At 43.4% G+C, this 72,089-nt stretch overlaps 1 protein-coding gene across 1 annotated transcript; it reads right to left on the reverse strand.

Annotated features, from left to right (window-relative positions):
- Positions 1 to 3,551: 3,551 nt before the first annotated feature.
- On the reverse strand, positions 3,552 to 47,043 carry scinlb (scinderin like b). Its single transcript, XM_072574652.1, has 17 exons — positions 46,911 to 47,043; positions 40,450 to 40,633; positions 40,191 to 40,345; positions 32,322 to 32,483; positions 30,390 to 30,539; positions 30,203 to 30,292; positions 29,918 to 30,050; positions 22,348 to 22,436; positions 18,693 to 18,908; positions 18,458 to 18,591; positions 18,255 to 18,345; positions 15,733 to 15,903; positions 13,142 to 13,316; positions 12,143 to 12,264; positions 11,945 to 12,022; positions 8,867 to 8,927; positions 3,552 to 4,839 (listed from the first exon to the last, which is right to left on the reverse strand). The coding sequence occupies exons 2-17, from the start codon at positions 40,628 to 40,630 to the stop codon at positions 4,670 to 4,672; spliced, it is 2,178 nt and encodes a 725-aa protein (XP_072430753.1). The 5' UTR covers positions 40,631 to 40,633; positions 46,911 to 47,043; the 3' UTR covers positions 3,552 to 4,669.
- Between the last annotated feature and the right edge of the window lie 25,046 nt (positions 47,044 to 72,089).

Raw genomic sequence — 72,089 nt, forward strand, 5'->3', positions numbered from 1 at the left:
CAGGCAGTTCATTCCACACCCTCACTATCAGAGTGAAAAGATTTATGCTCATTTCACCCCTGCATCTTCTGCAGTTTGCATTAAATCTATGACCTCTTGATCTTAATCTTTGTGCGACCAGGAACAGTTCCTATCTACTCTATCCAGCCCAGTTATGATTTTGAAAACTTCTAACAAATCTCTTCTCAGCCTTCATCTCTCCAAGAACATTTCCAACTTCCTCAGTCTATCCTCAGAATTAAATTTCCTCATCCCTGGAGTCATTCTTGTAAAGCACTTCTGCGCTCTCTTCAATGCATTCATGTTTTTCCTATAATGTGGCAAACATAACTGTATACAGCTGAGGTCTAACAAGTGTCTTGTACAAGTTCGACGTCACCTCCTTGGTCTTGCATACAATCCCCCTATTGATAAAGTTGAGAACATTGTATGCTTTACTTACTGCTCTCTTCACTTGTCCTGCCCCTTTTAATGATCTGTGCACAGATGCACCCAATTCCCTCTGCTCCTGTACCCCTTTAGAACTCTATATCACTATTTCATATTGTCTTTCAATGTTCTTCTGACCAAATTGCATCATCTCACATGTCTCTGCATTGAAGGTCACCTGCTATCTTCAAAATTGTGATTATTCATGGGATCCTATTACACTCATTGTCAGAAAAATTGAATTGTGCTGTTTCTCAATTGCCTGATGGCTCAATGTTTGATCTTCCCTTTTAGTCCACCGTGTATTGCCCAATTATTTTTATGTAGTTAAAATGACTTGGTTTTTCAGAAAATAATGAACTTGTAATTAAGTAGATCAATTAATATTCGTAAATGATCAGTGTGGAAGAAAGAAATCCGTTTGTGTTTGTAAGTCATTACTGCCTGTTTCTAAAAAAAATTCATTAGATGGAAGAACTAACCATTTGAATACAGAACTGGCTCAAAGGTAGAAGTCAGAGCGTAGTGTTGGAAGGTTGTTTTTCAGACTGGAGGCCTGTGATCAGTGGTATGCTACAAGGATCGGTGCTGGGTCCACTGCTTTTTGTTATTTATATAAATAATTCAGATTTGAACATAGAAGGTATAGTTAGTAAATTTGCAGATGACATTTAAAAGTCATCTGGATGGGTACTCGAATAGGAAGGGGTTGGAGGGATCTGGGCCAAATGCTGGTAAATGGATCTAGATTAATTTAGGATACCTTGTCAGCATGGACAATTTGGACCAAAGGGTTGGTTTCTGTGCTGTACATCTTGATGACTCTACGACATCAAAATTGGAGGTGTAGTGGACAGCAAAGAAGGATACCGCAGAGTACAATGGGATCTTGATCAGATGGGCCAATGGCAGAGGAGTAGCAGGTAGAGCTTAATTTAGATAAATGTGAAGTGCTGCATTTTGAAAAGGCAAATCAGGGCAGGACTTATATACTTATACTCCTGATGAAAGGCTTATGTCTGAAACGTTGATTCTCCTGCTCCTCAGATGCTACCTAACCTGCTGTGCTTTTCCTGCACGACACTCTTAACTTAGATCCCAGCATCTGCAGTCCTCACTTTCTCCTTGGAGGATTTGAGCTATAGGGAGAGGCTGAACGGGCTGGGGCTATTTTCCCTGCAGCATCAGAGGCTGAGGGATGACCTTATAGAGGTCTATAAAATCATGAGGAGCATGGATGGGGTAAATAGACAAAGTCTTTTTCCTGGTGTGGGGGAGTTCAGAAGTGGAGGGCATAGGTTTGGGGTGAGAGGGGAAAGATTTAAAAGGGACCTAAAGGGCAACTTTTTCACACAGAGGGTGGTGCGTGTATGGGATGAGTTGCCAGAGGAAGTGGCTAAAGCTGGTATAACTACAACATTTAAAAGGCATCTGGATGAGTAAATGTATAGGATGGGTTGAGAGGGATATGGGTCAAGTGCTGGCAAATGGGACTGGATTAATTCAGGATATCTGGTCTGAATGGATGACTTGAACCGAAGAGTCTGTTTCCACACTATACATCACTGTGACTCTGTGACAGATTTGGACGTCACTGTTCAAGCCAGCGTTTATTACACATCCCAAATTGTCCTTAAGAAGGTGGTGGTGAGCTGCCTTCTTGAACCACAAGATTTTGACCCAGTGATAGCGAAGGAATGGCAATATATTTCCAAGTCATGGCAGTGTATGGCTTGGAGAAAGACTAGCAGCTGATGGATGTACACACTGCTTTCATAGTGAGCACTTGGTGAAGACAGTGAATGTTGAGGTTGATTGATGTGGTGTCAATCTAGTAGGCTGTTTTGTTCTGGATGGTGTTCTGTTTCTGGAGTGTCGTTTGAGCTTTCCCCACACAGGCAAATGGAAAGCATTCCATCCTACTTCTGACCCATGCCGTATAGAGTGGTGGTTGGGTGTTGGGGAGACAGAAGGTCAGATACTCACTGTAAATTGTCTGAATTCCAACCCGCTCTTGTGGCCACTGTACTTATATGGCTGGTTCATTTACAATTTCTGGTCAACAGTAAGCCCTTAGGAAGTTGATAGTGGGGGATTTAGAAATTATAATCTAATGAGTATCAAGAGAAGATGGTTAGGTTCTCTCTTTAGTAGAATTGAATCCCTACAGTGTGGAAACAGGCCCTTTGGCCCAACAAATCTACACAGACCCTCCGAAGAGTAACCCACCCAGACCCATTGCCCCTACCCTATATTTACCCCTGACTGATGCAGCTAACCTCCACATCCCTGAACACTATGCGCAATTTAGCCTGGCCAATTCACCTGACCTGCACATCTTTGGATTGTGGGAAAAAAAACCAGAGCACCCAGAGGAAACTGGGTGAGAATGTGCAACTCCGCCCGATGACTGGAATCAAACCCCGGTCGCTGGCATTGTGAGGCAGCAGTGCTAACCACTGAACCACCACGCCACCGCCTCTTGTGCAAGTTAGTCGTCACTTGGCGCTTGAGTGGGACATGTTATTTGCCACTTATCAGCCCGTGTTTAATGATCAGTGAACATCTCGACTTCTGACCATTTGACGGAAACAAGGTCATTGAGAATGAGGGTCAAGGACACTGCCCTGAGTTACTTCTGCGGTGATGTCCTGGGGAGCCATCCCGTGAATAATTGGCTGGAATATTTCCTTGAATCTCTGTGTCAATGAACGTGCTAATCATTTCAGAGAATAGATTAATATTTATCCAATATTTAACTTTCTTTGACTAACTACTAGTTTCACGCAACACCATTCAAAAATTTGAAAGACACAGGGTTTGTAATATGTTTTGTTGGGGGGCAACAACAGTTGGGGCTTCAGATGGATTACAGCTCTTGGTAAATGCGACTCAGGACCAAAATTATTGAGTGTGAAGTGACAGACACTACACAATACAGACTGTGAGACTGTGCATGGTCACATATTTGTGCGGAAAGTGATGTGTGTGCTTGCAACTATGCAAGGTAACTTTGTTAACATTGATTACTTACAGTAAAGTTTACCTTTTGATCGTAAATGTAATTCTTTGAATAAAAAATCAGTTTGTCTGTTTCAGTAAAGGTCTTAAAAATGAAATAGTTCAGTAAATGCCAAGTTTTTATTAAGATACCAACATAGGAATAAACAATGGATCTGGATACCCTTATATACCATTCTTTTCTTTGAGCCAAGCAATTTAGCAGAAGCCTTGCTATTTTCACACCTAAAATTCCCCTGCAGTCTGCAAAAAAAAACTGGAAATGCAGCAAAACTGAAAAGCCAGAGGCATTAACATGACTATGGTGGAGAAGAGTAGCCAACCTTATCGCTCAAAGGATTTAATAATGGTAAGCATGCTGATGCACAGCCTCAGAGTGAGTGGCAGAAATTCAGTTTCAATACATTTAAGGCCACAAAGGTTCAGAATCCTCCTTACAATGTTGTGGTACGGTTTGAAGTGCCATTTGTTGATGCGAATGGAACTAAGTGTGGCATATTTTCTAATGTTCTAGCACCAACCATGCTTCCCAAGGCTTCCAAATTTAACGTGCCAACAGCCATAACCTTGATTGTCTTCAACTCAAGTCACCTTCACCACTACAACTGACCTTAAGCACCAGGGGAGCATTAACAGTTTGTCGTCCTTACTGAAGTTGCAAACGTTCTCTGCACATGCTTTTCCCAAGCATCTGACACAATCAAACAGGTTCTCTTCCGATAGTGTCTCCCATTTGCAACTTGATTCAGATCTAGTTCCATTATTATCATAATCAAGAAGAGATGATCAATGCTCAGAGTGTCATTGTGTTTGATGTTAACTTGGAGTCTAAAATGAATGTAGAATTTGAACACATGATTTCTGCCTGGTTTAACCCATACTCCACCTAATCTAAGGCAAAACCAGAATTATGGCATTGATTTGAAGGGAAAGACCACAAATAAGCTTTTGGGCCAGTAGCTGATTTTTCAACATATGTCTGGTTCACAATTTGTCTGAACCAGTGGCAGAGGCAACATTGAATTAATTCCTGTTCCCAATACAATTCACGATATATCAAAGCATCCTATAGAAAAGATATATTCACTCACATGTCCTTAAATGGTAAAAAAAAATGTTGCTGAATTTCTAGAGGCACTAAAAAATCCAACTCATCAATGCTATACAGCTTGGGCATGCAAATAAAAAAAAAGTGGGTCAATGTAGTCCCATCTCAGCATTACGCTTTGAGATTGGCCAAATACTTTTCCAGAGCACTCATTTCCCACATTTTGGTATCCCAAGCTAAGAACCAGCCTGTGAATGTTGGAGGTTCCTGTCCTTGTTTGATGATGGTAATGGGTGTTCCTGAGTCTCTCTTAGATGGATCAGATTCCAAGTATTCTTTTGCTGGTAGATAAAAAATATATAGATATATTAGTTTGAAAAATAACACAGTTTGGAACACAAACTTAGTTTTCCACATTCAACTTCAATTCTAAGTGATTTTCTATTCAAGGTTTAAGACATTTTTAATTACCAAATTGAATTGGGGTTCAGGATCTGTCAGAAATACTGTAAAATCAGCATGAAAGAATGTTTCTTCATTTGCAAATTCTTTAGACTGACTTTCATGTGTATTTTGCTTTCTCTGTTGGCAACAGATAATTGATTCTTGCGCTCAAGTGTAAAGTTGGTTTTGGAAGTGTTCCACCAAAAGCCATCCCATATTTGACAAAGAAACAGATTGCTGTTGTTGTGCTATGTCTTACAGATGGCATGCACTATACCTTTACAGTACATAATCAGGATATCATCACTGTACCATAGATCATGTGACATGGTTGGATAAAGTTCTTAGTCTCCATCTTACCGGAATTACTTGCATTACTTGCTGAAGAAATCATGTGACAGTTTGAACTAGCTCAGACACAGCAGTGCCTGTAGCTGTAATAAACATCTTTTGAATCTTTCAGTACTAATGACTCACTTCCAACTCTTATGTTACAGGAGCTAACATACGTATCACTTTATCAAGTATGAATACCGTGTTGAAGGTAATAAGGCCACCACTGCATCTACAACAGATCATGAGGGCCGATCAGTTCAGGGTTAACAGTGGTGTCCATTTATAAAGAAATAGCTCTCAGATTCTCAGACATCACATTTGTGACCATTCCTGAACAGATAGGTTTCTTATTTGAAAGGCAGTAACCAACACATTGCTAACAGCATTATATGGGAGACTCTTCCATAACTGCATCTATGACAAAAATAAATCTTTTTGGTCTTGCCTGAGGTTTGTTTATTTTATACTAATATTCTTCATTTAGGGTCTTAAAAGAATAAATTATTTATATCAATATTATCTATTCCTCCCAGCATATGAAGCCATGAATTTGATTTTAATTAATCTCCATTGTGAAGAAAAATTAGTTTAGTGAACTTCTTGCAAATTCAAGTTCCAGATCCTGGAACCAATCCACCATTGTTCTTTGAAATATTTGCAATTAATAGATGCTGTTAATACTCTCCATTTGCCTGGATAAGCTGCAATAACACTCACAAAGCTTGAGATTATCTAGAAGAAAATAACGTGCTTAATTCTCCTCCCATCCACCACGTTAAGCACATGGGCGTGTGCTTTTCCTGTTTCCGTGTCTTTTTCCCACTGCCCCTTCACTGCCCTCCCATCCTTCACAATTTGGAACAGGGGTCAAAATATACTTTTTCCTCAAGGGCTATTCTGGAGATTTTCTCAAGGATTCCTTTTTGATTTTTTTGAGAATTACTTTCTCATTCTCACTAACTCTTATATCGAGTAAGCAAGTCATATAATAACAACTTCTGTACTTGGGCATTTTGACTCAACAGAAGCAGAATGTAAAGAAATAATCAATGTGCTTGATTATTATTAACAGATCTCCATTAAACTTAAAGGTAGAACACAAAGTATCTTAGACCCCATAAAATTCACACAGGGAGGTGATGGCCTAGTTGGTATTATCATTGAACTGTTCATCCAAAGGCCCAGGTAATGCTCTGTGACTCGGATTCTAAATGGTGGAATTTGAATTCAATAAAAATCTGGAAATAAGATTCCAATGGTGACCATGAAAATGATCTAATTATGTCAGGGGGAGAAAAATGCATCTGGCTCGCTAGAGTCATACAGATGTACAGCACAAAAATAGACCCTTTGGTCTAACTCGTCTCTGCCAACCAGGTATCCTAGATGAATCTAGTGCAATTTGCCAGCATTTGACCCTTATCCCTCTAAACCCTTCAAATTCATTTACACCAGATGCCTGTTAAATGTTGTAATTGTACAAGCCGCCACCACTTCCTTTGGCAGTTCATTCCACATATGCACCGCCCTCTGCATGAATAAGTTGTCCCTTAGGTCCCTCTTAAATCTTTCCCCTCTCACCCTAAGCCTATGCCTTCTAGCTTTGGACTCCCCTATCCTGGAGAGAGATCCCTGGCTATTTATCCTATCCATCCCCCTCATGATTTTATAAACCTCTATAAGGTCACTTCTCAGCCTTCAACTCTCCAGGGAAAACAGCCCCAGCCTATTCAGCCTCTCCTTATAGCTCAAACCCTCCAATCCTGGCAACATTCTCGTAAAACTTCTCAGAACCCTTTCAAGTTCCACAACATCCTTCCGAATAGGATGGAGACCAGAATTGCACACTGCATTCCAAACGAGGTGTAACTAATGTCCTGTACAGCTGCAACATGACCTCCCAACCCCTATGCTCAATGTGCTGTCCAATAAAGGCAAGCATACCAAATGCCTAATGCCCTTTAGGGAAGCAATCTGCTATCTTTACCTGGGCAGTGCTTCTCCTGTTTCTGGGCTCCTTTTCCCCACTGTCCCTTCATTTCACTCACCCTCACATCTGGGTCTGGATGTGACTCCAGATCCACAGCAATGTGGTTGACTCACCAAAGGGCAATTGAGGATGGGCAGTAAACACTGACCTACTCAGCGATGTCCTTATCCCATGAATGAATTATATATAAAAGAATAGATAGGTATATGGCATAAAAAAGCTTTCCTTTAAAAATAAATGACATGAAAAGCCATGACCTAAATATACCTTCCACAGATTGGCGAGATCACAGCCATTGCAGTCCATTGCATATTCATGAAGCTGGAAGATTTTAATAAGGCAGTTGCTACCACTTTCGTTACATTTTAGATTTAAGTTTAACAATTGTCAGAATTCTATTTGGGGTGGCACAGGTGGCTCAGTGGTGAGCACTGCTGCCTTACAGCACCAGGGACCCAAGTCTGATTCTAACCTGGGTGACCGTCTGTGTGGAGTTTGCACATTCTACCCATGTCTGTGGGGGTGTCCTCCAGATGGTCTGGTTTCCTCCCACAGTCCAAAGATGTAAAGGTTAGGTGAATGGGCCATGCTAAATTGCCCATAGTGTTCAGGGATGTATAGGTTAGGTGCATGAGTCAGGGGTAAATGTAGGGAAATGGGTCTGGGTGGGATACTCTTTGGAGGGTTGGTGTGGACTTGTTGGGCCGGAGGGATTCTAATGACATTCACCAAACTCTTGAACATATGCAGTCTTAAGTAAGGGATTTCAAATTTATTTGAGATTAGATTGCCTACAGTGTGGAAACAGGCCCTTTGGCCCAACAAGTCCATACTGACCCTCCAAAGAGTATCCCACCCAAACCCATTTTTGTCTGACTAATGCACCGAACACTATGGGCAACTCACCTGATCTGCATATTTTTTGGACTGTGGGAGGAAATCAGAGGAGCTGGAGGAAACCCCCACAGACATGGGGAGAATGTGCAAACTCCACGCAGACAGTTGCCCAAGGCTGGAATCGAACCTGGGTCCCTGGCACTGTGAGGCTGCAGTGCTAACCACTGAGCCACCGTGCCACCCCCAGAATGATTGAATTGTCTTAGCGATGTCCAGTTTAACTGTTTCCCAGTTTTCTGAGCAGTTTGGTGTTCATATGTTTAAAATTGTTCACTGTCTACATGGTAACTGTTTGCTTGCAGTCTCACTCTGCAGCTTCCCTCTCACTGCTATATCCTCTTGCAGCCTCTCTACTTGCTCCTCTCACAATTGAACCTACCAGCAGCAAGTACAAGAGAGAAGCAGCCAGTGATCAGAAGTGGTGCTCCCAGAGCCTCTGTCCATTCAACTGACAGCATTCCCATGAGTGAATTTGCCCAAGTGTTTTGGGACGAAGTTGCCGTCTGCCCCAGTGACAGCCTGGACATCCTCTAGAACATGGGTGCTGGTGATTTGCACTTTCTGCACTGCCCTTTACCAGGTCGTATTTAAACATTAATTTCCTCCTTTGTGACAGCAGTGTGTACCACATACAAAGTGCAATGCTGAATTGCACCAAATTTCTTCTGACAGCACTTTCCAAACCTGCTCTAGTTACTCACCATATTTAATTGAATCTGTCTTCTCCAGCTCAGATGCTGAACTGCCAAACCAAAGGAAGATCTATAAAACATAAAGGAAAGGGAACTGATTAATTCTTAACCTTAACAGCACCACATCATTGAAATGTTAAGCTAATTTCAATGTATTTCCCAGCATCCATCCAAATCTCCAACCTCTTTTTGCCACTGGGCCTAAATATGCTGTTGTCCCAACGCAGGAGAGATATAGCACACCAGCCAGATGTAACGGACTGACAGTGCCCTTAGCCTAATCGTAATTCAGGTTAGCTGCAGAGCCCTGAATCAGCTCCCCTATTCCGGCCTGAATTACCTTAACCGACACCAGGGATGGGTGGGTGTGGGAGGGATCAGGACATTGTGGCCTGTTGCTCTGTTCAGGAGTGAGCTGCAGGTGCCCAGAGGTGTTTGAAGTGAAGTCAAGAGAAAAACTACATGTAATTCTGGTTGTAAAGCCAAATGGCGCAGGCACATATTTCTGAGCGATTGTCACTTGCTGGCAATCAGGAGGAAAAAGGCTGGGAAACCTTTTACTAAAGGACCAGTGCTGGCCTCAAGCAAAGATCAGGAATCGAAGCTAGGACCTTCTTTAGTGCTGAAAATGAAAGCTGCTATGATCCCAGGGGATCATGGGCTGTTCTTTCATTAGAGAAAGATGTCTGACGGTGAGTTTAATGTGAGGGTCAGCACAACTCAGGTGAAGGGCAAGGCTGAGAATGTCAGTCCTACACTATGTCAGTTAGCTTAGTGTGTTGGCTGTTTTGTGATATGCAACAATAATAATGCACAGGTTCAATGCCTGTACTGCCTGACAAGGTCAGCGGTCACACAACAGCAGGTCATAGTCCAACAGGTTTATTTGAAAATACAAACTTTTGCAGTGCTGCTGAAGGGATTTCACCTGACGAAGGAGCAGTGCTCTGACAGCCTGTGTTCTCATAAACCTGTTGGAATATAACTTGGTTTCATGTGACTCCTGACCTTGTCCACCCCAGTCCAATACTGGCACCTCCACTTCATTTACCAATTAAGGTGACTGCAGTTATTGCAGTCAGGTCAGTCAGATGGGCCTCATAGATAATGAGTTCCCTGATTGGTGCTGTTAGAATGGTCCAATCAGGGAGCGCAGGCTGACAGATATAACAGGAGATATAGAATCTCCTCAGTTTAGGGCACTGACTCAATGCTGGCTGGACCACAGTCAGTGTGTTACTGTTTCTATTGGTTTCTGCTTCTTTTAGGGGGGGAAAGCTGATTCCTGAATTACATAGCCAGTTTGTTAACTGGTATTCCTTTTATATTGAGGACTGAGTTTTAAATGACCTGATCTACACAGTCAACGTGTTACAGGTGTACCTCAGTTCTCATTCGGGAACTGTGCACTGGCTGGTTACAGCCTGTGTGTTATTCTTTTCTCTTTTACTTTGAGAAAAGGACAATGTTGATTTTGTGGCAGGTCTTAGCCCTTGTACTCTGGTATTCTTTGTTTTTTCCATGTGTTTTCACTTTTTTTAGTGTTTGGACTGAGCCCTTGTGAGAAAATACACCTTTCCAGATGGGCTGTTCCTGTGGGTAGGCCTGACTCTTTGTTGGTGGACTAGGCCTCTGTAAAGACTGAACACCTGTGTGTGTGCTGGGAGGTGAGCTCTTGCTGCGTCTTGGAGTTCAGGAGTGGACCCTGCCTTCAGGTGTGGACCAACCCCTGTGAGTTAACTGCACCTTTACAATGTAATGTGTTCCTGAGAATGGGTCTGGTTCTCTATGGAGACTAAACAGCTGTGTGTGTGCTGCAGGGTGAGCATTTGCTGCCCTCAGGAGTGGACTCTGCCCTCGGTTATGGACTCTGTTTTTGGCAATGGACTCTGCAGATTGGAGTGGACTCTATTTCTGAATATGCACTTTGTATGCTGGAGTGGACTCTGTTCCTGGGAATGGACTCTACATTTTGTTTATTGTAATGGACTCTATATCAGAAGGGACTCTAATTGTTGATAATTGACTTTGTCTTGTTGCTTGTTGGGTTTATCACCTGCAGTGTCTTGTGTGTCCCTGGGTCTGGCAGGCCTTACTGTGAGCTGGGAGGATCATAGGTCGTCCTGAAAGCTGTTACCCTGAGAGCTGGAGGGTGGGTAGGCCATCCGGTGAACCTGAAGGTTGGTAGGCTCTCCCAAGACCTGGAAGCTGGGTAGGTCAGTCTGAGCGCTGTTGTCCTGAGAAGAGGAATTGGGATGGGCTGTTCTGGAGGTGGTCGGAACGTGTGGCAGGACAGTCCATAGGCCAGATGGCACGTTGGTGTGGTGAGAGCTGGATAGTACGTAGGGGCAGACTGAGAGCCGGAAGGTGGGTGGGCCGTCCTCAGCGCTGTCACCCTGGGCAGGTACTGGGGTGGGCTGTCTAGAGGTGGCTGGAAGGTGTGAATGGCAGTTAGGGAAGCAGGAAGGTGGGTAGGCCGTCCTAACCGCTGTTGTCCTGGGGGAGGGGGTTAGGGAAACAGACAGGCTGTCCTAGAGGTGGCCAGAAGGTGTGTCAGGGTGGACCAAGAACTGGATAGGGCATCGGGGCGGGCTGCCTTAGAGTGACCAGAAGGTGGGAGAGATGGTGGCTTACTGTGGGGTGCTTTGTATATTCTATGCACTTTCTTATCTAACTGCACTGTCTTGTATGCCTTTGTTACTGTTACTTTTGTGATGGCTGGAAGTGGGATTTGAGGTTTGTCTTCACTTCCCTGAAAACTGGTTGAACAGTGGGATTTGGGCCCTGGCTTTGCCACTCCTCTCCCTTGTAAGTTGCTGTTTCTCTGTATACAGCTGTTAATGTTAATTGTTTGTAAATTGTATTGTTTAATAAAATAATTAAAAAGTAGACAAAAATGTCAGAGGTTCGGTTCACTCTGAGAGCTGGCTCTGAGGAAGCCAGACCCGTGTCAAGCACTGTGAAGGTGTAAATAAAGAGTGACTTGGTGATGGCATACTAGCCTCTATGGAGTCATTTCAGTGACCATGTAGTGTTACACCAATACTGATAGTTCATGCGCAGCAAGTAAAATGGACCACAACCTACCTTATTCCAGGCATCTAACATCATCACATCATCGACTGCTAAATCAGCCTGTGTAAAGTCACCTGGAACTTCCTCTATCTATGTAAGGAGAAATAAATATGATCTTTGTTCAGCAAACACAGCAATCACATTTGAGAAATGAAATCAACCTCTACAGGCAGCAATTCAAATGTTCCAGGATTCAGTGTATTAACTCACAATAAATGTTCCTGTTTTGTTTGAACAACCAAATAAACGAATTGGGTGTTGAGGCATTTCTTCTTGGAGGCTTTTGGAACTCTGGTATGGCTGCTTTCCCCCGAGTGCCTTCCAGAAGCTTTCTGTATTTTGGAGGAAGCAGAGACTGAATTGTAGCAATGAGGTAGTCTTTTGACAGCAATTTCCCAGCATTACCCAGTGGCAGGGCATTTAGTGGCTAGTCACACTGTTTCCTTGGGAATCCCAGAAGATAATACAATGGAAGGTTTGGAAGACCCACTGCACAGAAGTTCTTGCATCTGATGCCATGAAATTATTTACAAGGGATTATGAGTATTATCATGTGCTACGCTGTGGCATGGTGCTTCAGAGGTGACCAGTTACAGTACAGAGTCAAATGCTGGCATGGTAGCCAAGTTGCATACAATTATAGCATTGAAACAGGCCATTTGGCCCATCCAGTCCTTGCTGGTGTTTGTCCTCCACAGTCTCTGTCATACCAATCCTATGTGACCAGTTCCTGTATCCTGTCACTCCTTTTTTTTATGACATTAAAGGTTCTGTGTTACAAATACAAAGGATAAAAAAAATACAGGGGGGGGGGTGTGGGGGTAGAGTGGGGGGAGTAATGGGAAATGAGCAAGGAGAGGGGGATTACGTTTTAGTGAAAAAACACCATCACGTTGCACCAAATGGCCTCCTTCTGGTTTGTTTAGTTCTAAGTTTCTACAGATCAGGCCATTTGGCCCTCAAGATTTACACTGATGATTCTGCTCCACAGAAGCACCTTCTTACCCCGATTAACATATCTTTCCCATTGTTAACATATCTTTTTATTCCTTTCTCTGTCTCATGTATTTATTCTCCAGAAAGACATCTCAACTATTTCCCCATCAGCTATTCAATGCGGTTGTCATTTTCACAGTTTGAGCATGCTCTGGATGAAGAGGTCTCTCCTGAGCTCTTTATTGAATTGAAAAGAAGAAGTGAAAACTGTACCTGGTTCACTTCCCTCTTTAATCTCTGTTGCACTTCCTCCCAGTACACTGACCACGTACTTTGCAGTCTTTAATTCAGCCTCACTTGCACCCACGCCTTTCCAAATGTAGATCTTTTGTGCTTCTTTCAGCACAAATGTGTCATTGCTGTTCAGGGACCTTGCTTCAGCAACCACCTGTAAACCACACAAAGATACCATGAGCTACCACCAGCTATTCTGATGCCTGAGAAACTGAGTCATTGTGATCATTCATTTAAAATTCATTTGGATGCATTGGAGTTCTTAAAAAGAGAGAATTGTTCGCTTGGGACTGAATCTTAGAATCTGTACAGTGTGGAAACAGACCCTCTGGCCCAATAAGTTCAAGCCAATCCTCCGAAGAGTAACCCAGCCACACCTATTCCCCCTACCTTATATCTACCCCTGACTAATGCACCTAACCTACACACCCCTGAACACTATGGGCAATTTAGCACGGTCAATTCACTTAACCTGCACATCTTCGGACTGTGGGAGGAAACCAACGCACTCAGGGGAAACCCACACAGACTGTCGCTCAAGATTGGAATCAAACTTGGGTCCCTGGCACTGTGAGGCAGCAGTGCTAACCACTGAGCCACCGTGCTACCCTGAGGCCTGACATGTAGCAGCGGGTGGGAAGAGTTACTCCACTCCATTTTGTCCTCATTGTGATCCCAGGCCCAACAAGGGGGTCACCTGAATACAGCCCTGCACCACTAGCAATCTCACTGCAGCACTTCAAAGTGAGGCGTGGATGCTGTACGGTAGGGAAGGCCTGAGTGGCTTTCCCACCACAGTCAGGAACATGCCTGATGTCTCACTGTCCTTCCTGAGCTGCCCTGATCCAGACCCATCTCTGCTGCTGGGAATGGCAGTGTGGACACCAGTATAGAGACTCACCAGGCAGCAAGTATGGCTATTGGCCTCTTTTACAGCAGAGCAGAGAGGCTGGGAATTCAGGGAAAGGCTGGGAAAATGGGACTAAATGGAAAACTGTGTAGTATTTTCAAAAAGGCTGCACAGGCAATGATGCACTGGAAGGTGGGAATATCATCAGACTCTGTGTGCCTATCGTGGAACAGTTACAGCACAGGAACAGGCCTTTGGCCTATCATATCATATACCTGTCATTCTGTGCTTTCACAGTTTATCTTTCCCTTTAAAGTGGTAAGCATGAGCTACACTGCCTGACTTTATATTGTTGAACCTGCTTCTACTTGAATGTTTCATTATGTGTACACGGACCCTGCACTGATCAATGAGAGTGGAACTAATACAGATCGTAAGACTTAGAACAAAACTGAGAAGGTGAGAACTGCAGATGCGGGAGTTCAGTGTTGAGAGTGTGGTGCTGGAAAAGCACAGCAGGTCAGGCAGCATCCGAGGAGCAGAAGAATCGACATTTCGGGCATAAGCCTTTCAGACCACTCTGCCCATTGAGTCTGCTCAGCCATTTGATCATGGCTGAAATGTTTCTCAACTCCATTCCCTTGCCTTCTCCCATAGCCCTTGATCCTCTTACCAATCCAGACCCTAACCACCTCGGTCTTAAATAAGCTCAATGATTTAGCCTCCACTCTGTGGTAATGGGTTCCACAGATTAACTACCCTGACTGAAGAAATTGTCAGTTCTAAAGGGTCGCCCCTTCACTCTGAGGCTGTGCCATCTGCTCCTAGACTCTGCCCCGGTGGAAACATTGACTCTACAGCCACTCCTTCTGAGGCCCCATAGCATTCTGTAAGCTTCAATCAGACCCTCCCCATTCTTCTAAACTCTCAGTGCAAATCCAGAGTCCTCAACTGCTCCTCTTGTGACAAACCTTTTATCCAGGGCGGATTCCTACAAACCTTCGCTGGACCCATTTCAATGCCATTACATACTTTTTTTTAGATTAGATTAGATTACTTACAGTGTGGAAACAGGCCCTTCGGCCCAACAAGTCCACACCGACCCGCCGAAGCGCAACCCACCCATACCCCTCCATTTACCCCTTAGCTAACAGTATTGGCAATTTAGCATGGCCAATTCACCTGACCTGCACATTTTTGGACTGTGGGAGGAAACCGGAGCACCCAGAGGAAACCCACGCAGACACGGGGAGAATGTGCAAACTCCACACAGTCAGTCGCCTGAGGTGGGAATTGAACCCAGGTCTCTGGCGCTGTGAGGCAACAGTGCTAACCACTGTGCCACCGTGCCGCCCTTTAGATACAGGGCCCAAAATTGCTCACAATATTCCAACACAGCTTATACATCTCTGTTCTTGTATTCTAGCCTTCTTGAAGAACTCAGCAGCAACAAATTATATAAACCTCCTAGTGGGAGGTTTTATTCCAATTAAAAACAGAGTCAGCTTCCTCAGTCTCCTTCCTTCCATTTCTACATTTGTTTACTTACTCCGAGCTGGTGGAAAGTTTATTTTAAATAAAAAGCATCTATTAAGAGATACGGCTAACCTTTCATATTCTCATCAACCAAAAGGAACATTAACCAAGCATTTTCCATTGCTGGGGTAAATGTTCAAGTCAGAATTTAGGCAAATCATGGAGGTTAAATGGTTTGACTTACCTCAACGGCTCTAGTTGCTCCTGTTATGTTTTTCCTAATATGGAAAAGTCGAATTGGTGCAGGAGCACTCTGACCACCCTTCCTGGAGGTCCCTCCAAGGTATATGATCATTGGCTTATCCTTGAACAGGCTCATCAGGTGAGGAGGCTCCTGACCTTGTGTCACCCGTATCTAGAAAGCAAACAACAGACTCCTTTCCACAAAGGCACACTTCATTCAGAGCCACAGTGACCAGAAAGGTAGAAATGAAGAGAATTTGAGGCTGATGAGGAAGTAATGAGGCCTGCCTTGGGTTATAAAAGCTAAATGATAATCAGCTGAAGGCAAGGGGGAAGTCAGAAGTTCTAAAGTTTTCAGTGAAATAAAATTAGCAGGGCAATTTGAACAATGAGTCTTAGATTAGGAATGTTCTCAGTGGCTGATCCCACTCTACCACTGTAACTTTATGAGATGTTTGTGAAACTTGAAAGGCTTCAGAAAGGATTTACAAGGACGTTGCCAGGGTTGGAGGATTTGTGCTACAAGGAAAGACTGAATAGGCTGGGGCTGTTTTCCCTGGTTCGTCGGAGGCTGAGGGGTGACCTTATAGAGAGGTTTATAAAATCATGAAGGGGATGGATAGGGTATTTTCCCTGGAGTGGGTGAGTCTAGAACTAGAGGGCATAGGTTTAAGGTGAGGGGGGAAGATTTAAAAGGGACCTAAGGGGCAACCTTTTCATGCAGAGGGTGGTACGGGTATGGAATGAGCTGCCAGAGAAGTGGTGGAGGTTGATACAGTTGCAACATTTAAGAGGCATTTGGATGAGTATATGAATAGGAAGGGTTTGGAGGGATATGGGCCAAATGCTGGCAAATGGGACTAGATTTATATAGGATATCTGGTCAGCATGGATGAGTTGGACCGAAGGGTGTGTTTCCATATTGTACATCTCTATGACTCTATGTGCAGTGGTACAGCAGCAGGTCTGAGGATATTCCTGTCCGACACTGTTATGGGAACATAAGGGAGGAGCAAGTGCACATTTGAGAAGGAATGATCCTTCCACAAAAGACTGAACATTATAGTATCAGATGATGGTGAAGTGAGGTGGTGGATTCCAGGACATTGACCCAGAGATGGCCCAGGACAGGGCCCTCGGGAACACAGAAGCAAAGAAACATAGAAAACAGGGACAGGAGTAGGCTCATTGCCTGCCAGTAAGTTCTGAAGCATCTGCTTCTATCTTTTGGTGATAGCGGCTGGAGAATTGGCCATGCTGCATTAACTGGACCCAATAAAGCAGTCTCAAGTCTCTGTGCCTGTAAGTGACACTGTGATCCCCATATCTTGCAATTCACTTGCAGAAGGGGTAAAAAAAAGCAACAGTTGGAAATGACTGGTGATGGTACAAACTGGGGTTCAAGGTACATGTTCAAGGCAGGAAGATGCAGATGCTGGTCAAGGCAGTCCCAGTTATTTGCAAAATTTTATTGTTTGTTTCATTTGTTTTCTTCATTCATGGGATGAGGGTGTCACTGGCTACTTATTTATTATTGCCCATTTCTACTTGCCCAGTCGGCAGTTTTAAGAGTAAATTGCATAGACTCATAAAATCATAGAGATATACAGCATGGAAACAGACCCTTCAGTTCAACTCGTCCACACTGACCAGATATCCTAAATTAATCTAGTCCCATTTGCCAGCATTTGGCCCACATTTCTCCAAACCCTTCCTATTCATATACCCATCCAGATGCCTTTTAAATGTTACAATTGTACCAGCCTCCACCACTTCCTCTGGCAGCTCATTCCATACATGCACCACCCTTTGCATGAAAACGTTGCTCCTTAGGTCCCTTTTATATCTTTCCCCTCTCATCGTAAACTTATGCCCTCTAATTTTGGACTCCCCGCCCTGGGGAAAAGACCCTGTCTATTTACCCTCTCCATGTCCCTCATGATTTCATAAATCTCTGTAAGGTCACCCCTCTGCCTCCGACGCTCTAAGGCAAATAGTCCCAGTCTATTCAGTATCTCTATAGATCAAACCCTCGAATCCTGGTAAATCTTTACTGAACCCTTTCAAGTTTAACAACTTCCTTCCTATACAAGGGAGACCAGAATTGGTTGCAGTATTCCAATAGTGGCCTAACTCATGTCCTGCACAGCCGCAACATAACCTCCCAACTCTTAAACTGAATGCACTGACCAATAAAGGCAAGCATTAAAGAGATTGCAGTGCGTCTGGAGTCGCATGTAAACCAGACAAGATGAGAACAGCAGCTTCCTTCCCTAAAAGACACTCGTGAATCAGCTGGGTTTTACCAACAATCGAAAATGGATTCATGTTTATCATTGGACTCTTAATTCCAGATGTTTTTTAAATACAAATTTCACTATCTGTCATGGTGGAATTCAAAGTTGATCCCCAGGACATTACTAGGGTCTCTGGATTAACTGTCCTTACCATTGTCCTGCTGTTTGCAACTCTATCTCCCAGGCCACCAGAGGAGAAGTCCCTTTAGCGATAATTAACACATACCTGAACAGGCAGGTTGTGCATCTCTTTATCAAGTTGAACTGTGAGGTACGCTGACGCTCCCAGCTCATCATTTGTTGCTTTCAGGCCTTGCCTTAAAAAGGTAAAAGGAAGTTAAAAACCCTTGTTTTGGTTTCAATCCCCCATTTCAGCTTTCTTAGTTTGACTAGTGGTATTGCATTTCATATGTGGGTGAAGAGGCTTACCAAGTGTAAATGATGTGCTTGTCACTTCCATCTGATTTGTAAGTGTACAGAATAATGTAACAGTCTTCACCATAGAACTGACCGTAGGACGAAGGGTCAACAGGCTGTTTCGTGAACTCTTCAACCCGCCAAATCTGCAGAGAAACATTGAATATATTTTTATACACATTACTGACCCCCGGTCCCTTGGCTCCGTTTATAAAAATATCTACAGTGGCTGCTGTGGACTTGTTACCTGGACTTTGCCGGATCCGTCGTCCACCATGTTGTACTGGGCAGCCATGGCAGGTGAGTTGTGAAGTTTTGTGACATCAAAGGGAACGGATTTGATCTTTGCATGAGAGCCAATAGTGTACACTTTCCCAAGCCCTTCGCTTTGGTCTTTAACCTTCCAGTCCGAAAAGAACTGGGTAAACAGTGGTGTCTCACCGTTTTCTGGCAGTACCTCTGTCTATAAAAGAAAGCAAGACTTAGGTTTCTATCTTTCACCCATACATTCATCCATCAGCACACTGAGCTGGTAAATGAGAAAAAGCTTTTAGCACGTGTTACCACTGTTGCAGTTGTACATTATTCTCCCCATGACTTGTAAATTGTATGTACATGACATCATTTGGACTCTGCCACACTGTGGAGAGGAGTGTTTTTATCCCACCACTGGCATTTCATTTGGTAGACAGGAGCTGGATATATGTGGTGAGGTCTGAAGCTCCCAGATATTGCGTCTCAGGCCAGATTCCAAAATCACAGAATTGTTAAGAAGCATAAGGAGGCCAATCAGTCCATTGTGTCTGTGCCTACCCTCTGATTCTTGGTCCTTTTAAAAGTGGGAACATTTTCTTCCTAACTACACTGTCCAGATCACTCATGATTTAAAAAATCTTTGATCAGATCTCATCTTAGCCTTCTCCTTTCCAGCCACCTCTTCGATCTATCTGCAGGGTCTCATCCCTGGAACTATTCTCACGAACCTCGCCTGCACTCTCTTTGAGGCAGTCACAGTCTCCCTCACACGTGGTGCGCAGAATTGTACACAATAGTCCAGCTACAGCCTAACAAGTGGGTGATGTAAGTTCATTGTAACTTTCCATATTTTATTCCCTTTTTTCTTTTATTTGCTTTCCCACTGGCTGTCTGAGCCTTGTCGATGTAGTTTGCTTCTTAATTGTATTTATTACCTCACATTTACCATTAGCATGCTGTTTCTTCTTTAACTGAAATTTTTAAATTTTCTTTATCATCCAAGGTGCTCTGGATTTGTTTATCCTAACTTTCCCATTCGAGGGAATATACCATGAGTACCCAAACATCTTTTCTTTGAAGGTTCAGCTACTGTTTCCCTATTAACCTTTGGTTCAAGTTTCTTCACCTCAGTTATGTCCTTGACTATTGAAGTCGGCTCTCCCCCAGGTGATTATTCTTACTCTGGATTTTCATTTGTTCTTTCCCATCATCCTAAACCTTATGATACAATAATCACTGTCCCTTAAAGGCTCTCCCGCTGTCACCTGACCAGTCCATTCCAAAGAACCAGGTCTAGCAGTGTTCTTTCTTGTTGAACCAGCCACACAATTGCTCTAAGAAATTCTCCTGAACACAATCTGAAAACGTTTATATCATTCTGCCCTTAATACTATCCCTATCCCTATCCCTATCTATATTCAAGTAATTAAAAGTGTCTCTTTTAACTATTCTTTGATGACTGCACCTCCCTGTAATTTCTTTGCCGATCTGATCCTCGTTATTCTTCCCACGAGTTGATGGTATTTCAATTACACAAAGGAATGTAATTTGTTCCTTAGCTTTAGCCAAATCGATTCTGTCCCCGAAATCACTGGAACAGTCTCTTTCTCCAGCACTGTGCTGCTCTCACTAACCATAAACACCACCTCTCCTCCATTTGTTGCTTCTCTATCTTTCTGATCAACTTGCACCCATTAATACTGAACACTCAGTTTTGCCAATCCTTAAACCAAGTTTACATTATCACAATATCACCATAATCTCACACGGCAATCTGTACTTGTTGCTTTCCAAACTTATTAACTATACACTGTACATTCACATACACTCAGTGCAATCCCATTATATATTTCATTATTTTCTCCCTTAGTTTGACTCCACCGATTAAATTAGTATTCTACATTCTGGTGCTATCTGCTTCTCCCAGCATTTGTTGCACCCTGGTATTATTCTCTGATATTTCTCCTCATTCTTGTACTTCAGCTGACTTAGTTTTAAACTGTCCTCATTAACAATATCAACACTTTCTGCAAGGAACTCAGCCCTAGCTCTGTTCAGGTCTAGTTTCTACAACTGCCATCTTCCCCAGAGGCAACCCCAGTATTGTAGGACTCTAAAGATCTCCCTCCTGCACCACCCTTCCAGCCACAAATTCACTTCATATTTCTGTACTCCATTTATGATGAAGTCAGTCAGCCTAGATGAATGAAGAATAGGGCGTCTGTGGGGTCACTAGATGTCTCAGGGAAAGCCTGCAACATCAAAACAGATTCTTTCTTTGCAAAAGTAAATAATCCAGGGCCTGCTTTGTGTTGAGGTAAAGGTGACCTCTTACCCAATATGTTAGCAGCAAACAGCAGAGGATCTAGTGAATGTGCCTAGTGTGGCCCAAATTTTAACCCTTTGTTTGTTAAATCTGCTTAGAATTATAAAAGACCCATGCATCAGGTTTCCTTACAATACATAAAACATTAAAGTCTGAATCCAGAATAATGGAGGAAGCTGTCAAAGATTTTTATAGCCATCTAATGTCAAACGTTCTGCCCTAATTAAGCTTATCTCACAGAAGTGCACACCCCATTACATCCCATCACAGAAATCCAATAATCATAGCTTTTAGGTGGTCTACACCACTAACTGTGTTGCAATCACATAACAGAGGAAGTATTTTCATTTCTGAGTTGGAGAAAAAGAGGAAATGGAAAACTCTATCGAAACATGAACTCATACACCACTTTCTCAATAGTTTGAACAAACTCAAATTGAGACTGCACGATGATACTCAATGACATAGTTATCTTATTTTGGAGCTAAACAATGATCATCGACATGGATGTGTCAAATGGGGGTCAAACCCCTCTTAACTTGAAACTTTAAAATTGAAGATATAGGGCAAGTCTAGGCCTTCTGTTCTCTGCAATTCTGAATCATCTCAGGACTTTTGAGGGGAATGCAAAACTCTTCAGAATCTTTCCCCTTCTTATTTCTGTAAACCCCTCCAGCTCCACAACCCTGCTCAACTAAGCCCCTGACTTAATCACTCACACAGTGTTAGTGTGTACTCAGCTGCTCTGGCCTGAAACTGTGGAACTCCCTCCCTACTGCTTGACCTTGTTTCGCTCCTGAAGGCACTTCTTAAAACCCAACTCATTGGCCATGCATTTGACCATCTGTCTTCACATTTGGTGTCACATTTGCTACTTACTGTCCCTATGAAATGCGAGAGATGTTTTATACTTCTTAAGAGCATCATAAATAGTTGTTGTTGAACTTTCTTATGTGTTATCCATATCAGCTGCTGCGCCATCAGTGGAAATTACAGGAAAATGACATTCATTTAATTGTCCCATGAAGTTTGCAGCACTTTTCTGAGGAATAACTGAATAAGCAAAAGCTCTGATGACGTCATCCTATAATTTGTTGCACTGCTGTAAATGGATTACATGTACTTTACTAAAAATTAAAGTAATCATTATGGGGAGCTAACTGTCTTGTAATCTTATCAAGGCTTATTCAACTTACATTTAAATGTGACTCTGCAAGACAACAACATGATGTCTGTGTTAATAGTTTGAGTTGCTCCTAGTTTCACCATCCAAATCACTGTTGTGAATCGAGACAGTAAGTGTTAGGAAGTTGTTGGTTACCTGAGTATTCTTGGAGTATCCTTCTTTGTTTATGAAGAACTCGCATGTTTCTAATCCGACCTTTCGTTCCCTCTTACTGGCCTCCTTTCCTGAAGAAAGAAGCATAATTGATATGTTGTTGTGACCAAATTGTAGCAGTGCACTGTCTTGCTCTAGTCCATGGGTTATAACATCAATTTAATTGCTTTACCTAGTTCCTGATATGGCCCTAGACTTAGAATTATAAAAGACCCATGCATCAGGTTTCCTTACAATACATAAAATTATTGATTTATTATGAAACAAAAACTTATTCCACAAAGATACAGAATTGGTTACAAAATGTAGGTTGTAAAATGCAAGTATGAATGCTTACAATCACAATATAATCCAAAAGCAAAGGCACACCCTTCAGGTAAAGGGTAAAAAATGGATTTCTCTTGTTAGAGATATGCTTTGGAGGAAAATAAACTTTTAGCCAGTAAGTCTTACTCAGTCATTGAAGGAAAAAAATGCATAAAGTTTGATATTCTCATATAGTCATTGGTCTGGTGCTCTGGCATATGGACAGCTATCTCTGAGATCCTGGCAGATGTATTGAGAAGTGTTCCAATTGCTCTTCAAGGGAACAATCAGGTTTCATACACTTTTCACAACAAAGACATGAGCTGAGCAGCCTGCTCCTTAGCAGCCTTCCCCCAACTAACCAGAAAATCTCTAATTGTGCAAAACAACATTCAAGCAGAACACCCAGTCATAAAAACACTGAGCTGTTTTGCCAGAGGTGAATTCAAGGAATCAGCCATCATTAATTATCTGGAACCATATGGTTTCCAAGAAATGTCTTATTAAAATAAAAAGTTTCAATGTGTCTTATATTTGACCTCTACTTCCTTTCAGACGAAAGTCCACAAAATTAAAGAAACTTTGAGGTGCAGGCTCTTAGTTCCTTGAAAGTGGAATCTCAGGTAGACAGAGTGGTAAGAAGGCATTTGGTACGCTTGCCTTTATTGATCAGTGCATTGAGTATAAGATATGGGTGGTCATAACTGAAGGGTCTATTTCTACGTGTACATCTCTAAACTCTATGAAGCCACCACAACAACATGATCATTGGGGTCTTTAATTCTAACTTAGAAGCTCATGAACTAGTACAGCTTTGTTAGCGCTCATACATTTGTAATTAGCTAAACACCAAGAAGTTGACATTTTCTCGTAACTTCAGTGGAATAATCTCCAGAAATATTGGAAAGAGTTTATCTTTAGAATTCCTCCTCTCAGCCCAGTGTTTCCAGTGTGAGGCCAAGAGAGGCCTTTTGGAAACTAATAAAGATTGTATCAAAAACAAAGAAAATCAGAGAAACTGAGCAGGACTAACAGCATCTGTGAAGTAGATGGTAGCCGTGATGTGGAAGTGCCAATGTTGGACTGGGATGGAAATGATCAGAAGTCACACGACATCAAGTTATCATGCACAACAGGTTTAATTGAAATCACAAGCTTTTGGAGCTTTTGGACTGTAACCTGCTTCACGTTGTGTGATTTCTGACCTTGACAACAACTATTAAGAGAGAAACAGAGTTAACGTTTTATGTCCAAAGACTCTTCTTTAGAAACTCAAACTAAACTTAGTATTTCCCATTTTGTGCCATTATATATCTTAATGTTAGATTCATTGAATTGAATTGAATTTATTGTCACATGTACTGAGGCACAGTGAAAATGTGAGCAATACAGGCAGATCACAGAGTTAAGTAGCATAGATAAGTAAATGATAGGTAAACAGCGGCAAAACAAAAACACCAGTATATGTTAAGGGTTTGTGAGTCCATTCATTATTTTAACAACAGTAGGATAGAAACTGTTTCGAAACCATCTGATGCTTGTGTTCAGGCTTCTGTACCTTCTCCCCAATGGTAGAGGTTGTAGAAAAACATTGCCAGGTGGGATGGATCTTTGAGAATGATGGCGGCCTTTTCTTGACAGCGGGCCTGGTAGATGGATTCTGTAGATGGGAGGTTGGCCTTTGTGATCATCCGGGCTGAGTTCACCACTCTCTGTAACCATCTCAGATCTTGAGTGGTGCAGTTGCCATACCAGGTAGTGATACATTCAGACAGAATGCTCTCGATGGTGCACCTATAAAAGTTGGCGAGGGTATTCACTGTTATGCCAAATTTCCTCAGCTGCCTGAGGAAGAAGAGACGTTCTTGGGCCTTTGTAACCAGTGCATCCACATAAAGAGACCAAAAAAGCTTGTTGTGGATGACCACTCCCAGGAGCTTGATACTTTCCACTCATTCCACTTCTGTGCTGTTAATGTGTAGGGGGGCATGAGTAACATCCCACCAAAAGTCAATAATGAGTTCCTTGGTTTTGCTGGCATTGAGAACCATTTCTAAAGTAGATTACAATCACTTCATTGAAAATACTAAGCAGTTATCCAGGCATTATTTTGCCAACTGAGTAGAGGATTTGACTTCAGAAGCCTATCCTTGAATGATTCTGAACATTTAAAATGGAAATTTCTAAAATGCTGACACCACTTCTGATTCTTTCTTAGAGTCCAGGTTTATTGTGGGGACAAATTAGTATGTACTGTATCGGATCATCAATAATCTTACTGCATACAATTCTGGGTCTCTTTATTTAAACAGAATATAACTGTGATAGAAGCAGTTCAGAGAAGGTTCACTTAACTCATTCCTGGGATGAAGTGGACATCTTATGAACAGGTTGAGTCTATATCCATTGGAAGTTCAGTAGAATGAGAAGTTAAGTTATTGAAACATAAATGTCTTGAGTAGACTTGTCAAGATGGGTTCTGAAAGGATATTTCTCCTTGTAGGAGAGATTAGAACTGGGAGGCACACTTAGAAATAAACTACTTGTTCTTGAGACAAAGATGAGAAGAATTCTTTTTTCTCTCAAATAGTCATTAGTCTGTAATTCTCTTCCCAAATAAACAGTGGTCATTGAATTTATGTCTAATTTGTATGGATTTGGATGGAGAAGACCATAACATGTAGCAGCAGAAGTAGACCATTTGGCCAATGGAAACTGCTCTGCTGTTCAGTGAGATCACAGCTGATCTGATAGAACATAGAATATAGAACAGTACAACACAGTACAGGCCCTTCAACCCTCGATGTTGTGCCAACCTTTTATCCTACTCTACAATCAAACTAACCTACATTCCCTACATTTTCCTTTCACCCATATGCCTATCCAAGAGTCTCTTAAATTTTCCAATGCATCTGCTGGCATTCCACACACCCACCAAACTGTCCGTAAAGAACCTAACTCTGACATCTCCCCTAAACCTTCCTTCAATCACCTTAAAATTATGCCCCCTCGTGATAGCCGTTTCCACCCTGGGAAAAAGTCTCTGGCCACCCACTCTATCTATGACTTTCATCATCTTGTACACCTCTGTCAAGTCACCTCGCATCCTTCTTCACTACAATGAGAAAAACACTAGCTCCCTCAACCTTTCTTCATAAGACAAGCCCTTCAATCCAGGCTGCATCCTGGTAAATCTCCTCTGCATCCTATCTAAAGCTCCCACATCCTTCCTATAATAAGGCGACCAGAACTGAACACAATATTCCAAGTGTGGTCTAACCAGGGCTTTATAGAGTTGGAGTTGAGCTCTTAAACTCAATCCCTATCCTAATGAAAGCCAATTCTGCTCTTCCTAAATCCACTTTCCTGCCTTTTCCCCAAAAGCCTTGATTCTTTTGTTGATTAAAAATCTGACCAACTCACCTCGATAAACTTAGCGACCCAGCCTATGAAGCCCTTTGAGGTAAAAAATTCCGAAGTTTCATTACTCTCTGAGAGAAGAGATTCCAACTCATCTCTATCTTAGACTGATGAAGAGGAAATGAAGGCTTTGGGTGGAGGGGTAAATGGAGATGAAACCACAAACCAGATCAATCCTGGTCATATTGATTGGGAGCTGGTTAGCTCAGTAGGCTGGTTAGCTTCTTAGTGATGTGGTCACTATAAGGCTCCTACCTTCTTGACTTAGCCCCTCACCTGAAGTGTGGAGAGTCCCAGGCTAAATTCATCACCAGTTGTCCCTCACTAATGACAGAGAAAGATTATGGCCCTCTGGGATTTTGGTGTCTCTTACTGAATGGCAAAGCAGATTTGATGGGCTGAATGCCCTACTTCTTCCCTTATATCTTGGGCCATGCATAAAGAGTCTGTCCTTTAGCAAGTCCATGCAATGGGTACCATGTGAGAGGAAACAAAATGATAAATTAGGTCTAATCAAAACATCTGATAAAAAGTGATTTGGGGGAATTCACAACAAAAGCAAAACACAAAATGCGAGATGTCAGGGGTCATCACTTTCAGGAAGAAAATAAACTTTATAAATATGGTGCCAGTGGAGCTTCAATGTAGTCATGACATGCAATTACTTACAGTGTATGGAAGTTGTAAGTATTTTAACTAATGGCATAAATTGGAATATAAAGCATATGATTGCTATTAGTTATCCTTTCAACTACAAAAGATTGCATGGTGGCAGTGAACTGACACTGAGATCCTGCTCAGGACTATCAGAAAACCACAGGTGAATTGCCTACAATTTCCTATCAAACTCAGAGAGGCATTGCCGACTGCACAAAGTCTACCTAAATCCCAAGAGATTCACCTGCAGTATCCATTTCAAATTGTACTTCAAAGGAGAGCACCAAGGAGTCTCACATCTTATCACATTCATCAAAGCAAAATTTTTCAAATTCACTATATCAACAGAAAGATGTCAACATTAAGGACTTTCACTTGCTCAGGACTTTTCTGAGTATTCCATATAACCAGATGATGTGGAAACAAAGGTTGCTTTTTTTTGTGAAGACTACAGCACTAAACAGAAGAGATTAGATGCTAACTGTGTAATAGTCCCAAGAGTCACAGTGGCTCCTTGTATAATATGTTGCATTTAGCTACTAAAGCCTGGGTGAACCAGATAATGACCCAGAAGAAAAAGAGAGCAAGCTTGAACTGATCAGACAATCTTACAAAAACTGCACAGAAATGCTGTTCTGAGGAAGGGTCAATCAGCCCAAAACGTTAACTCTGATTTCTCTCCAGATACTGCCAGAACTGGTCAGCTTTTCCAGCAATTTCCAAAATCTGCCTCAGAGTTATTGTTGTCGGATGTTTCCTATCCAACTTCATCTCGTTAAGGGACCTTAGTAATTAACAAACTGGAGAACTGGCAGCAGAAACCTGGTGAATAAGACAAGTCAGGCCAAGGCCGAATCCATCGCAATTAGTGTTGTGACAGGTTTTCACAGGTAACTCTCTCACTTACACTGGACAGCCCAAGTGCCCGATCAGTGAGGATCTATTCAAACAGGCAAATCATCAGACCCAAAAGTACTCCTGTCTTTTGGGAGTTATACATGGGCAATGTCCTGTACAGAATATCTCCTTCACCATTGTGGTCAATGTGAATTGCAGTATTCTGACTGTTGTCCCGGATAAAATGAGGTATCATGAGGCTAAATATTTTTAGCTGTGATAGTTGAAATAATTATTGTTATTATTTAAAGATACTTTGTTTTATGTGAACTGTTGGCAAGTTGCAATTTGTTTTGAATATTTGAGACCCAGGTTGAATTGAGCCCATTGAGGTTAAATCTGCTGACACTGCAAAACGATGTTCATGAAATGCACAAGTGCATAGTGTTGCCAGTACTGCAGTGACTTCATTCTGTCCTGATCACTTAAACCTATTGTGTTTATTTGGTCACCACCATGTTTTTCTACTGGCTGAGCAATTCACTTTATATTAACTGTTGACATTAATAAGTCATCAGTTTCTGAATGGCAAGTTCCACCCTCTTGGATGAAAGTGACCACGGCTGTTTCAAAGATTGCTTGCTCCTGTAAACATTATCAGCAATAATTTCCCCCAAGGGTTCTTCACATCCACTGAGTCAGTGGTAGACCAGTAGGTTGGAAAAAGATTTTTGAAAGCAGTAAAGAATGACTTTAAAAAAAAGAGGGAGAAACTGGTGTAGAACAGAAAACTAGTAAGAAATATGAAATAGAAAGTAAAAGCTTCTACAAGTATATAAAAAGGTAGCAAGTCACAAATGTAACCATTGATCATTTAAAGAATGATATTTTAGAATTATTAATGGGAAGTACAAAATTCTCAGAGGGCCTGACAGCGTCGGGAGAGTCTAGGACTAGAGGGCATAGCCTCAGAGTAAGAGATTAGGAGGAATTTCTTCTCTGAGAATGTTGAGAATCAGTGGAATTATTTACAGCAGAGTGGTTAAGTGCATTCAAGGTTGAGTTAGATGGAGTTTTAAATTGTAAAGGAATGAAGGGTATCATATCGTGACCTTATTGAATGGTGGAACAGACTTGATGGGCTGATTGGCCTACTGCTCTTATGTCTGATGGTCGTTTGTGGGAATAGCAAAGACTGTGAACAAATACTCCTCAACCGTTTTCACAGCAGGAGACTCAGAAAGCATCCGAATAGTATTAGGAAAGCAAAAGTAGAAGGGGAGGAGGAATTTTAAAAACCCACATTATTTTGAGAGACAGGCTGTGTTGCATGGGCAAACTAAGCTTACGTGGCTCAAGGAATACAGAGATGCAGGAATTCCATCTGGAAATGCCAGTGACAGATACGGCTGCCTTCTAATTGGAAGGATAGCCTACTGAACCAGCCATTGGGAGTTCTCAATGCTGTTGGCATCTTCTCTCCTTCCCAAAGTCGAGATTCAGAGCTGTTATCTCTCCCTCACCTGCATAAGGAGCTGCCTGGCTCTACAGTTCACCAGCCAGTGTTACTTTCAAAGCTTTGCTCCCATTCCCAGCTTTTGCCCCCAGTCCTGATTCTGAGTGCCTGGATCCCCTGCACAGATGGAACTTTGGATCTTTAATGCTATTTACACATGCACAGCCGGTGACATTATTAAGAACAGAACATGTGATATCAAATGCATATGTGCAGATTCATCCTAATTCAGAGGTGCCAGGAAGTTATGTCACAGGGTCTGTCTGCACAGTCAGCCATTTTGATGACCATGTTTGTGATCATGCTAACTATTCTGTTCAAGAAAAGGTACCAGGAAACTAACTGAGCTGATGGTAGATCTGTATACTGTAGTCTTAAAGGAAGTGTCAGCAGAGATTGTGAAGACAGTGGTTCTAATCTTTCAAAACTCCCAAATCCTGCAAAGGTCCCAGTGGATTGGAAAGCCATAAATGTAACATAACCATTCAAGAAAGAGAGGCAGGAAACAGTAAACCATCAGCCAATTCATTCAGCATCTGGCATTGTGATAATGCTAGAATTTATTATTTAGAAAGTAGTGGCAGGTCATGTAGATAATGATAAGAAAATGCAATACAATTCCACAGAAGAAGAGCTCATCGTGTTCAGGGTGATATATTAACTTGCATAGAGGATTGACTAACCAATAGAAAACAGAAATTCAGAATAAACAGGTCAGTTTCAGGAGGACAAACTGCAATTAGTGGAGAGTGTTTTACACTTTCTTTTCAAATTTCCAGCTTCGAAATTTTTATTACATTATCTATATTTTCTTACCTTTCCACAGAAATATGTGGCCATTTGGCCCATTGTCAAGAATATAACATTCCTTGGTAGAAAGTGCAGCCATGGAAAATGGATTCGCAGCAGCCACCTCTGTTAGAGTCAACTGTCCACTAGCATCTGAAATCTGAAAGAAATTGCAGTGCTTTGGTGACCAACTTTGTGTTTTATCGTAATACTTTATGAAAGTGCTGCTGTTAATTGAGAAAACTGCAGCACCAAGAATTGGAATAGAAATCCTACATTATCAAACATGCTCTATTAAAAGCAGATGGTTACCATGTAGAGTTTGGCTTTTGTCTTGCTGGCTTTATCTGCTTTCACATCCTCAACAGTTGCATCTGGAATGGATGGCTTGGTACCCAGTAACTGTCATGAAAAAAAAGAGGCAACATATAATCTTGTGGAACTCTTCCAGCCTACGATAAACACCACAATAAACCCCATGTGTCCTCCATATACTCACCTCAATAACATGTGGTGGCTCACTTCCTTCATCTACCGATTCAATGTTGGCACGGCCCATCCTCTCTCCATCGCGGATACTTTTCGCAAGCTGACAGCACTTTATTCGCTCTTGAAAGTTGCTCTTTGATCCATTCCACTGATAGATCATCTGCAATTCCAAAGTTCAACCATTTCCTAAAACTGTACTTGAGTATAATCATTATGCTAATTGCATCTTTGCCCGTTTAAAGTATAGCTCTCTGATTGCCATTAATGTTTGTAAATCATCTTTTGATCAATAGCTTAAACTTGAAAAAGGCACTGTAACCCAACTTTGCATCCGCCACCCCTATCCTCAGCCTTTTCATTTTGCCTCTCGTGAATTGCACTTTGCCCCAGTCTCTCTGCTTTAAATTGAGATGATTACAATAATTTACAGTGCACAGTGTCGATAACAATGATGGTGGTGATTCAAGCACTTCCTATTACATGATGATTCCTACTTTCACTTGTGCAAAGCAACATATAGGCATGCCTTAGTGTGGAAACATATACAATCTGGGCTTGTCCTTGATTTTTAAAGATCAAAAAGATACTCACCCAGAACATTCCCCAGACATTTAAAGACATAGCGAAACCCAGTTAATGAGTGTTTAAGACCTTATATAAGACTGTATCTGTGGCCTGTAATTAAACACCTTTAATATAAAAAAAATTGTTCCAAGATGCGTCACAGCATTACAATCAAAATTAGACACCAAACCACTTCAAGAGATGCTACAGTAAATGACCTAAAGACTGGTCAGAGAGGTTTTAAAAAGTGCCTTAAAGGAGGGAACAGAGAGAGCACAGTTTAGGGAAGGAATCCCAGAGGTGAAGGCTTTTGCAGCTGAAGACGCGCCAACAATGGAGCAGTGACCAAAATAAGGTTTGCTCAAGAGGTCAGAGTTTGAGTGTTAGGCAGTGGGAGGATGTGAAGGATGGCTTGAAAAGTAAGCATGAAAATATTTACATTGCGATGTTGCAGGACCAACTCCTCCCCAAAATCTCATCTCCATTCAGTTTTTTTGAGTTGCAGCTTAAAAACGACATTGCTGACCCTCACTGAGACCTCCTATGTGCAGTTTGTAATATCACTCAACTCTGATTCTGCCTCAGTCCTAAACTCCCCATTCATGCCTTTATTACCTTTAGACCTGACTATTTTAATATATTCCTAGTTGGCCTCTCGTATCTTACCATTTATAAATATAAGACCATCACTGCAAACCTTATTCTCCTAGCATTTCTGTACTTGTTGATCTACATTGGTTCTTAGTCCAGCAACATCTCAATGTAAAAAATTTTCATGCTTATTTTCCAAGCCTTTCCATAGTCACACTCATCCTTCACATCCTCCCACTGTCTAACCTCTTGAGCAAACCTTATTTTGGTCACTTCTCTATTGTTGGTGCGTCTTCAGCTGCAAAAGCCTTCAACTCTGGGCTTCCTTCCCTAAACTGTGCTCTCTCTCCATTCTCTCCTTTAAGGCACTTTTTAAAATCTCTTTGACCAATCTTTTGGTCATTCATTCCACCGTCTCTTGAAGTGGTTTGGTGTCAAATTTTGATTGTGATGCTGTGACTCATCTTGGGGCAATTTTTTATGTTAAAGGTGCTACATAAAAACAAGCTATTGTTGCTGATCTGTGCTCACATGTAAAGCAGGCTGGTGAGTAAAGTTAACAAAGACTGGCTGGAACATGTGGAATCAGGACAACTCCAGGTCAAAGAAAATTAAGAGGAAAGGAAATCATGAGGTCGGTTGGCTTGCATTAGCGCAATTTAGGGATATCAATCCTCACCTTCATAACCAGGGTGATAGCATACAATAGGTAAGCTTGTGAAAAGCAATAAGGATCAAAGTATAAGCATGCTGCTGTTGCTATGAGACTTTAACATGAAGCACTCACCGTTCCTGCATCAATGAGGAAGCAATCTCCATTGTTAAAGCTGGACCAACTGAAAGGCACTTCATGGGCTCTCACATGGCGCCTGCCCTTAACATGTAACAGTCTCCTGACATTGATATCATTGGTAACTACATGTGCAAATCCAGATGCAACCCCTCCTTCCTGCAAAGGTAACACAAAATTGTAAATACTGCAGAACGTTATGAAGTGAGTTACATTTTAGAAAATAAGACCAAAATATCTCATCATGTCCCACAGGCCCTTGTATTTATATTGTCATGGGCTTCTAATGTTTAACCTAGGTTAAGATAAATATACAGTAACTGTTCCAGTTGAGAAATATACTGTTCAGAAACACCAGCGGTCTGGAAACCTTTTAAGCAGGCCCAATGAACTCATCTGACAGTGCTTTTGGCAGTGGAGACAGTGAAGATACTGTAGTTGGATGAATAAAAACATTTTTATTACTTCTTCATAACAGTTTACAACTGAATTATGTTTCTGGAAAATGTGGGGAATGTTAAATAATGCATCAGAATTAATCTTTTGAGTTCTGCGTGTCATAGGATATAGTCGGGGGCCTGGGAGCTACTCGAAACCAATCTGATCAATTTAAGGAAAACCGAGAGAACTGCAGATGCTATAAATCAGAAACAAAAACAGATATTGCTGGAAAAGCTCAGCAGGTCCAGCAGCACCAGTGGAGAGAAATCAGAGTTTACATTTCAGCTTGAGTGACCCTTCCTCACTGTGGCTTGAAAGATCCTGAGTGAAAGGAATCTGATTATAGTGTAAAGCTAATTCCATGGAATTGTAAATTGACAGAAAAATAAAATCTGGTTATAATGTGACAGACATGCTATAAAAATGACAGACATGGAATACAGAGATATGATACAGGTGTAATAAAGAAAACTTCACTCCAAAAGTAACCCAACCTTCAGCTCCCTGAATGGTTGGCATTAACACTTGGTACAAAAAAGAGAAATAGCTATTTTCCTGACGCATTCATCCCACATTCAAAATTCCCTGAACTGTACAAGGCACGAGTCAGACTACAGCTGGAATATATGAACAGCTTCAGACCCCTAACCTCAGGAAAGACATAAACTAGCTTTGGAGGCGAAAGAAATCTTCACTGGGCTGATCCCAGCTATGGAAGGATTTCCTTTTCCGGAATGGTTGAGTAGGTTGGCCCTGTATTTAATGGAGCTTAGAATACAGGGCTGCCTTTATTGAAACATACAGGGAATTCTTCGGGGACTTGACAGGGTAGATGCAGGAAGCTTGATTCCCCTTGGGCTAGAGGACAACTTCTCACAGAAAGGAGTTGCCTATTTCAGATAGAAATTAGGAGGAATTTTATTTTCTCTCAGAGGGCAGTCAATGTATGCCTTGTCTACTGGAGTGATTTATAATCAGTCAGGGAATCAAAGCAGAGATGTGGAGTTGAAGATTATCAGATCAGCCACAACCTCACTGAATTCAGGAGAAGCCTCAATGGGCCAAATAGCTTTCTATGCCTTATGATTTCATGGTTTTCCTAACCCAGCCAATCTCATTTGGGATGCAACATTCCCATAGGGCAAAGCTGTGCACAGGGTGCTTGAATACATAGTTGGTACCCCCCTTCAAAAAGAAGCAGCCTGACAGCTCTACACTCTCCAGCAAATTCCGCATTCATTAGTTCCAGGTCAGGCTATGAATGTGCAACTCCTTACACAAATCAGCATTGGTACCTTTATTGAGATTTAATTCTCACTAATGCAAGTTACTTTTAAAAAGCATGATGTAGTTTGGTTGTGGATTTTCCACTTTCCATGAACAACGAAAAAGAATGTCAATTATGTACTGTTAGGTTCCATTAGGAACTGAAGTAAACTTAAAAACAGCTTTCGTGCTTAGAATCCATTGTGCTTAGATTTTTTTGATAAATTATTTAAACATTAAGAAATGGAAAAAAAATCAATACCTCTTTAAAGCTTCCATTCGTGGGCCCTACATTTAAAGCATTAAAGCTGAAACATGATTATACAGGCAGGGTACCAGCTGGTACTGACAGCAAAGCAGGTACTTAGACTTAGGATGGAGTGTAGGTTGTAGCCCAACACTCAACTCAACCTTGCTTCCTTACTTCTGAAATGGACCACGAAAAGTGAAGAATTTGCCAAAGCTTTCAGAGAGATCTAACTATGGAGATACTCTGCAGATTGACAGCACTATACTTTGTCTCACACACAAAGGAAATGTGGTCCTGAGAATCACCTTCAAGGCTTGAGGTTAGTAGCCTTAACTAGATACAATACACCCGATGTGATGTGACTCCAACAATAGGTTAACTTCCCTGAATGTTTATTTGTTTTGCTGATTGCTGCTGTCATTGCTTGGACTTATTGAATATCAAGTCAATTAAACTGCCAAAATCTCTTTCAATTTCATCCCTGGCTCTTTCAGTTCTATTTATGTTGTGGCACATATTATTCATTTGTCTTCCTTTGCACCTTTATATATGACAGTTAATCTACCACTGTCCTGGCTGTTCACTTATTTTATCCTCATGTAATAGATCCTCTGCTGCCTTCTTCACTTCAATTGTCTAAATTGGGAGAGATTAAGAAGCGACAGAGTAAAAGACTAGAATAGTGTATTAAAACAGAGAGTTCAAAGTAAGAAAGGGAACGTGCTGGAGACTCAGTATCTGTGGAGAGAGGAACAGTTAACATGTTAAATGCAATGCCATTCCAAAGGAGTCACAATGTTGGAGGGCAAGTGGTAAGGATGACATCCAGAGGGTACAAAGACATAAAGACAGGTTAAGCAAGTAGGCCAAAATTTGTAGATTGAATAGAATGTGGGAAAATAGAACATATGAACAAGGAACAAGGGTCGGCTACTTAGGCCTTTGAGCCTGCTCCATCATTCTATAACATTGTAGCTGATCTGATTTTAACCTCAACTCTGCACACCTGTGTAACCCCAATAATTTGTTATCCCCTTGGTAATTAAGAATTGACCGACATCCGCCTTAAAAATATTTAAAGATTCTGCATCCACTGCTTTTGAAGAAGGAATATTCTAAAGACTCATAAGCTTCTGAGAGATGAAGACTTTCCTTATCTCTGACGTAAATGGGCAATGCCTTTGCTTTAAAACTATGACCCCATAGTTTTAGGTTCTCCTACAAGAGGAAATATCCTTTCAACATTCACCCAGTCAATTCCACTCAGGATCTGTATGCTTCAAGTCACCTCCAATTCTTCTAAATTCCAGAGGATACAGGCCTAGCCTGACAAGCTTTTCCTCATAAGGCAATTAGTCTAGTAAACCTTCTCTGAACTGCTTTCAATGTGTTAATATTCTTGCATGCATACAGTGGGCAGTATTGAACACAGAGCTCCAGATGTGGTCTCACCAATGCCCTCTACAACTGAAGGATAACCTCCTTACTCTTGCATTTAATTCCCCTCACAATGAACCATGTAATTTTGTTAGCTTTCCTGGTTATTTGCTATTACTGCATACTGACCATCTGCCATTCACGCACTATGACAGCCAGATTTTTCAGCATTTCAGAGCTTTGCAACCACTCACCATTTTGACAATGTGCTTCTTTTTTATTGAGGTTATGTGAGATTAAGCACATTGGCAGGAATAATAGAGGAGCTGAATATTATTTAAATGGAGAAAGACTGCAGAAAGCTATGAAAAAAAGGGATTTGGAGTCCTTGTGCACGAATCACAAAAAAGTTAGCATCCAAGTTCAGAAGGAATAAGGAAGACAAATGGCCTTTGTTTCAAAGAGAGTGGAGTACAAAAATAGTGAAGTTTTCTAAAACTATATATGACAACAGTTGGACAACAACCAGAACACTGCAAACAGTTTAGGGCCCCTATCTAAGGAAAGATATACCAGCATTGGATACAATCCAGAAGAGGTTCACTAGGCTGATGCTGGTATAGAGGGAATGTCTTATGAGGAGCGGCTATGTGGTTTGGGCCTGTATTCAATGGAATTTAGAAGATGACCTCGTTAAAACATACGAGATGCTTAAGGAACTTGACAGGGTAGACGTGAAAAGGTTGTTTCCCCTTGGGCCACAGGGCATATTCTCAGAGTAAGGGGTTGCCTCTTTCAGACAGAGATGAGGAGGATTTTGTTTTCTTTCACAGACAGTATATCTGTGGAATTGTTTACTGCAGAGGGCTGTAGAGATTGGGTCTTTAAGTATATTCAAGGCTGACAAAGACAGATTTCTAATCTGTAAGGGAAGCAAGGGTTATGAGGAAAAGGCAGGAAAATGGAGTTGAATGTTATCTACTCAGCCTTGAACGGCAAATCAGACGTAATGGGCTGAATGGGCTTAAAGAGCATAAGGAGAAGATGTTAGCAATTTCTGGAAAGTGTGAAAATAGATAAATCTCCTGGGCTGGATGGGACTATTCCTAAAGTTATCTGGAAAGCTAGGGAGGAAATTGCAGAGCCTTTGGCTTTGATGTTTATGTCGTCATTGTCTACAGGAATAGTGCCAGGCTGGAGGATAGCAAATATTGTCCCCTTGTTCAACAAGGGGAGTAGAGACCACCCTGATAACTACAGACCAGTGAGCCTTACTTTGGATGTGGGTAAAATGTTGGAAAGGATTATAAGTGATAGGATTTATAACAATCTAGAAGGAATAATTTGATTAGGGATCATCAGCATGGTTTTGCGAAGGGTAGGGCATGCCTCACAAACCTTATTGAGTTCTTTAAGAAGGTGACCAAACAGGTGGATGAAGGTAAAGCAGTTGATGTGGTGTATATAGATTTCAGTAAAGCATTTGATAAGATTCTCTACAGTCGGCTATTGCAAAAAATATGGAGGCATGGGATTGAGGGTAATTTATCGGTTGGGATCAGAAATTAGCTAGTTGAAGGAAGACAGAGGGTGGTGGTTGATGGACAATGTTTATCCTGGAGTTCAGTTACTAATGGTGTACTGCAAGGATCAGTTTTGGGGCCATTATTGTTTGCCATTTTTATGAATGACCTGAATGAAGGCATAAAAGGATGGGTTAGTAAATTTATGGATGACACTAAAGTCGGTGGAGTTATGGACAGTGCAGAAGGATGTTACAGGTTACAGAGGGACATAGATAAGCTGCAGAGCTGGGCTGAGAGATGGCAAATGGAGTTTAATGTAAAAAAGTGTGAGGTGATTCACTTTGGAAGGAGTAACAGGAATACAGAGTACTGGGCTAATGGTAAAATGTTTGGTAGTTTGGACGTGCAGAGAGATCTCATTGTCCATGTGTACAGATCACTGAAAGTTGCCACCCAGGTTGATAGGGTTGTTAAGAAGGCAAACGGTGTGTTAGCTTTTATTGGTAGAGGACTGAATTTCAGAGCCATGAGGTCATGTTGCAGCCGCACTTGGAGTACTGCGTACAGTTCTGACTGCCGCATTATAGAAAGGATGTGGAAACATTTGAAAGGGTGCAGAGGAGATTAACCAGGATGTTGCCTGGTATAGAGGGAAGGTCTTACAAGGCTGAGGGACTTGAGGCTGTTTTCGTTAGAGAGAAGGTTAAGAGGTGACTTAATAGATACAAGACGGTCAGAGGATTAAATAGGTTGGACAGTGAGAGCCTTTTTCCTCGGATGGTAATGGCTAGCACGACAGCATGTAGCTTTAAATTGAGGCGGGATAGATATAGGACAGATTTCAGAGGCAGGCTCTTTACTCAGAATAGTAAAAGCGTGGAATGCCCTGCCTGTAACAGTAGTAGACTCACCAACTGTAAGGGCTTTTAATTGCCATTGGATAAATATATGGATGATGATGGAATAGTGTAGGTTAGATGGGCTTCAGATTGGTTTCACAGGTCATACAGTTAGATAGATCTACAATTGAAATTTAAATGCTCATTAACAGGCCAAAATTAGGAACTGATTGAATTGTCTAGAAATTTGAAAAAATTCACACTAAAGAATCTATGACACAGTACAGAGGTTCATCCCTAAAGAAAAAAAAATTCCGAGGAGGGTTAGACAGCCATGGCTGACAAAGGAAGTCAGGAAATGTATCAAAGAAAAATAGAGAGCCTATAAAGTGGCCAAGGGCACTGGGAAATCAGAAGATTGGGAAGTCTGCAAAAACAAACAGAGGATAACAAAAAGAGAAATAAGAAAGGAGAGGATCAAATATGAAGGTAAGCTAGCCAACAATATTAGAAATGATAGTAAAGTTTCTTTCAATACACAAAAAAACAAGTGAGAGGCAAAAGTAGAAATTGGGTTGCTCCAAATTGATGCAGCAAGGCTAGTGCTGAGAGATAAGGAAATAGCTGAAGAACTTAATAAGTACTTTGTATCAGTCTTCACAGTGGAAGGGGAGGTTGTGTACCTGTTAGAATTCTTTGAAGAGGTAACAAGTAGGTTAGACCAGGGAAACCCAGTGGATGTTGTCTATCTAAACTTCCAAAAGGCCTTTGATAAGGTGCCTCACGGGAGGCTGCTGAGTAAGGTGAGGGCCCATAGTGTTCAAGCTACTGGCATGGATTAGGGATTGGCTGTCTGACAGAAGGCAGAGAGTTGGGATAAAAAGTTCTTGTTCGGAATGGCAGCTGGTGACAAGTGGGGTCCTGCAAGGCTCAGTGTTGGAGCTGCAGCTGTTCAATTTATATATTAATGATCTGGATAAAGAGACTGGCAAAGTTCGCTGATGATACAAAGTTAGGCAGACAGGCAGGGAGTACTGAGGAGATGGGGAGGCTGCAGAAAGATTTAGACAGTTTAGGAGAATGGTCCAAGAAATGGCTGATGAAATTCAATGTGAGCAAATGTGAGTTTTGCACTTTGGAAATAAGAATACAGGCACGGACTATTTTTTAAACAGTGAGAAAATTCATAAAACCGAAGTACAAAGGGATCTGGGAGTGCTAGTCCAGGATTCTCTAAAGGTTGATTTGCAGGTTGAGGCCGTGATTAAGAAAGCAAATGCAATGTTGTCATTTATCACAAGAGGGTCGGAACGTAAAAGCAGTGACGTGCTTCTGAGACATTATAAAGCTCTAGTTAGGCCCCATTTAGAATACTGTGTCCAATTTTAGGCCCCACACCTCAGGAAGGACATACTGGCACTGGAGCGTGTCCAGCGGAGATTCACACGAATGATCCCTGGAGTGGTAGGCCTAGCATATGATGAACAGCTGAGGATCCTGGGATTGTATTCATTAGAGTTAAGAAGGTTAAGGGGAGATCTAATAGAAACTTACAAGAAAATGCATGGCATGGAAAGGGTGGACGCTGGGATGTTGTTTCCGTCAGGCAGGGAGATTAGGACCTATGGGCACAGTCTTAAAATTATAAGGGGTCAAATTTAGAACGGAAATGAGGAGACATTTCTTCAGCCAGAGAGTGGTGGGTCTGTGGAATTCATTGCCACATAGCGCAGTGGAGGCCGGGGCATTGGGTGTCTTCAAGGCAGAGATTGATACATTCTTGATCTCGCAAGGAATTAAGGGCTACGGAGAAAGTGTGGGCCATGAGTAAATGGTAGAGTGGACCCGATATGCCGAATGGCCTTACTTCCACTCCTATGTCTTATGGTCTTATTTAGCTTGGCCAATCCACCTAACCTTTACATCTTTGGACTGTGGGATAGAATCTACTCAGACACGGGGAGAATGTGCAAACTCCACACAGACAGTCACCTGAGGCTGGAATCAAACCTGAGTCCCTATCACCATGAGGCAGCAATGCTAACTCCTCAGCCACCATGCTGCTCATTAACTCTGATTTCTCTCCACAGATGCTGCCAGATGTGATGAGCTTCTCTAGCAATTTCTGTTTTGAGTCCATAAAGGTCATGTTTATTGTCTACATTACCTTGTATACAAGTCCACCTTTAAAATAGCCCACGAACATGTTGGACTCACTGCCTTGTACATCTCTATACTGTTTAGGTTTGCCACCGAGACAGTCATCCAGTTGAGTACACAAAATGGCACCAGATCCAGATTCATCTTGACTGCACTCTTTTCCTGGAAGAAAGTATTTAATCAAATATCAGCCTAACATACTTAAAACAAACTGCTTTAATCAATATTGCATTAAAGTCCGCATGCAAATATGAACATAGACTTACCTATCCAGAGATGGGCATTATAGTTAAAATCTGGAGATGTATATAATACAATGTAGACATCGCCCGTGTAAAAACTCCCATGGAGATTTTCAGGAACGAGGACAGGATTCAGTTTCTCAATCCTCCACACGGTCAGCCCAGGCTTTTTGCCAACATTCTCAAAAGCCTTGTGAAAAGCCATTATCTGTGGGGAGTAAAGGAGACTGGCTCATGGATACCTGGAGATTTACATCAGCAATAAGCAAGAACAACAAACGGAATGCTGAGGTTTAAGGTTTTTTTTCGTCTGTGGACAATTTCAAAGAAAAGTCAGTACATGTATTAAGATTCAAGATAGATTGGCAATGACCCAAATCATCTGTGAAATGCAGTGGATTTCTATATCCTCCATTTTACAATGGAGCGACTATCTGGAGCAGTACAGACACTCAGTAAATGCCAGCATCTTTTTGTAATTTACCCACAGGAAAGAATTAACTAAAAACAGATGAAGGCTTTGGTAATAAAGCTCAAACAAAAATTAGAACCTATTCCAGCCAAAAAAGAGTCAAGATTTTAAAATGAGTGAGAACAAAATGGTTACAAAATTTGGATATTCATGAGGTTAAAAACAATCTTTTGCACTTATGCACTGCACAATTGCCCCACCCTATGTCCCAGTGTTAAATTTATGATTCAATTTGAATGTCTTAATTTAGTTCTCTCTTGCTTGAAAGAGATTGAGACCAGATGGTCCAATAAATATCTTAATACAGTGCCACTCTGGCACTGATTTGATTCCAAGCTGATCAAGAAAATGGTATCCTGTCTGGACAAAGAGAAGGTTAATCCTCTGAGATCATTGTAAAGCTTATCCATTACAAAACATGTAACCACTTAAAAGGTGAATACTCAATGCCCTCAGAAAATTGTTTAATAACTAACTCTTCGACTATTCCAACTTGTGCTTGACACTCACGTTGGTAGGTTTATCAAGACTACTTCTATGAACAAATCTTTTAAGATTTTTAAAAACAGAAATAAAACCTCACTAGCATTTTGGTATATTTGGAAAATAATGGCTACTCCTCTAGTTTTTCATGCATTTCTTTCCCAATTATTTAAAGTTGAATTTAAATTGACTTTAGAAATACAAAATCTTTGAGAACTTATTCCTCCCAATCAGTTTGACATTTTACTGAATCTTCTGGGGAATAAATTATGTTTTAACAGCGGCACAGTGAGTAGCATGTTAGAATTCTAGGTGCTGCTAAGGCATTCGATGTTTGAATCCCAGCGGAGTGTTTACTTTTTGCCGATTTACTAAAACTAGGTGGAGGTGTAGGAAGGATGCAAGGTAGATTAAGGATGATCTAGACAACTTGAGCGTGTGGGTAAACATGGGGCAGATGCAATATAGTGTACCAACGTGCATTTTCACACTTCAGTGTGGAAACAGAAAGGCAGAGTAGGATTTAAATGGTGATACACAGGGGACCTGATTTCCATAATTACGAATGTATTTATGAACGTGATCCCATACAGTGGTGTAATTTTAAAGGTCCAACCTACAGACAGTTCCTGTACTTACATATCACTATTTTATATTGACCTGCGTGTTCTAACCTGTGTACAAATTAATTTGTGAATGGATTGAAGAACAGAATACATTCGCAATCCAGGGACTGTTTGTTTGGGAAATGTGGATGCATAAAGGGAGTTGGATGTCCTTATATGTGACTCAGTGAAAGTAGACAGGGAATTACAGCAACAAATTAGGAAGGCAAATGATATGTTGGCCTTCATTGCAAGAGGATTGGATTTCAGAGGTAGGGACTACCTAGTGCAGTTACACAGGGCTGTGGTGAGAATATTGTGTGCAGTTTTGGTTCACTACTATAGAGGGAGTGCAATGGATGTTCACTAGACTGATATTGAGGATGGAAGGTCTGTTCCATAAAGAAAGATTGGTTAGACTGAGCCTGTACTCACTCGAGTTTGGAAGACTAAGAGGGGTTCTGACTGAAACTAGTTGCAGGGAGGCTGCTTTGCCTGATTGGGGAATCTAAAACCGGGGCTTACAATCTCAGGATACAGGGTAGGCAACTTATGACTGAGATGAGGAAACATCTCTTAGCAGGTGGTCAACTTGTGGAATTTGCTCCCACAGAACGCTGTCACTGAAAGAGGTTAATGAGTTTTTTTAGATATTAAAGTGTATGGAGGGAAAGCAGAAATATGACATTTGAGATACAGGATCAGCCATGACCATATTGAAGGGCACAGCAGGCTCAAAGGGCTGAATGGCCTCTACTCCTGTCCCTGTTTTCTCTGTTTTGTTGTGAAACATATGGTGTGTGCTATTACATTAATGATGGGTCATAAATGATCTTCCAGGAAGTTGCATGCAATTTGCATTAACTTTGAAAGGAGAGGTTTGTGGGAATAGGCTAAGGATGGTCTACAAAAGTCTAAAGAATTTTAGGATGCAAATAATGATAAATTACTGACAGTACTCAGGGCAGGAAGATAATCCAAATGAGGAGTTAAAAAGAAATCTTCGCATTTCAGTTGGTTGAAATGTGGAATTCATTGTAACAATAATTGTTGAATCTTCCTAAGCCAGGGATTGGGGTCGTTTTTTAATAGGGTGGCACAGGTGACTCAGTGGTGAGTACTGTTGCCTCACAGCACCACGTTCCCAGGTTCGATTCCAGCCTCAGGTGACTGTCTGTGTGGAGTTTGCACATTCTCCCCGTGTCTGTGTGGGTTTCCTCCCATGGTCCAAAGATGTGCAGGTCAGGTGAATTGCCCATAATGCTAGGTGCAGTAGTCAGAGGGAAATGGGTCTGGGTAGGCTACTCTTCAGAGGGTCAGTGTGGACTAGTTGGGCCAAAGGGCCTGTTTCCACACTGTAGTGAATCTCATCTGTCCATTACCGAATTTTTTTACAAGTGCTTTAGCTTGTTGCTGGAAAGTGGGAAATTAAACAATATGGGGAATAGGACAATGTAATTCAGGGAAGCAGCATTATTCCGAAAGTTAACATCAATGTCTTCTGCAGCTTCCTACTAGTGGTTTGAATTGACCCTGGTTTTAGATCAGTGATAGCAGGGTTTGGTATTATATCGGGAATTTGTTGTTCACCTATAAGGACCTATAGGTATGGAACTGGAGGCGTTTGCTTCCCAAACTTCCCCACCCCCCCAGCCTTCCCGCTGCCAGCCCAGCCCAATTACTCCCAATACCTAATACTGGGCACAGGAGAGTAGCAGGGCATTGCCAATAAACACCCTGTGAACAGGAGTCACAGCACTCTTCAAATCAAGAGATGCAAGCGAGTGCGCAGATAGAGGAAGGTATAAGGAACGGAAGAGGTTTATACCGGAATGGACCTAGCCCACATCCTGCTCACAGCCAACAGCGTAGGATTACATGCGATTGTCACCACGGTACTAACCTGGAACTCAAATATCTACACTTTTCTCTCATCACTCAGACTTTTGCGACTTATACTTCTACTCCGTTAGAAATAAAAACACTACTTTAAGGGGGAAAGAAGGCATTAAAATCCAATCAACGCTGACAGTGACAACATTTTGGATTCATTAACCCATGCACCGCCACATCCTTAAGATTTACAAATCAACAGAACCCAAAGTGATCGGGATCAGCGATCGGGGGTAACCAGGCGGCACCCCACTGTGGTTACACTCTGTGTCGTAATACGGTCTATTACAACCTGCACCAAATCTCTTATCGCCTGAACTAGAAAGGTCTGTTACATAGAACAGTACAGCAGAAGAAAGACCCTTCGGCCCACCATGTATGTGCTGACCATGGTGCCAGTCTAAACTAATCCACTGGTAGTGTGTTCCAAGAACCTAGCATCCTCTGTGTCAAAAAAGCTGGCCTCACACATCTTTAAGACTTTCTCCCTCTCACCTTAAAACCTATTCCCCCTCCCATTTGACATTTCCACCCTGGAAAATTAACTCTGACTATCCACTCTATCCATAACTCTCATAAATTTATACTCTTCTCTCAGGTCACCTCTCAGCCTCAGACACTCGAAGGAAAAACAATCCAAGTTCATCGAACCTCCTTATAGCTAATACACTCCAAATCAGGCAACCTTCCAGTAAACCTCCTCTGCACCCTCTCCACAACCTTCCTATAGTGTGGTGACAGAACTGTTACAGCCTGCCTTCTATTACAGTCTGCATTATTAGTCTGTTAAAGTCTGCATTATTAGTGTGTTACAGCCTGCTTCATATTACAGTCTGCACTGTTAGTCCATTACAGCCTGCTTCACATTACAGTCTATTACAGACTGCATTGTTAATCTGTTACAGCCTGCTTCACATTACAGTCATTACAGTATGCACTGTTAGTCTGTTACAACCTGCTTCACATACAGTCTGCACTGTTAGTCTGTTACAGCCTGCTTCACATTACAGTCTATTTCAGTCTGCAGTGTTAGTCTGTTACAGCCTGCTTCACATTACAGTCTATTACACTCTGCACTGTTAGTCTGTTATAGCCTGCTTCATATTACAGTCTATTACAGTATGCACTGTTAGTCAGTTACAGCCTGCTTCACATTACAGACTATTACAATATGCATTGTTAGTCCATTACAGCCTGCTTCACACTGCAGTCTATTACAGTCTGCATTATTAGTATGTTACAGCCTGCTTCACATTACAGTCTATTACAGTCTGCATTATTAGTCTGTTAGTCTGCATTATTAGTGTGTTACAGCCTGCTTCATATTACAGTCTATTACAATCTGCATTATTAATCTGTTACAGCCTGCTTCATATTACAGTCTATTACAGTATGCACTGTTAGTCTGTTACAGCCTCCTTCACATTCCAGTTTATTACAGTCTGCACTGTTAGTTTGTTACAGCCTGCTTCACATTACAGTCTATTACAGTCTGCATTATTAGTCTGTTAAAGCCTGCTTCATATTACAGTCTATTAACAGTCTGCACTGTTAGTCTGTTACAGCCTGCTTCACATTACAGTCTGTTACAGTCTGCATTATCAGTCTGTTACAGCCTGTTTCATATTACAGTGTGCAGTGTTAGTCTGTTACAGCCAGCTGCACATTACAGTCTATTATAATCTGCACTGTTAATCGGTTACAGCCTGTACTTAGTTGCTGTCTGCATCAGCTTGTATTTTGTTACTTTGTCAAATACTGTATTAAGAGGCCAATGGAAAGCAATAATAGTGAACGGGGTTAAAAAAGAAATCGCTTTGGAGTTTGGGTAGGGATATCTAGTCGGCATGGACAGGTTGGACCGAAGGGTCCGTTTCCGTCCTGTACATCTCTATGACTCTATAAACGCAGGGGCTTCTTTAAGATGGGCATACCTGGAAGAGAAGTTGCAGTAATTTCAAACACTCAAAAGCAAAATGTTGCAGATGCTGGAAACCCGAAATAATTCTCAACTCCCAAAAAAGTCACACTTAATTCGAAACGTTTTCGCTGTTTCTCTCCCCACAAATGTTGTCAGTTGCTGACTTCCTCCAGCACTTCATTTTTATTTCAGAATTCCAGCAATGACAGTATTTTGCTTTCATCTACATTACATTACAGGCTGTTAAAGCTCACACAGAGTTACAGCCTAGAATGTAATGTAGATGGGAAAAAAGTACTGTCGATGCTGGAATTCAACAGTCTGTTACAGTCTGCACTCACATACAATCGGAATGTGTTTATGTCCAAACCATTCGTCCAATACAGCCTGCACTGTATTACAGTCTGTACTTGGGGACAGCTGTAAGTTCCACTGATTCTGGATTAGTGGTGCTGGAAGAGCACAGCAGTTCAGGCAGCATCCAAGTAGCTTCGAAATCGACAGTTCCACTGAGTTAGTTGATTGCTGCACTGAGTTACAGTCTGTCCGCTTTATAGCTCCTTGTATTCCGTCAGCCTCCGCTACTAAACACAGCAACCACAAACCTACCGCGCTGACTCCAGAAAGTTTTCGAGAAACCTTCAAAATGGAGATGGCTGAAGATGTTCCTGCAGCGTTGTAGTCAATCACAGTTCACCTCCCACCCACCTCCCACCAGCGCCCCAGCTACAAGGAGAGTAAAAGTCTCAGACATTTCTGAGTCTGACATTAGGACCGCGGGGGCCATTTTTTTTTAAAAAGCGATGTTGATTTTACAGAAGGGTGTGGAAGTTGCATGAACAGCTGTAGAGTTCTGCAAAACCATTCGGCAGATGTGCCACACTCAACTGACCTAAACTGAAACCCTTACTGCATTAAGTGAAGTTTCAAATCTTTTCCCAATCACTGCTGATCGAATGCACTTTTTTTTTTGACATTTACTGTAATCGATCCCACTTGGGAACCAAAGAGCTTTCAGGACATCGATGGAAATTGACAAGATCTACTTTATCCCCGGAATGAATAAAGACACAAAAGGCAGCATAAGTAAAATCGGTGAAAGTGCACTTACCAAGAGGGAAGCGAGGTTTGAACTTGAATCCGGGAGTGAGGTGCTGAATTGCAGACTGCTCCGCTTCACTCCAGCCTTTATCCAAAGGGTGTGGTCATTATTACTGCGATCCTATTGGCCTAGGTTTAGCTTTTTTTCCAAATTGTAGTATGTTAATTCCCAGCACTCCTTCTGAATGGCAGCTCGGTACAAGCACATAATAAAACCAAAGCAAAAATATTAAAGCAAGGCTACTGATATTTTAATCGCATTTCAGGGTTCTGAAGGGAAGTCACTGAACTCGCTCCGCAGATGCTGCCAGAGCTGGTGTGATTCTGCCCCCCCAACTCCAACACTTTCTATTTTTATTACAAATGATATTTAGATTTTAAAATATTTGCATGAATAAATATGAAATATTTATCTAAATGAGCTGCAAACAGGAACAGAGAGTAGCATGGCAAAATTCGTGGATGATACTAAAATAGGTGAGGAAATCAGGCGGTGATGAAAAGTTTGCAGATGGATATTGATAGAACAGGAGAATGACCAGAATCTGGCAGATGGTGTATAATGTGGATAAGTGCGAGCTTATTAATAGAAAGGCAAACAATTATTTAAATGAGAATACATTTAAAGTGGGTCCGTGCAGTGGGATCTGGGTGTCCTTGTGCATGAACCACAGCAAGTGGAGATGCAGGTGCAGCACTGAATAAGACAGGCAAGTGGAATCCTGGTATTTATTGCAAGAGGACCAGATTATAAAACTAAAAAAGCGTTGTTCCAATTACATAACAAAAACAGGTAATGCAAGAAAAGCTCAGCAGGTCTGGCAGCATCTGAGGAGAGAAATGGGAGCTAAGGTTTTGCATCGAATGACCCTTCCTCAGAACAATCACTCAGCCCAAAACATTAACTCTGATTTCAATCGACAGATGCTGCCTGTCCTATTGAGTTTTTCCCGCAATACCTGTTGTTTCTGATTTACAGCATCTGTATTTTAAAAGTTTTTACTGACAATTATATAAGGCGTTGGTGAGACTACATCTGGACTATTGTGTCCAGTTTTGATGTGTCCAATGTGACGACATTGTAGGAAGTTCAGATGGGGTTCACAGTTCACTGATTCCAGGGATGAATCAGCTGTCATATGAGAAGCCCTTGAAGAGTTTGGGCTTGTATTCACTGGAGTTCAGAAGAACTAGATAGGGTTGACAGTGAGAACCTTTTTCCACGTATGGAGTCAGCTATTACAAGGGGGCATAGCTTTAAATTAAGGGGGGGTAGATATAGGACTGATGTTAGGGATAGGTTCTTCACTCAGCGAGTCGTAAGTTCATGGAATGCCCTGCCAGTAGCAGTAGTGGACTCTCCCTCTTTATGGGTATTTAAGCGGGCATTGGATAGGTATATGGAGGATAGTGGGTTAGTGTAGGTTAGGTGGGCTTGGATCTGCGCAACATCGAGGGCCGAAGGGCCTTTACTGCGCTGTATTCTTCTATGTTCTATGTTCTAATTGGGGGGGGGGGCAGTGGGTGGAGGGGGGGGGGGTGAGCAGATCTGATTGAAGTATAGAAAATGCTAAAGGGGATTGATAAAGTAGATGTTGAACAGATGCTCCTCCTTGTGGGACAGTCTGAAACAAAAGGACATAGATATATAGAGTGAGAAAGTAGGTTCAAAACTGAGATGTGGAGAAACTACATCTCTCAGAGGGTTGGGAATCTGTGGAACTCACTGGCCCAGTGTGTGGTGGAGGCAGAATCAATCAACAGAGTTAAGAAATAAATAGATAGGTTTCTGGTGAAAAGCAGGATAAAAGGCTAGGGGGAGCGGGCGGGAAAGTGGATTTGAGACCAAGATAAGATCAGCCACGATCATGTTAAATGGCAGAGTAGGCTCAAAGGGATAAATTGCCCACTCCTGCACCTCATTCCTACTTTCCTATGTTAAATGCCCCTCACCGATTTAATATTTTTTCTGTCAAAACTGTCTCTGAAATTGCCAGTGCTAAAGATTTCATTCTGTAGAATGTATTGCAATGTGTTGACCATGATTCAAGTAACTTTCAAAGTACAGCATCAAGCTGCATTGATTTAGCATCTCTGGCAGCCAACTAAATGTCCCCAGGTGTTTTGTGGAGGCCAGAAATCAAGAAAGAGAATCCCAGCCAAGAGAAAGTCGAGCAAAGCCAAAAAAATGGTTTTAAGGAATGGTCTGAAGAAGGGAGACAGAGACAATTCCAGAGAGCAGGACCTCCGTAGCTGAAGACTTTTGAATAGAACGTTATATGAAGTTAGTCTGAAAGTTAGGCATAATTTTATCATGTTGCGTGGGTTTCCTCCCACAGTCCAAAGATGTGCAGGTCAGGTGAATTGGCCATGCTAAATTGCCCATAGCGTTAGGTGCATTAGTCAGAGGGAAATGGGTCTGGGTGGGTTACTCTTCAGAGGGTCGGTGTGGACTGGTTGGGCCGAAGGGCCTGTTTCCACACTGTAGGGAATCTAACCTAATCTAATTTTGACAGTTGGTAATACTGTTCCGAAGAAGAGTCATTGAACTGGAAACATTAACTCGGTTTCTCTCCCCACAGTTCCTCCAACAATTTCTATTTCTGTTGTTTTAATTTTAACTTTTGGTTAGCTTTCTGAAGGAGTGAACCTCATTGCATTGAAAGGCCTTCCTCATCAGTATTATGGCTTTGACTGCAAAATCCTCTGTGAAAAATATGCAGTACAACATATAATTGCTCAAATATAACCAAAATAAATCTTTTACACAAGCTTAACATCCAGTTGGGCATCATTGTCCTGGGATACAAAATATGAGAAAGTGTTTTTATTAAAGTGTCTTGTCTTCTTTCCCAGCTGAGATTGTAATGTTTCTATCTGGTATTTAGCAAATGACTGTCATAATATGAAATCATTAAGCTAGACAGGGTTCAGAAAAGATTTACCGCAATGTTGCCAGGGATGGAGAGTTTGAGTTAAAAGGAGAGGCTGGATAGACTGGGATGTTTTTCCCTGGAACGTAAGAGTTTGATGGTGACCTTATAGAGCACATGAAACCATGAGGAGCATAGATAAGGTGAATGGCAGGTGTCTTTTCCCTAGGATTGGGGATTTCAAGAGTAGGAGGTATATTTTTCAGTTGCGAGGACAATGATTTAGAGAAGACGTGGGGGCAATGTTTTTACAAAGCGAGTGGTTTTTATGTGGAATGAACTTCCAGAGGAAGTGGTGGATGTGGGTACAGTTACAATGTTTAAAAGACATTTGGATGAGTACATGACTAGGAAAGGTTTGGAAGGATATGGGCCAAGAACAATCAGGTGGGACTAATTTAGTTTGTGATTAGGGTCGGCATGCACTGGGTTGGACTGAAGGGTCTGTTTCCATGCTGTATGAGACTATAACTCTCTAAAAGGCAAAGAGAATATCAATGTAAGCTGGCAAAGAGTATAAAGGACGACTAACAAATGCTTCTGTCAAGAATTCATGGCAAAGGTGCTGGAGGTAAGGTTGGGCTGGTGCTGATGGCAGCTGCATTGGCGAGGTTCAGTGAGGGCACATGGTGGCGACGGTGTCAGTGAAGGCATGGGAGAGTGGCAACTCTTGTTCCAGCAGTGTAGTAAAAAGACTCACTGACTCAGTCAGGCCCATGGCTTAGCACTTGGCAAGAAGGACTGATAAGTGAACTGTGTTGCTTTTTTTTATTTTTCTGCATTTATATTCCATGTTTTGGGTTACTTTTCTGCGTTGTAAGATGGCGCTGGAAAGTGGTGACACTATGCAACACTTTTCGCTGTACTTTGTAACAAAATACACGTGAGTATAAGTAAAGTAAATCAACTTGTGACAGAAAAAAGTCTTGGAAGGACAAATGTGCACACATGACTTGTGGCAATAGAGCGAATCTGTATTGGAGAGAACTTTATATATGTCTTCACTGTGGAATATACATAAAATCTCCTAGAAATACTCAGCAACCAAGGGACTTGGTAAGGTTCTAGGGAGTGTTGCTGAACAAAGAGACCTTGGAGTGCAGGTTCATAACTCCTTGAAAGCAGAGTTGCAGGTAGATAGGATAGTGAAGAAAGCGTTTGGTATGCTTTCCTTTATTGGTCAGAGTATTGAGTACAGGAGTTGGGAGGTCGTGTTGCGGCTGTACAGGACACTGGTTAGGCTATTGTTGGAACATTGCGTGCAATTCTGGTCTCCTTCCTATCGGAAAGATGTTGTGAAACTTGAAAGTGTTCAGAAAAGATTTACAAGGATGTTGCCAGGGTTGGCGGATTTGAGCTATAAGGAGAGGCTGAACAGGCTGGGGCTGTTTTCCCTGGAACATCGGAGGCTGAGGAGTGACCTTATAGAGGTTTACTAAAGTATGAGGGGCATGGATAGGGTAGATAGACAAAGTCTTTCCCCTGGGGTCGGGGGTCCAGAACTAGACGGCATTGGTTTAGAGTGAGAGGGGAAAGATATAAAAGAGACCTACGGGGCAACATTTTCACACAGAGGGTGGTACGTGTATGGACTGAGCTGACAGAGGAAGTGGTGGAGGCTGGTGCAATTGCAACATTTAAAAGGCTTTTGGATGGTTATATGAATAGGAAGGTTTTGGAGGAATATGGGCTGGGTGCTGGCAGGTGGGAATAGATTGGGTTGGGATATCTGGTCGCCATGGACGGGTTGGACCGAAGGATCTGTTTCCATGCTGTACATCTCTATGACTCAATGACTCTATGACTGATGTAACTGAAGAGCCTAAAGGAGGTACTCTGAGCAAAGAGGTAGTACTTGAAAAATTAGCTACCCTGAGGATTGACAAATCTCCCGGGCCAGACAACCTTCAGCTCAGATGTTGAAAGTAGTAGCAATTAATATAACAGATGCTTTAGTGGTTATCTATTGTCATTCTATAGATTATAGAAGGGTTCCTGTTGACTGGAAGATGGCAAGTGCACCCCCAGAATGTAAGAAAGGAGGAGGAGGTGTGAGAGTAGTGAATGACTTTTTTTATTATGACTTCAGTTTCAGCACAGGATTACTTGTGTGCCAAATGGCAGAAGTAGCATTAAATTGATAGGGCTGCATGATTCCGTGTGCGACAGATCAGATCTAAGCTTTGCAGTCCTACCACATCCAGTTGTGAAAGATGCTGAACAACGAAATAACTGGAGGTGGGAATTCCAGAAATATCTCCATCCTGAATAATGGGGGAGCCCACCACATCAGTGCGAAAGATAAGGCTGACAATCTTCAGCCAGAAGTACTGAGTGGATGATCCATCTCAGCCTCCTCCATAGGTTCCCAACATCATAGATGCCAGTCTTCAGCCAACTCTATGGACGCCACATGATATCAAGAAATGACTGAAGGCACTGGATATTGCAAAGGCTGTGAACCCTGACAAAATTTCTGCAATTGGACTGGAGATCTGTGCCCCAGAACAGCCAAGCAGATCTTATACAACCAGAACACAGCATCTCCCTAGCAGGACAAATCCAATGAGACCAATTACTGGCCTATCAGTATTCTCTCAATCATCTGGAAATGATAGAAGGTTTCATCAATAGTTAAAAATCACACAACACCAGCTTATAGTCCAACAGGTTTATTTGGAAGCACTAGCATCAGGTGGTGGTAGATTAGATTAGATTACTTACAGTGTGGAAACAGGCCCTTCGGCCCAACAAGTCCACACCGACCCACCGAAGCGTATACCACCCAGATTCATACTCCTACATTTACTCCTTCACCTAACACTATGGACAATTTAGCATGGTTAATTCACCTAACCTGCACATTTTTGGATTGTGGGAGGAAACCGGAGCACCCGAAGGAAACCCACGCAGACACGGGGAGAATGTGCAAACTCCACACAGAGAGTCGCCTGAGGCGGGAATTGAACCCGGGTCTCTGGTGCTGTGAGGCAGCAGTGCTAACCACTGTGCCATCGTGCCGCCTATCACCGAATGAAGGAGCGACGCTCCAAAAGCTAGAGCTTCCAATTAAACCTGTTGGACTATAACCTGGTGTTGTGTGATTTTTAACTTTGTACACCCCAGTCCAACACCGGCATCTCCAATTCATGACTTACATCAATAGTGTTATCAAGTAGCACCTGGTCAGTAATAACCTGCTCAGTGGTGCCCAGTTTGGGTTCTGTCAGGGCCACCCAGCTCCTGACCTCATTACAGCCTTTGCTCTAACAAGGACAAAAAAATGTAGTTCCCCAGGTGAGGTGAAAACAACAGTCCTTGACATCAAGACAACATTTGACTGAGTGTGGTTTCAAGGAGCCATAACAAAACTTGAATTCATGGGCATGGCAGGGAAACTCTCTGGTGTTTGGAGTCATACTTGGCGCATAGAAGATAGTTGTGGCTGTTGGAAGTCAGTCATCTCAGCTGCAGAACATCTCTGCAGGAGTTCCTCAGGGTAGTGTCCTACCCCCAAACATCTTCAGCTGCTTCACCAATGATCTTCCCTCAATCATAAGGTCAGAAGTGGGGATGTTTACTGATAACTGCCCAATTTTCAGAGTCCCTACAGTTTTGAAACAGGCCCTTTGGCCCAACAGGTCCACACCAACCCTCCAAAGAGCAGCTCACCCAGACCCACTCCCCCACCCGAATATCCTATATTTATCCCTGACTAATGCAGCTAACCTACACATCCCTGAACACAATGGGCAACTTCTCATGGCCAATTCACCTAACCAGCACATCTTTGGATTGTGGGCTGAAACCGGAGCACTTGGAGGAAACCCATGCAGATACAGGGAGAATGTGCAAACTCCACAAAGATAGTTGTCTGAGGCTGGAATTAAACCTAGGTCTCTGGCTCTGAGGCAACAGTGCTAACCACTGAGCCACCAGGCTGCCCATTAGCACCACTAACAACTCCTCAGATACTGCAGTAGTATATGTCCAATTGCTAAAAGACCTGGGTGATACCTAAGCCTGGGCTAATGAGTGCCAATGATCATTTATGCTATACAGTGACCATCTCTAACAAGGAAGAATCTAATCATTGTCCTTGACATTCAGTAGTATTCTTACCATTGAGTTTCTCACTACCAACATCCTGGGGTCACCATTGACCAGAAACAAGCCATATAAATGCTGTGGCTACAAGAGCAGGTCAGAAGCTAGGAATTTGGCGGGGGGCGCGATAGCCTAATGCTATTGTTATGAGATACTTAATCCAGAGACCTGGGTTCAAATCTGCCATGGCAGGTGGTGGAATTTGAATTCAATAGAAATCTGGAATTATGAGTCCAACGTGGCCCTTGGCAACATGAAAGACTCTTAACTGTCCTCTGGGCAGAAATACACACATCCAGTGGATGAATGAAAAGTAAACATTAAAAAAATCTCTGCAGTGAGTAACTCACCTCCTGACCCCCCCCAATTTCTGCACCCCGTCCAGAAAGCAGCAGTCAGGAGTTTCAGAGAACACTCTCCACTTGCCTGGATGTGTGCAGCAACAAAGAATTCAAGAAGCTTGACACCATCCAGGACTTGATTAACCATGTTGACAAGTCTTCACTCCCTCATTACTGGTGCATGCAGCATCAGTGTGTGCTATCTACAGGGTGAACTGCAGATAGGCAGCACCTTCCAAACCCAGGACTATTACATTCTAGAAGGACAGGGGAAACAAATGCATAGGAACACAGCAGCTGGTGAAGTGGACTCAGTGGGTTGAATGGTCTACTTCATATGATCTTATAGTCGAACTGATATAAGCGGATAGAGTACATCCATTGATATTCTTTGCCTCTAGTCTCACCATGTAAAAGCAACAGGGTAATGCCTGTTTTTTAACACCAAGGGAATTTGTTAAAAATACAACTTTCTGCTAACACTGGCAACAGTCCTTTTTTAGTTATAATGACAAACCGAGTGGATGGCTGTTGGAGTGGATCCAGGTACATCTCTGGAATAGGAGGGCAAGATAGCCCCCTGGTCCGAGTCCACTTTCTGACCTTAAGGTCATGAGCATGTTGCTTGTGGCCTCCTTCCTTGTTCCTACTCTGAATGGGAGCGGAGTTTTATTGCAGGAGGACTCAGGCTGGGTGAGTAGCCAAATACAACTTTCGACCAACCTGGACTGTGCAACCGGTTTGTGTTTGCAGAACTTCAGTCAGTGCATCAGCAACAGTGAATGCTAGAGCTGCTATGGGTGTTGCTGGTATTCAACATTGTTGAGATTTTTCATCGATTTCACATATATTTCACAGAAGTATACAATTCAGCATTTATTATTCTCGGTGAGAAAGCAAAAGATTGTTAAATAAGAGCCAGGTTTTTAAAAAATGGATCCCATCCAGCTGAAGCATGTTTAAAAATCAACAGAGGAAGGTCTGGTAACATTAATCAGGCACTCTTGAGTTTTTGGTTTGAAAGCATGCAACAAAATGTCCGATGATACTGGACTGGCATAAACCAACTTGCTTTGCAGTTTACACAGAGCACATCACCAGAAGTACGGGATTTAATGAATTATAGTGAAAATAATGAGTGTGGATAAACTAAAAAAATGTAGCAATTGGTAAACTTGATAATGGCTTCTGTGTGGTACATTGAAACTTGGCAACGTGTATGAGGCAATTTAAAACTTAATTCAGCGCCAGTTCTTTTGCTTTGGTAAGTATATGTGCACAGCGAATTAAGTGGCAAAGGTTTTCAGAATTGCATTCTGCCAATAATTTGTTAAATAATTTAAACTTAATGTTCATTTAGAACCCCTATGTGGTTTTTTGAACTCCCTGTGTTTCTGGAGTTGTATTGTCCAGTTTGACTCACTTATCTGCCTTCAGATTTGCAGGTGACAAAACTGAGGATTGCAATTTTTAGTGGGCGTGTTTGGCAGTTTTACGGTGTCCAAGCTGTTCTGGGATGTGTCCGCAACATTGATGACTATATTATCTCCATTTCCTCACTAAATTCTGTGTTGTTCCTTCACAAACTCACACATTGCCGTTCATTTTCTCTGTTATGAGCTAAGTCACCATTGTCTTATCAGACAATGGAGCATCTCTCTTATCAGACAGAGACAACTGGTGGAGTAATTTAATTCAGGAGTAATCATGCCTCAGGAAAGGAGACATGTTGAGAAGGAGAATCCTTCATGGTAACCTCAGTCAGTGCAGGAATTAAACCACTTTGTTGGCATCATTCTGTATTGCAAACGAGCCATCCAGCCAACTAAGCTAACCAACCATGGTCTGGGCGGACTATGGTGACTTTACAAGGTGTCATGTGACATTTGATATAATACGTACTGATCATATTCATCAAGCACCATGTATTTACAGATTATCACAAATTGAATACATATTGCCATCGAATTTACTCAATATGATCACCTGCAAATGGTCAAAGGGCTCTTGTGCTGGACTGTTAAAGCATTCACAGATTAAGCTTTTGGAATATAGGGACAGGAGCAGGTTGTTCCAGTCAGTTGAAATTCCTTCACCCTTTAATTAGAGGTAGCCGTGATGTGGTGTTGGACAGGGGTGGACAAAGTCAGAAATCACATGACACCAGATTATAGTCCAACAGGTTTATTTAAAATCACAAGCTTTCACAGCACTGCTCCTTCATCAGGTGACCTCACTGTTGGAGTATAACTTGGTGTCGTGTGACTTCAATTAGACATATTTTGTCGAAGTTTTTCACCCTGTGCACACATTAGAACAGTTTGTAAGAACTATCGAAGTAGAGGGGAAATTACAGTTATTTTGTATGAGAGGACAATGCTGATTGGATGGCAAATGAACTTTAATTTGGAGAGGTGTTGCCACAGAGAATGCACCAGCTAATGAAAACTGACAGTTAACTACCAAGCTTTGTTTAAACTTTTAAACAGGACAGATTGATTGTGATTGATCAAGGCATTTATCTGAAAAGTGAACCAGTGAATGACTGTCACCTATTTTATTGAGTTGAAAAAGGTGCACTTCATGTACATTTTCTTTCTGTCTGTGAAGGATAGGACTCTGTGTGTTAATATATATAGCTACCAGTACACTGTGATTTTTAAATTCATTTGTGGGATTTGACTGTTGTTGGCTCACTAGAACTTTTTTACGCATACCTAGTTGCTCTTGAGAATGTGGTGGTAAGCTGCCTTCTTGAACCACTGCACTGCCTGTGCTGTGGCACAGATTGGTAAGGATGAAGTCAAGTATATTTTTCCGTCTTCTTGGTTCCATCACAACCTGCCCCAGAGCGAGTCTAGCAGCTATGTCCTTTCGGACCCGATCAGCTCGATCAGTAGTACTGCTGCTGAGCCACTCTTGGTGTGAATGTTAAATTCCCCCCCCCCCCCAGAGTACATTTTGCACCCTTACCACCCTCATTGCTTCCTTAAGTGTTGTTCAATATGGAGAAATGCTGATTCATCAGCAGAGGGAGGACAGTATATGGTGAATCTTGAAGGTGGCGAATGGAATGCAAATCAAGCCAGCTGCTTTGTCCTGCTTCTTGAATATTGTTGGTGCTGCAATCATCCAAACAAGTTGGGAGTATTCCATCAGATTCCTGACTTGTGCCTTATATATGCTGAACACGTTTTGGAGAAACAAACAGCTTTGGAGTTGCTTGCTTCAGAATTCCCAGGCTCTGATTTGGTTGGTCTGGGTGTCCCAGAGGTGTTCTCTGAAACGTTCCACAAGTAGGCGGTCTGTCTCCCCAATTACAGAGGAGGCCACATCGGGTGCAGCGGATGCAGTAAATGATGTGTGTGGAGGTGCAGGTGAATTTCTGACGGATATGGAAGGATCCCTGGGGGCCTTGGAGGGAAGTGAGGGGGGAAATGTGGGCACAAGTTTTGCATTTCTTGCGATTGCAGGGGAAGGTGCCGGGAGTGGAGGTTGGGTTGGTGGGTGTGTGGATCTGACGAGGGAGTCGCGGAGGGAGTGGTCTTTCCGGAACGCTGAAAAAGGTGGGGAGGGAAATATATTCTTGGTGGTGGGGTCTGTTTGGAGGTGGCGGAAATGACGAAGGATGATATGATGTATCTGGAGGTTGGTGGGGTGGTAGGTGAGGACCAGTGGGGTTCTGTCCTGGTGGCGATTGGAGGGGTGGGGCTCAAGGGTGGAGGAGTGGGAAGTGGAAGAGATGTGGTGGAGAGCATCGTCGACCACGTTTGGGGGGAAATTGCGGTCTTTGAAGAAGGAGGCCATCTGGGTTGTTCGGTATTGGAACCCAACCACCCCGTGGCTCAACACTTCAACTCCCCCTCCCACTCCACCAAGGACATGCAGGTCCTTGGACTCCTCCATCGCCAGACCATAGCAACACGACAGCTGGAGGAAGAGTGCCTCATCTTCTGCCTAGGAACCCTCCAACCACAAGGGATGAACTCAGATTTCTCCAGTTTCCTCATTTCCCCTCGCCCCACCTTGTCTCAGTCCCAACCCTCGAACTCAGCACCACCTTCCTAACCTGCACTCTTCTTCCTGACCTCTCTGTCCCCACCCCCACTCCGGCCTATCACCCTCACCTTAACCTCCTTCCACCTATCGCATTTCCAACGCCCCTCCCCCAAGTCCCTCCTCCCTAACTTTTATCTTAGCCTGCTTGGCACACTTTCCTCGTTCCTGAAGAAGGGCTCATGCCCGAAACGCGATTCTCCTGCTCCTTGGATGCTGCCTGACCTGCTGCGCTTTTCCAGCAACACATTTTCATCTTGATGTTAAAGGCAATTGTTCTTACCTCACAAAGCTGTAATGCAAGACTACCAATTGCCAGACAATAGAAGCAGCATGTTTCAGACCACACAATCGATAGCACAAGTGATGGATCAGTTCTAAGTTTAGCAAGCCCTCCACATCCTGCTGTGACCGTTGGTGTATGATTAAAAAACTCACCAGAAGTTGTGACACCACAAATATCAATATGTGAAGTGCTGCACATCAGCACTAAAGGCTGAAATAATCTTCAGCCAGGAGTGCTAAGTGGATTATGCCATCTTGGTCCCCTCCTGAGGTTCCCAGATACCAGCTTTCAGCCAATGCAATTCACTCCACATGAAATAAAGGAAGGGTTAGAGGCACTGGATACAGCAAAGGCTGAGCTCTGATAATATCTCAGCAATAGTACTGAAGACTTGTGCTCCAGGACTTGCTGCTTCCCCAGCCAAGCTCTTCCAGTACAGCTACAACATTGGCATCTACCCGACAATGTGGAAAATTGCCCAGGTATGTCTGGTGCAGGGAAAAGTAATAACAAATTCAACCCAGCCAATTACTGTCCTCTCAGTCTACCCTGATCATTGTTATCGATGGAAGACATCACCAAAAGTGCCATCAAACAGCTCCTGCTCAGCAATAACCTGCTCACTGACCCTCTGTGAGGTTTCTGCCCACACATTGCTGTACTCAGGAGCCAAATATTTGGTTGGTGTACAAAAGGTGACCCAGGTGTAAATGAAGACACAGGCAATGGGTGGTTTGAATGAGCCTACGCTTAACATTGGATCAAAAGTGGGTGCTTGGCCAGGGATATATTGGAAAAGGCTTATTAATATGTACTCTGTGAAATCTCTGCAAGATCTTGTCTGTTCATAGAACAGAACAACATCCCATTATACATGTTACATCAGGCTGCAGTTTTTACTAAGAAATTCATTTTTAATTTTTTTCATAGTGACATAAGATGTGCTGTAAGTGCAGGAATGTATGTTGTTTCCTAAAGGCCAACCACAGCACCCTGCTATAAATAACCTTCACACAACAACTGCATCAAGATTAGTCTTGCAGCAAAAACATGATGAAAAACAGTCAGTCTTTCAGGGACCTCTGCATGTTTAAAATTTAATGTGTACAGCGGCATTACTTCACTTAGTAGTGATAAAAGTTTTAAAATATCGTTACTGTCTATAAATATTAACATCATCATAGCTGGGTCAGGGCTAGAAATGATGCACTCTGTTTCCTTCAGATTTCAGGATTTGCGTGTGTAGACACTGCAACAAACATACCCGGTTTGTGAGGTCCCAGGTGTTAAAGAATACACTCTAGACTGCACTGGCTAAACCACATTCACTAAACATCGGAAAGTATGTGCAACATGAGCTCTTATTATTAGTGAAAAATGACAAGAGTTCTGAGGAGTTCAGCACTGGAACCGAATTTCAGCAATTCTCAACATCTGGCCTGTCACCGTTGACCGGAAACCTGACTGGAACAGTTGCATAATACTGTGCCAAATCAAGTTGGTGACAAACTGGGAATTCTGCAGCAGGTAGCTCAACTCCTGTCTCCTTATAGCTTATAGCTTATTTACAAAACCCCACTAAGGAGTGTGATAGAACATTCTCCAACCCCCTGCATGGAAGTTGGTCTAACAGAGGCCAAGAAGTTCAACATCATCCAAACCAAAGCAGTCCACTAGACTGAGAGCCCATCCACTGCCTTCAACACTCACTCCACCACGACAGCAGCAGCTGCAAAATACACAGCAGCAATTCAGCGAACTCCTTCGACAACATCTTCCAAACCCACGATGGCACAGGTGGCTCAGTGGCTAGCATTGCTGCCACACAGCACTAGGGAGCCAGGTTCAATTCCAGCTTGGGCAGCTGACTTTGTGGAGTTTGCACATTCTCCCCGTGTCTGCGTGGGTTCTCTCCAGATGCTCTGATTTCCTCCCACAATCCAAAGATGTACATGTTAGGTGATCAAAGTTTGTGAGAAGATTTGTAGCTCGGGTGCTCTGTTGCTGTGGTTCTGTTCGCCGAGCTGGGAATTTGTGTTGCAGATGTTTCGTCCCCTGTCTAGGTGACATCCTCAGTGTTTGGGAGCCTCCTGTGAAGCGCTTCTGTGATCTTTCCTCCGGCATTTATACTGGCTTGTCTCTGCCGCTTCTGGTTGTCAGTTCCAGCTGTCCGCTGCAGTGGTCGGTATATCAATGTGCTTATTGATTGAATCTGTGGGTGAGTGCCATGCCTCTAGGAATTCCCAGGCTGTTCTCTGTTTGGCTTGTCCCATAATAGTAGTGTTGTCCCAGTCGAATTCATGTTGCTTGTCATCTGCGTGCGTGGCTACTAAGGATAGCTGGTCATGTCGTTTTGTGGCTAGTTGGTGTTCATGGATGCGGATCGTTAGCTGTCTTCACCTCTATCGACAAAACCCGAGCCAGAGAAACAAACCTGCTGGACATACAGAACAGACAACAGGACGGTGAACCTATCAACAAAGATGGCATACTCAAACTACTGGACCTGTGCCTCACAACACATTTCACATTTAACAACCAAATATATGAACAATCAACGGCACACCCATGGGCTCACCCATCTCTGGACTCATAGCAGAAGCAGTAATGCAAAGATTAGAACAAACAGTCTTACCGCAAATTCAACCCAAACTCTGGGTCAGATATGTGGATGACACCTTTGTAATCATTAAAAACACAGAAATAGAGAACACACACCGGATCATCAACGCCACACTCACAGGAATCCGATTCACGAGAGAGGAAGAAAAGGACAACCAACTCCCATTCCTAGACGTGATGGTACAGAGAACACCAAACAGGTGTTCCAAAACAGGTGTATACCACAAAGGTTTACAGGAAAGCCACACACACAGACCAAGTCCTGAACTATGAAAGCAACCACCCCAACACACACAAAAAAAGTTGCATCAAGAGACTGTTCAAAAGGGCAACAACACACTGCAGTACACCAGAACTGCAAAAAGAGGAAGAGGAACACCTATACAGTGTATTCGCCAAAAACGGATAGCCCCGCAATTTCATCAACAGATGCCTAAGGGAAAGACAACGGAACAAGGACATGCCGCAACCCAAAGGACTAGCCACACTATCATACATCAAGAGCATTTCCAAACTGACAGCCAGACTACTCCGACCACTAGGACTCATAACCGCACACAAACCAACAGCCACTCTCAGACAACAACTCACCAGAACGTAGGACCCTATACCCAGCATGAGCAAAACTGATGTAGTGTACAAAGTCCCATGCAAGGACTGCACAAAACACTACATCGGACAAACAGGAAGACAGCTAATGATCCGCATCCATGAACACCAACTAGCCACGAAATGACACAACCAGCTATCCTTAGTAGCCACACACGCAGATGACAAGCAACATGAATTAGACTGGGACAACACTACTATTATAGGACAAGCCAAACAGAGAACAGCCAGGGAATTCCTAGAGGCATGGCACTCATCCACAGATTCAATCAATAAGCACATCGACCTGGACCCAATATACCAGCCACTGTAGTGGACAGCTGGAACTGACAACCGGAAGCGGCAGATACAAACCACTACAAATGCCGGAGGAAAGATCCCAGAAGCGTTTCACAGGAGGCTCCCAAGCACTGAGGATGAGTCCTAGACAGGGGACGAAACGTCTGCAACACAAATTCCCAGCTCAGTAAACAGAACCACAACAGCATGTTAGGTGAACTGGCCATATTAAATTGCCCTTAGTGGTCAGGGATGTGTAGGTTAGGTGCATTAGTCTAGGGCAAATGTAGGGGAATGGGTCTGGATAGGTTACTCTTTGGAGGGTCAGTGTGGACTTGTTGGACTGAAGGGCCTGTTTCCACACTGTAGGGATCCTAAGATTCATGACCTCCATAGACATAATGTCAGCAGATGAATGGGACCACCATAAAGTTTTCCTCCAAGCTGTGCACCATTCTGGCTTGGAAATATATCTGTTCCCTCATTGTTGCTAGATCAAAATCCTGGAACCCCTCCTTACCAGCTCTGAGGGTGCTCCAGCTTCCTACAGATTGTAACAGTGTAAGAAAACTGCTCACATTTAACTTTTCAAAGGCAATACTTGCTGCCCTTGCTAGTGATACTTACATCCCATGAACACATTCAATAAGTAAATTAGACACTGAAAGGAGAATATAATCAATCTAGGGGTCTAGTCCAAATAAATTAGACCATCCCCTCCCATTATGAAATCAACTGTTCAGCAATTACAAACAGTTATGTAACTTGTTCCTATGAAATCATGGGGAATGACAGTTATTATCCTTTAATAGACCACGCTTAAATGATAACTTATGCCATATATAACATTTACTGTAAATTATGGACAATTAAATTGGTTAGTCATCATGAATTATTGATCTTCAAAAGTGCTATTCTGCAGATAGTGTATCTATCAGGACCTATTCCTGATGAAGGCCTTTTGCCTGAAACGTCGATTTTCCTGCTCCTCAGATGCTACCTTGACCTGCTGTGCTTTTCCAGCACCACTCTAATCTAGACCCTGGTTTCCAGCATCTGCAGTCCTTGTTTTTACCTATCTATCAGGACCTGTCAATATCTAAAAGTAATCAATGTTACTACATTGTTTTACCATCCCAACAGTGCGAGATGAAAGATGTACAGAAAGGGTAACTGTAGATTAAAGACAGAGTAAAGGATTTGTGAAAAGGTAATAGATTTTAAAACATAAGTCACCATTTCTATAGTAACTTTAAGGGGCTTTATAGGAGTAAAAAGCATCTTAATGTTAAAAAGCTAAAGGATTAAAAATAGATTAATAAAAACTTAGTCCGAAGTTTAAGAACCATTTTAGAGGAGGAGAGGTCAAGAGATAGAAAGATTTAGAAATTAAATTCAAGAACTAGGGACAATCAATTGAAGGTCAAGTGACAGATAATAAAGCAGTTAATTTCAGGATGCACAAGAGCCCAGAACTGGAAAACAGCAGGAGTCTCAACGTCTCACAAGGATGGACAAGACTACACAAGAAAAAAAAGGAAGACCGGACTGTGGAGGATTTTGCAATCAAGTATGAGAGTTTTAAAGTAAGGTGTTTCTGGACTGGAAGCCAACTTAGATGTGTGTGCAAGTGGTTAGAAGAAAAGGATGATACAAATTAAAATGTCAACTTTGTGCCTGGAAAATGAAAAGCAAGTGAAAAGGAGCTATATGATAGTAATAGACAATAGACAATAGGTGCAGGAGTAGGCCATTCTGCCCTTCGAGCCTGCACCACCATTCAATATGATCATGGCTGATCATCCTTAATCAGTATCCTGTTCCTGCCTTATCTCCATAACCCTTGATTCCACTATCCTTGAGAGCGCTATCCAACTCTTTCTTAAATGAATCTAGAGACTGGGCCTCCACTGCCCTCTGGGGCAGAGCATTCCACACAGCCACCACTCTCTGGGTGAAGAAGTTTCTCCTCATCTCTGTCCTAAATGGCCTACCCCTTATTTTTAAGCTGTGTCCTCTGGTTCGGCACTCACCCATCAGCGAAAGCATGTTTCCTGCCTCCAGAGTGTCCAATCCTTTAATAACCTTATATGTCTCAATCAGATCCCTTCTCAGTCTTCTAAACTCAAGGGTATACAAGCCCAGTCGCTCCAATCTTTCAGCGTAAGGTAGTCCCGCCATTCCAGGAATTGACCTCGTGAACCTACGCTGCACTCCCTCAATAGCCAGAATGTCTTTCCTCAAATTTGGAGACCAGAACTGCACACAATACTCCAGGTGTGGTCTCACCAGGGCCCTGCACAGCTGCAGACGAACCTCTTTGCTTCTATACTCAATCCCTCTCGTTATGAAGGCCAGCATGCTCTTAGCCTTCTTCACTACCTGCTTTACCTGCATGCTTACCTTCGTTTACTGGTGCACAAGAACGCCCAGATCTCTTTGTACTGCCCCTTTACCGAAATTGATTCCATTTAGGTAGTAATCTGCCTTCCTTTTCTTGCCACCAAAGTGGTTAAGCATACATTTATCCACATTAAACTGCATCTGCCATGCATCTGACCACTCACCTAACCTGTCCAGGTCACCCTGTAATCTCCTAACATCCTCCTCACATTTCACCCTGCCACCCAGCTTAGTATCATCAGCAAATTTGCTAATGTTATTACTAATACCATCTTCTATATCATTAATATATATTGTAAAAAGATGCGGTCCCAGCACTGATCCCTGCAGTACACCACTGGTCACTGCCTGCCATTCCAAAATGGAGCTGTTTATCACTACTCTTTGTTTCCTGTCAGCCAACCAACTTTCAATCCAAGTTAGTACTTTGCCCCCAATACCATGCGCCCTAATTTTGCTCACTAACCTCCTATGTGGGACTTTAGCAAAAGCTTTCTGAAAGTCCAGGTACACTACATCTACTGGATCTCCCTCGTCCATCTTCAGAGTTACATCCTCAAAAAATTCCAGAAGATTAGTCAAGCATGATTCCCCCTCCATAAATCCATGCTGACTCTGACCTATCCTGTTACTACTATCCAGATGTGTCGTAATTTCATCATTTATAATAGACTCCAGCATCCTTCCCACCACTGAGGTCAGACTAACTGGTCTATAATTTCCTGCTTTCTCTCTCCCACCTTTCTTAAAAAGTGGTACAACATTAGCCACCCTCCAATCCGCAGGAACTGATCCTGAATCTATCAAACTCTGGAAAATAATCACCAATGCATCTACGATTTCTAGAGCCACCTCCTTCAGTACCCTGGGATGTAGACCATCAGGCCCCGGGGACTTATCAGCCTTCAGACCTAACAGTCTCTCCAACACCAATTTCTGGCAAATATAAATTCCCTTCAGTTCAGGTCCTTCAGCCACTGTTACCTCAGGGAGATTGCTTGTGACTTCCCCAGTGAACACAGATCTGAAGTACCAATTCATTTCTTCTGCCATTTCTTTGTTCCCCATAATATATTCCCCTGTTTCTGTCTTCAAGGGTCCAATTTTAGTCTTAATAGCCAAGGTATGGATAAAGATTTCATAAGCAGGTGAGTTGAATCAGAAGCTGAGTCAAGCAATGTAGAGGAGGTGAAAGTAGATGATGGAGCATATAGTTTATATAAGACAGACAAGTGTAGGTCAGACATGACAGCAAGTTTTAAAACTGACTGGTTCAGCTTCAAATAGCGAGGGATGCTGTGTATCTAGGGAAGTAAAATTGTGACATGGACACAGCTCCAATTTACCCAATACTGGGGAAAAAAGAATTCTCCCTTGAGGACAGTGTAGTGATTGAAGGAATGTCCAGAGAAGTTATAAAGATCAGAAGGATTGTATCCAATGGGCATCATCATTGGGCCCAATGGACCTTCACATTCAGTGAATTTTTAACAAAAAAGTCTACTTGTGATAAAAACTAATGGTGGGAATCATGTACAAAGCTATGTGGCCAACAAAATATGGTAAACGTGAAAATAGGTTGGACATTAGGTAAGAGGCTAAGATGATTTAGGTATTCATAAAACAGTAACCAACTCCACTGTTGTAGAAAGAAACTATAAAGTTTGAAATAAAAGTAAAAAACATTGACACTTTTGTCAGAAATGAAAACTGAAGCATAAGTCAGATATTCTTACTAGGATTGCGAACTATTGAAGGAAAATGGGTGCAAGCATTCACCAATGCTTGTGGCATGGTGGCTCAGTGGTTAGCACTGCTGCCTCACAGCACCAGTTTGGGCAACTGTCTGTGGAGTTTGCACATTCTCCCAGTGTCTGCGTGGGTTTCCCCCGGGTGCTCCGGTTTCCTCTCACAGTCTCAAAGATGTGCAGCCAGGTGAATTGGCCATGCTAAATTGCCTGTGGTGTTAGGTGGATTAGTCAGGGGTAAATATAGGGGGGGAGTGGGTTCTCTTCAGAGGGTCGGTGTGGACTTGTTGGACAGAAGGGCCTGTTTCCACACTGTAGCTAATCTAATTTTAAAAAAACTAATCTAATCTAATTAAATACAGCAAAGTTTTTCATGAAGTTGAATGACCTACAATCCTTGGAACAGGAAAACAGGAAGCTGTTCAATGATAGAATATGTCATCCCAGAGAGATAACAAAACATCATGAAGAAAGCAAAAAAAAATTGTAAATTCAGGAAACAGAAACAGAAATAGCTGGAAAATTAACCTGTAATCAAAGGCCTATTCTCATCCTTGTTGATATAATAGGTGTTTCCAGCACTTTCCATATTACAGACCTTTTGAATTTGCAGGAAAACCAAAGAATTGTTGATGCTGGAAGTCAGAAACAAAAACAGAAATTGCTGGAAGAGTGACCTTTCTTCAGTTTGGATTCTGCTTTCTCTCCACAGATGCTGCCAGACCTGCTGCGTTCCAGATTCTCCAGTCACGTTTTTTTCAAAATGCATCCCAACTGGCAAGCCCTGCTCCTTTACCTCTGTGTTTCTTGCCCTAGAAGGAGAGGCAGTGTTAATGGACTACTAATCCAGTCTGCCAGAATAAAGCCCTGGAGATGTAATTTCAAATCTCACCATGGCAGATGGTGAAATTTGAATTTAATAAAGTCTGGAATAAAACAAAAGGCAGCATAATTACCTAGCGTAATAAACCCACCTGGTTCACTAACATTCTTTAGGGAAGGAAATCTGCCATCTTTATCTGATCTGGCCTACATGTGACTCCAGCCCCAGACCAGTGTGGTTGACTCTTAGCTGACCTCTGAAATAGCCTGTCTAGCCGCTCAGGGGCAATTGGGGATGGGCAACAAATGCTGTGATACCTTGCAGTAATGCTCACAAACCATGGAGAAAAATAAAGTATGTTGCCTACTTTATTCCATTACAGGCTGATTTGTCAGCCACTGCTGACCAGAACCCCTTTCTAAAGGCACATAATCGCATTAGCTTACCTCTCTCTCACCCTTTCGGATTATTTTTCATTGCTATAATGCCGTTAGCTCAACCCTCACCCTCATGAATGTCTCTCATCTATGCTCCGTCTTCCATCTATGAACACTCATCTCTTTTCCAAAATCGAAACAAGCTCCTTTACCAAAGGAATCATAGAATCATCACAGTGTGGAAGCAGGCCATTCAGCCCATTGAGTCCACACCGTCCCTCTGAAGAGCAACCCATCCAGACCCACCCACCCATACTATGCCTGTAGCCCTGCATCTCCCACGACTAATCCACCTAGCCTGCACATCCTTGGACACTATGGGCAATTCAGCATGGCTAATTCACCCAACCTGCATATCTTTGGATGGTGGGAGGAAACTGGAGCACGTGGAGGGGGACCCACACAGACATGGGGAGAATGTGCAAACTCTGCACAGACAGTCGCCCGAGGCTGAAATTGAACCCGAGTCCCTGGTGTTGTTTTACACATAATATCAGATTGTGTCAGCAAGATTCAGGATGTAAATAAGAATGTGTGGACAGCATACACACATTATCATTAACATCAACTGGTCATTCAAAAACAAAACCGTGTTTTTTTGCTTTGATCGGATCATTTTCATCAGGAGAGGTTATAGTCCTTATCACAATAAAATGTCTGTCAACAGTTGCACATTATCGTGCACAGTTCTTCAGGGGAATACCTGTTTACCACATAGATGTTTTTGCAAAAAAACACTCAGGGTTCCCTGATGACTTTGTAGTAAAGATGTTGCCCAGCGTGATGCTGAATCATCCAGAACTGGAAGCAAAAAAACCCCCAAAGAACTGTGGATGTTGGAAATCAGAAACAAAACCCAAAATTGCTGTAGAAACTCAGCAGGTCTAGCAGCATCTGTGGAGAGAAAGCAGAGTTTCAGGTCCAGTGTCCTTTCTTTAAAATGGGAGCTTGGCTTGACACCTGGAATGATTGAGAGAGGGAGAAATCAACAAGAAAGCTATCTTTGCTACCATCCTGCCTGGAATTGTGTGGGACTGTTATGGAAAATGCTGGAAAACCTCCGCAAGTCAGGCTTACATTTACCTTATTGGCAGAGCCAGGATTTCTTTGTCCTAGGAAATGCAGCATGTGAGGGTGAAAGGAGGGGCAAGAGGGTGGGGAATGGGGGCATATTGGGGTGGGTGCAGAATAGGGCAGTTGGGTAAGGGAGACCCAGTGGCCAGCGGAGTTCTTATTCATCAGTTACACTGATCATTGCTGATCCAGACAACACAAAGATGATTTTGGTTGACCGTGGGAAGCAACAGTCGAGATCCCTATTCCCGCAGTGCTGGGAAAGGACTTTTTCAGGACGCCGGAAAAGAATAGAATAGATTTGATTAGAATATCTTTTCTTGTCATAGATGTACAGGAGTACAGTAAAGGCTTTTTACAATAGCTGCCTTTAATGATGCAACCTAACGTACAAGTACCGAGGTACATATCTCACAGAGTAAACAAAAGTGCTGTGACAGAGAAAAAAAGTATACATTAGCCCGTGCTCACTCCCCCGGGGAACTCGGCCCATACACACACCCCCGGGGGACTCGGCCCATGCTCACTCCCCCAGGGGACTCGGCCTGTGCTCACTCCCCCGGGGGACACGGCCCGTACTCACACCCCTGGGGGACTCGGCCCGTGCTCACTCCCCCAGGGGATGCGGCCTGTGCTCACTATGCTCCGGGGGACTCGGCCCGTGCTTACCCCCCGGGGGACTCGGCCTGTGCTCACTCCCCTGGGGGACTTGGTCCATCCTCACTCTGTTCCGGGGAACTCAGTCCGTGCTCACTGTGTTTCAGTGGACTTGGCCAGTGCTCACTCCCCCGGGTACTCGGCCAGTGTTCACTCCCCCGGGTACTCGGCCAGTGTTCACTCCCCCGGGGGACTTGGCCCGTGCTCACTCCCCTGGGGGACTCGGCCCATAGTCAATCCCCTGGGGGACTCAGTCCGTGCTCACTCTGTTCCGGGGGACTCGGCCAGTGCTCACTCTGTTCCGGGGGACTCGGTCCGTGCTCACTCCCCCGGGGGACTCGGCCCATGCTCACTCCCCCAGGGGACTTGGCCAGTGCTTACTCTGTTCCGGGGGTCTCGGCCAGTGCTCACTCTGTTCCGGGGGTCTCGGCCCATGCTTACCCCCCGGGGGACTCGGCCTGTGTTCACTCTGTTCCGGGGGACTCGGCCCATGCTTACCCCCCCGGGGGACTCGGCCTGTGCTCACTCCCCTGGGGGACTTGGTCCGTACTCACTCTGTTCCGGGGGACTCGGCCAGTGCTCACTCTGTTCCGGGGGACTCAGCCAGTGCTCGCTCCCCCGGGTACTCGGCCCATGCTCAGTCCCCTGTGGGAATCAGCCCGTGCTCACTCTATTCCGGGACACTAGGTCCGTGCTCGCTCCCCCAGGGGACTCAGCCTGTGATCACTCTGCTCTGGGGGTCTCGGCCCGTGCTCACTCCCCCAGGGGACTTGGTTCGTGCTCATTCTGTTCCGGGGGACTCGGCCCGTGCTTACCCCCCGGGGGACTCGGCCTGTGTACATTCCCCTGGGGGACTTGGTCCGTACTCACTCTGTTCCGGGGAACTCAGTCCGTGCTCACTGTGTTTCGGGGTACTCGGTCCGTGCTCACTCCCCTGGGGGACTCGGCCCGTACTCAATCCCCCGGGGGACCAGGCCCGTGCTCATCCCCCTGGGGTACTCAGCCCGTGCTCACTCTGTTCCGGGAAACAGGGCCCGTGCTCACTCCCCCGGGGCACTTGGTCCATGCTCACTCTGTTCTGGGGGACTCGGCCAGTGCTCACTCTGTTTTGGGGTACTCGGCCCGTGCTCACTCCCCCGGGGGACTCGGCCAGTGCTCACGCACACGTGGACTCGGCACGTGCTCGCACCCCTCGGGTCTCGGCCAGTGCTCACACCCCCGGAGGACTCGGCCAGTGCTCACACTGTTCTGGGGGACTCCGCCCGTGCTCACACCCCTGGGGTCTTGGCCAGTGCTCACGCCCCCGGGGGACTCGGCTCGTGCTCGCTCCCCTCGGGGACTCGGCCTGTGATCACTCTCTTGGGGGACTCCGCCCGTGCTCACACCCCCGGGGGATTCGGCACGTGCTCATTCTGTTCCGGGGGAACCCGGCCCGTGCTCACTCCCCCAGGGGTCTCGGCCCGTGCTCACTCCCCCGGGGGTCTCGGCCCGTGCTCACTCCCTCGGGGGGCTTGGCCCATGCTCACTCTGTTTTGGGGGACTTGGCCTGTGCTCACTCTATTCCGGGACACTAGGTCCGTGCTCACTCCCCCGGGGACTCAGCCCTTGCTCACTCTGCCCTGGGGGTCTCGGCCCGTGCTCACTCCCCCAGGGGACTTGCTCCTTGCTCACTCTGTTCTGGGGGTCTCGGCCCGTGCTCACTCCCCCGGGGGACTCAGCCCTTGCTCACTCTGCTCTGGGGGTCTCGGCCCGTGATCACTCCCCCAGGGGACTCGTCCCATGCCCAGTCTGTTCCAGGGGACTCGGCCCGTGCTCGCTCTCCCTTTGGACTCTGCCAGTGCTCACTGCCCCGGGGGACTCTGCCAGTGCTCACTGCCCCAGGGGACGCGGTGAGTGCTCACTGCCCCGGGGGACGCGGCCCGTGCTTACCGTCCAGGGGACTCGGCCTGTGCTCACACCCCTGGGGGACTCGGCCCGTAGTCAATCCCCTGGGGTACTCAGTCCGTGCTCAATCTATTCCGGGGGTCTCGGCCAGTGCTCACTGCCCCGGGGGACTTGCTCCGTGCTCACTGTGTTCCGGGGGACTCGGCCAGTGCTCACTCTGCTCTGGGGGGTCTCGGCCCGTGCTCACTCCCCCGGGGGACTTGTCCCATGCCCACTCTTTTCCAGGGGACTCGGCCCGTGCTCACTCTCCCTTTGGACTCTGCCAGTGCTCACTGCCCCGGGGGACGCGGCGAGTGCTCACTGCCCGGGGGACGCGGCCCGTGCTCACTCTGTTCTGGGGTCTCGGCCCATGCTCACTTCCCCGGGGGACTCGGCCTGTGCTCACTCCCCTGGGGGACTTGGTCCGTACTCACTCTGTTCCGGGGAACTCAGTCCGTGCTCACTGTGTTTCGGTGGACTCGGCCAGTGCTCGCTCCCACGGGTACTCAGCCAGTACTCACTCCCCTGGGGGACTCGGCCCGTAGTCAATCCCCCGGGGGACTCAGTCCGTGCTCACTCTGTTCCAGGAGTCTCAGTCGGTGCTCACTCTGTTCCGGGGGACTTAGTCTGTGCTCACTCTGTTCCGCGGGACTCGGCCAGTGCTCACTCTATTCTGTGCGATTCGACCCGTGCTCACTCTGTTCCTTGTGACTCGGCCTGTGCTCACTCCGACAGGGGATTTGGCCCGTGCTCACTCTGTTCCGGGGGAATCGTCCCGTGCTCACTCTGTTCCGGGGTAATCGCCCCGTGCTCACTCTGTTCCGGGGTAATCGCCCCGTGCTCACTCTGTTCCGGGTGACTCGGCCTGTGTTCACTCCCCCAAGGGATTTG

Source organism: Chiloscyllium punctatum, chromosome 7 (genome assembly GCF_047496795.1).
Source record: "Chiloscyllium punctatum isolate Juve2018m chromosome 7, sChiPun1.3, whole genome shotgun sequence".
In the NCBI taxonomy this organism is placed as follows: domain Eukaryota; kingdom Metazoa; phylum Chordata; class Chondrichthyes; order Orectolobiformes; family Hemiscylliidae; genus Chiloscyllium; species Chiloscyllium punctatum.

What these genes read in the sequence shown, in the direction of transcription:
- scinlb (XM_072574652.1), bottom strand. Translation starts at nt 40,630, where the DNA reads ATGGCTTTTCACAAGGCTTTTGAGAATGTTGGCAAAAAGCCTGGGCTG. An exon ending in AGCCACCACATGTTATTGAG is followed by an intron (nt 30,293 to 30,389) that starts GTGAGTATATGG and finishes TTTTCATGACAG; the next exon opens with TTACTGGGTACCAAGCCATC. An exon ending in CCACATATTTCTGTGGAAAG is followed by an intron (nt 22,437 to 29,917) that starts GTAAGAAAATAT and finishes TTCTTTCTTCAG; the next exon opens with GAAAGGAGGCCAGTAAGAGG.